At 39.2% G+C, this 72,089-nt stretch overlaps 2 pseudogenes; one reads left to right on the forward strand and one right to left on the reverse strand.

Moving 5' to 3' along the window:
- Nucleotides 1-9,800: 9,800 nt before the first annotated feature.
- LOC112839961 (3-oxoacyl-[acyl-carrier-protein] reductase pseudogene) lies at nucleotides 9,801-24,024 on the reverse strand (annotated as a pseudogene).
- Nucleotides 24,025-33,952: 9,928 nt separating this feature from the next.
- LOC112840063 (heterogeneous nuclear ribonucleoprotein A3 pseudogene) lies at nucleotides 33,953-35,326 on the forward strand (annotated as a pseudogene).
- Nucleotides 35,327-72,089: the final 36,763 nt, after the last annotated feature.

The following is a 72,089-nucleotide window of genomic DNA, read 5'->3' on the forward strand; positions in this document are numbered from 1 at the left end:
GCGGCAATGTCCGCAATAGCCAGACTGTGGCAAGAGCCGAGATGCCCTTCACCAGATGAATGGATAAAGAAGATGTGGTCCGTATATACAATGGAATATCACTCAGCCATCAGAAAGGATGAATACCCAATTTTTACATCAACATGGATGGGACTGGAGGAGATGATGCTGAGTGAAATAAGTCAAGCAGAGAAAGTCAATTATCATAGGGTTTCACTTATTTGAGAAACATAAGGAACAGCATGGAGGACATTAGGAGAAGGAAGGGAAAAATGAAGGAGGGGGAAATTGGAGGGAGAGACGAACCATGAGAGACTATGGACTCCAAGAAACAAACAGGGTTTTAGAGGGGAAGGGGGTGAGGGGATTGGTTAGCCCGGTGATGGGTATTGAGGAGGGCACGTTCTGCATGGAGCACTGGGTGTTATACAAAAACAATGAACCCATGGATCACTACATCAAAAACTAATGATGTAATGTATGGTGACTAACATAACATAATAAATTAAATTAAAAAAAAACCCAAAAGGTATTTATCTAAAAGGCATATAATGGAATGCTCCTTACAGCATTATTTGTAATACCTCGAAGCTGAAACAATCCAAATGTCCAGCAATAGCACATAAATAATGGTAGTGTGATATATTCATGCAATGGAATATCATACAGCAATAAAAATGAACTGCTTACTCATGTGGCAATGTGGATTTCTGCAGGCGGAATGTGGAGGGAAAGAAGCCAGGCATAAAATTATCTGGATGATTTGGTATGATCCTATTTCTGTAAAGTTCCAAAAAAGGCAAAACTAACCCATGGTGTTAGAAACACAATAGCGATTGGGACACCTGGGGGGTTCAGTCTGTTGAGTGGCTGCCTTTGGCTCAGGTCATGATCCCAGAGTCCTGGGATCGGGCGTGTCGGGCTCCCTGCTCAGTGGGGAGTCTGCTTCTTTCTCTGCCCCTCCCCCTGCTCGTGTTCATACGATAGTGGTTACTGTTGGGCAGGAGGGACAGAACAGTGTTTGGGAACAAGCATCACTTCTGGGGTGCTAGCTATGCCCTATTTCCTGACCTGGGTGGGGGTTATCCTACTATGTCCTTAAAGGAAGAGAGGCTACTCCATGACAGAAAATGTGAGCGCTGCATTTATATATTTCACTGAATGGCTCCCCAAAGGGAAAAAAATCGCCGATTTCATGTGCTAGAAAAAGAGAGGTTCATCGTGGTTTTTCCAATTAAAGATTGCAGCTTGTACTCTGGATCGGGCAGGAGGCATCCATATGGATGTACATGGTTGTGTGAAGCCCGTCTCTTTCTGTAGTTGGGAAAGAGTTTTTGGGTGAGCCTAACAGAGGTTGTTCAGACTCTTGGTTGGTCATCAGCTTTGCTAGTGTGCTGCTCAAAGTCTACTTACGAGTCACTTATCAGCTTGGGCGGGTTAGAACAGCATTCAGTTATGGTAAGTGCCAGGTAAGTGTTGCGATGATTGTAAAATTGTTCTTCCACAGGACTTTCTCCTGGCCCTGCCCTAGTCAGGGATGAAAGGTTAAACACAAAAGATAAGGAAAATTATCAAGCTTTCAGATCCAGGTTAGATCCAGATCAGTTTTGAGTGCTGTATCAAGTAGACTTTTTTGTTTATTTATTTTACATTTAATAAAGTGTGATATATACACAGGACAATTCTCTCCTATTAGTATACAGTTCTCTGAGATTTGACAACGCACATAGTTGTGTAACCAGTTCTACCACCACCCACACAATGAAGATACATGAATATCCACCCCCCCAAAAATCACCCCCACTCCTAATTCCAAGCCATTGCAACCCAAGACTTATTTTATTTCCCTTTAATTTTGCCTGTTCTAGCATGTCATATGCCTTTTGAATCTGGCTTCTTGCATATAGCTTAAGGCATCTGAGATTCATCCCTGTTGTGTGTGTGTATCAGTAGTTCATTCCTTTTTTTTTTTTTTTAAGATTTTTAAATTATTTTTGACGGAGAGAGAGAGTGTACAAGCAGGGGAAGCAGCAGGCAGAGGGAGAGGGAGAAGCAGGCTCCCTGCTGAGCCAGGAGCCCGATGTGGGGCTCGATCCCAGGACCTGAGATCATGACCCGAGCCGAAGGCAGACGCTTAATTGTCTGAGCCACCCAGGCGCCCCAGTAGTTCATTCCTTTTGATTGCTGAGTTGTATTCCAGTGTATTGATGTGCCACAGTGTGGTTCTCAATTCACCCTAGTTCTTGGACAATTAGGATATGTCTAGTATTTGGTGATTATGAATAAAGCAGCTTTAATCATTTGCATACAGATTTTTGTAATAAGTTTTCATTTCATTTGGGTGATACCTATGAGTAAGATTATTGGGTCATTTAGTATGTGTTTATAAGAAACGGACAAACTCTTTCCACAAATGACTGCACCATTTTTCTTTCCCACAGCAATATATGAGAGTAATTGTTGCTCTGCATCCTCACTGTTGGTATGGTCTGATTCTTAAAATTTTAGCCATTCTAATAGGTGTGTAGTGGTATCTGGTTGTTTGATTTTCTCCAGTGACAAATAATGTTCAGCATCTTTCCATTTTTTTTATTGATCCAAGTTTCTATTTGCTATCAGAATTCTTCTACCTTAAAAACTTCCTTTAATATTTCTTATAATGTAGATGTGCTAGTAATGAATTCCCTCAGTTTTTGTTTGTCAGCAAAAGCCTATTTCTTCTTAATTTTTGCAAGATATTTTCACTGGGTACAGCATTCAGAGGTGAGAGTTCTGTTCTTTCTGCACTTTAAAAAATGTTCCATTGTCTCTTGGCCTGCATAGTTTCTGATGAGAATCTACTGTAATTCTTACTTATTTTCCTATCTTGTGTATTTTTTTTTTCCTTCTGGCCTCCAAGATTCTCTCTTTCTCCCTCTCTCACTCTTTTTGTATTTGGCTATTTGAATATGATGTGTTTAGGTGGATGGCTTTGAGGTAGGGCAGTATTTATCTTGATTAGTATTCACCAAGCCTCTTGAGTCTATGGTTCATTTCTTTCACTATTTCTGTAAAAAATCTCAGCCGCTATCCCTTCAGATATTTTTTTCTGTCCCTTTCTCACTCTCTTCTCCTTCTGAGATTCATATTGTACAATATTGGACTGTTTGATATTGTCTCACAGCTTTTGGATTCTCCTCTTTTCATTTTTTGTTTGTTTGTTTGTGTTTTGGTTTGGGTACTTTCTATTGACCTCTCTTCCAGTTGACTGATCCTTTCCTCTGCGATGTCAAGTCTTAATGAGCCCATTCAGGCATTCATCATTTGTTTTGACCAAGTTTGCTTTATTCTGGCATTCCATTTGATTCTGCCTTATAGTTTTTATTTCGTTGCTGAAATTCCTCCTCTCTTCATGCATATTGTCAACTTTTCCATAAATCTTTAACATATTAATGGTAGTCATTTAAAATTTCCTGTCTGTACTCCCAACCTCTAGTCATATCTAAATCTGCTTCTGTTCATTGCTCTGTGTCCTGAAAAAAGTTTGCTCTTTCCTGCCTTTTTATCTATCTTGTAATCTCTGGTTGAAAGCCAGATGTGGTGTGTTGCTCAGTAAAGCCTGAAGTAAGTGGTATTTTGCACTGAGATGGGCATGGGAACATCTTCTGCTAGATTTTAGGGTGGGAAGTTTGGTCAAGATAAGCAGTAGTTGAGCTGGGTTTGGGTTATCTTGTTGCTATGGTTACTCTCAGTGCACCCCTGGCTTCAAAATCCTCTAGTTTTACCTTGTGCATAGACTGGGGCTGTGAGCAGAGTTTTTCTCATGTTCCTATTATATTCTCAGCTTTACGCTTTTCCTATGAGCCCATGCCTCAAAGAGAGAGGGCACATGGAAGAAGCTAAGGACAGAGAGAGGCATGAAGAATTGGGGCCATTACCACACTGTATCATAGGTGCCAATCTCTCAGATATTGTGTTCATTAGAGTTGCTTTAGAATCTTTTTTGTTTAGGATCATCTGATGTTTGATGAGATAGTAAGTATGCAACAGCATTTTAGAACCTGTTTATAAATAATTTGACAACTGTACTGATTAGAAACAGAGCTAGAAACAGCATAACTAATATTCACAAAGTGCTCTTCCTTTTGCCAAACCCAAACTACGTGAAAAGATCCTATGGTGCATGTTGTCACATTTTGGATAACCAGTTGGCTTGTTCTTGAATTTTATGGAAGGAACTCTCATCTATCTGGTTTTAACAGGAGGTTTAGCCAGCACACAGATGTTGCCTTGTTCTGAAAAGCAATATATATAATCTATATATATTATATAATATATAAAGCAATTCTGTTATCTAGTACCACTTCATCAAGAAAGTCCAGGTTCATGTTCAAGTCTATAGTGCAGAAACAACTTTATTTGTAATGATTACCATAATAGAAATTTTGTATACCTTCTTAAAGATATGAATCCCACCATCTCTAAGTCCTCCAGATAGATTTGCATTTCACTGGAAGCATTAGGTGGGTGTTAAAGGTACCTGAAAGATATGGGGAATTTAAAATCTTTGAACTTTTTATTAATGCATTTCTTGATTTCCACAAATTAAGAATTTACCAGTCAGCACAGCTTTTATATAAAGTCTTCTGGTCAAAGTTTATGCTCCACCTTTAGTATACTACGAATGTTAATTGCTTGATATATTTGATTTCTCCAACTGCACAAATATATTTACCTTCCTCTACATAGTGTTAGCACAAAGGTTGTTTCTTGGTCCAAATTTTAGTTTTCAGTTTTGATTTGGGTTTGATGAGATTTTCCAAAGACACATATGCTACTGCTTGAGGAAACAATTTTTACATTAGTCATGGAATTTAGTGTACATTTACAAAAATTTGGGTAGGAACATCAAGAATAATCAGAGAAAACCTACTCAGTTTTTATTCAACATTTGGAAAAGATTTCAGGTCCAGAATGAGTCAAATATTCAGGATAAGTATAACTATAGCAACTGGTATCAGTGCCTACAAATGAAGACACGTGTTTAATCCACATGACTGAATAAGACAAGTTAGCATCATAAGGTTGGACATCTTGAGCAGAAATATGAAATGCTTGATATCTAATTATATGGGGTACACCAGAGGTTGGTGATAGATGAAAAATCCAGCAATTTGTCAGATTTCCTGTAGGATTTACATCCTTAGAAAGGGAAAAAAGGCCATGCTGAGCATAAGACCTCCATGGCTACATGCCTTAAAGAGATTAAAAAACATAAAATAATTCATAGATAGTATATTAAGTATCAGGAAGGTTAAGTCAACAAAAAGGAGTCAGTATCTATAAGAATTAGAGACAAAAGTAGAAAGCAAAAAGAAAAAAATTTTAAAAGAAAGAAGGAAGGGAATAAAGAAAATTATTTAGGCAATGGACCTTGTTCTGGTAATCTTGGGTAGAAGCTGTCTACTTCAAGTATTCATCAGCTTTGTTCAAATTACTTGGGTAGCTGCTGTCAGTCATCAGGTAGTTTACTTCATCTGGATGTATTTATAAGGCTCATTTTGAGATACCTAATTATATATATTCCCAGTTGTCCTCTATTATCAAATCAATTTCTATGGCCTTCTTTTGCATAGGAGGTGGATACATGGATCCAAGAATAAACTCTTTGTAGTTTCATGACAGTATCTGTTAAAATGCCTTCATAGGATCATTTCCAGCATTGCACCACAGAAGATTTCCAATTGGTGTCATTTCCAGAATACTTAGTATCTAGGTTGAAGGAGTGAAGAGGTTCTAAAGGTGAGAGTTTTTAAAATCCAGCTTGCACCCTTGGAAGATAAGAGTAATATTGAATTTCCTTTTGATAACACTTAGCTAGCTCTGTATGATGCAAAGTCAGATCAGTGATGGGTGCTAAGACTTGCAGGTGCATGGTCTTCTAGTTATTCTCCTAAGTTTATAGGTCTATGAGTTCCAGAATGGACTGACCTGATGGCCATTAGGGGTAAAATTCTTAGCCGGGGATGTCCAAGAGTTTCAGAGCACATGACCAACTTAAGTTTTTTTTTCTTAATTTAGAGCTTAGACTTGACTTACTACTTTTTATTTTTATTACTTTTATTATATTGTATTGATTTAGTATATCCTATTCATACTTTTACATTGACTTGCATTATAAAATTAAATATTTATATAAAATAATGTTCAGGGGCGCCTGGGTGGCTCAGTCATCAAGCGTCTGCCTTTGGCTCAGGTCATGATCCCAGGGTCCTGGAATCGAGCCCCGCATCAGGCTCCCTGCTCAGCGGGAAGCCTGCTTCTCCCTCTCCCACTCCCGCTGCTTGTGTTCCCTCTCTAGCTGTGTCTCTCTCTGTCAAATAAATAAATAAAATATATATTTTTTATTTTTTTAATTAATTAATTTTTTTCATGGACCAATCTAAGTTATTTAAGCCGTCTCCTGCCATAAGCAAAGGGATGGAAGATCAGTATACTGGTCATCATTTGATACAAGTAAGGAAGGTGAGCTTAAGGTCCCATAGACTTTTCCAGTCCGTGTGCGGAGTCATGGTCCAAACCAGTGCTGTGGTCCCCACTGGGTGATGGTCCAGGTTCTCTTTATTCATCTTCATAGCCGGTTGGAAGTGGATTCACGAGAGAGTTATGGCATAGAGTATGATTACCATCTCCCCAGGGAAAGGGCTTGGACCTGATGTGGAGATGGGGGTAGGCGACGAACTCGGGTCTCTCATGCCCTCCGTGACGCGACTTCAGGAAGACATTCAGCATGCTCACACCCATGCCAGGGAGTGCTACGAAGTAGGTGAGTGCCTTCCACATGTGAGCTGAGCCCTCCTCACCGTGGGCGCCACTCGACATGGAACACCCCAGCTGTGCCCTGGACCGACCAGCAGCCCAGACAGCCAGGACGCAGATACACTGCTGCCGCCATTTTTGACCTGAACCTAAATAAAATATTTTAAAATAATGTTCAGCTCCAATAAATATATAAAAATGCAGTAAATATTTAAAACATTTAAACCATCAAATTCCTAGAGGAGAAGACAGGTACAACCTCTTTGACCTTGGTGGTAGCAACTTCTTACTAGACAAGCCTTTGGAGGCAAGGGAAACAAAAGCAAAAATGAACTACTGAGATTTCATCAGGATAAAAAGCTTCTGCACAGTGAAAGATACAGTCAACAAAACCAAAAGACAACTGACAGAATGGGAGAAGATATTTGCAAATGACATATCTGATAAAGGGCTTATATCCAAATCTATAAAGAACTTACCAAACTCAACACCCCAAAAACAAATAATCCAGTTAAGAAATGGGCAGAAGACATGAATAAACTTTTTTCCACAGAAGACATCCAGATGGCCAATACACACATGAAAAAATACTCAACATCACTCATTATCAGGGATATATAAATCAAAACCATGATGAGATACCACCTCACACTGGTCAGAATGGCTAAAACTATCAACACAGGAAACATCAGCTGTTGGCGAGGATGTGGAGAATGGGGAACCCTCTTACACTGCTGGTGGGAATGCAAACTGGCACAGCCACTCTGGAAAACAGTATGGAGGTTCCTCAAAAAGTTGAAAATAGAGCTACCCTACAACCCAACCATTGCACTACTAGATATTTACCCAAAGGATACAAAAATACTGATTTGAAGGGGCACATGCACCCCGATGTTTATAGCAGCATTATCAACAAGAGCCAAATTATGGAAAGAGCCCAAATGTCTATCAACTGATGAATGGATAAAGAAGATGTGGTGTACACACACACACACACACACACACACACACACACACACACACACACAGAGGAATATTACTCAGCCATCAAAAAAGAATGAAATTTTGCCATTTGCAATGATGTGGATGGAGCTAGAATGTATTATGCTAAGCAAATTAAGTCAGAGAAAGACAAATACCATATGATTTCATTCATATGTAGAATTTAAGAAACAAAACAGATGAACATAGGGAATAGCAAAAAAAAAAAAAAAAAAGAGAGGGGAGAGAGAGAGAGACAGAAGCAAACCATAAGAAACTTTTAATAGAGAACAAACTGAGGATTGATGGTGGGGAGGTGATCCGGGAATAGGCTTGACAAGTGATGGGTATTAAGGGGGGCACTTGTTGTGATGAGCACTGGGTATTGTATGTAAGTGATGAATCACTAAATTCTACTCCTGAAACCAATATTGTACTATATGTTAACTAGAATTTAAATAAAATTTTGAAAAAGCATTTTAAAAATGATAAATAATAAAAATCAACGTGAATCCAATGATGTTTAAATATCACACTATTCACCATCAAAGAGTTCAATGCAAAATAGATGTTGCTGATATTTTATACTCAGTTTGTCTTTATCTTTTATTCTCAGGAAATATTTTCTTTTAAGACCAATGCTTTATCTGTTCCTTGTAAAGACATTTAATTATTGTTATTGCATATTTATTTACATTATCATTTATGACAGATTGTAAGTAATTAGCTATGTTCCTTCTGAAATTTTAGGTTAGGAATCATTATTATATTTATTAATGCAAAATTCTTAATTTTAAAAATGTCTTTATGTCTTATAGTGATTTTTTTAAAGATTTATGTATTTATTTGAGAGAGAGTGTGTGAGTGGGGAGGGGGCAGAGGGAGAGGGAGAGGAGAAGCAGACACCCCGCTGGGTGTGGGACTCATGAGGGACTCAATTCCATGACCCCGAGATCACCACCCAAGCCAAAACCAACAGTTGGATGCTCAACTGACTGTTCCACCCAGGCATTCTTCTTAGACTGTTTTTAAGTAGTTTGCCCTACTGAGTGTTTAGTGGTTTTAAAAAAAAAAACAAACAACTTCTATTTCCTAAGTTGATGAGATCTATGTAGCTTATTGTACCAGATGGTAAAACCTCAAGGGTTAATCCTCATCATCTTTGAGAATTTTTTATAGGGGTCAATTGTACCACACTTATATTTGTAGATTATTTTGCCCAGCTGCTCAGTCAGAAGTAATGCCACTCAAAGAAACCAGACTCTAAATTCATGTCTCTACCTGATACTGATACTTTTTTTTTAACCTGCATAACAATTGATCTTCCAAGGTATACGGAAAAGGAATACAATACTTAACTTTAGCAGGATTGCTAAAGTGTTGATAACCAACCAGTGCTTTGTAAATACTTATATTTTGGCAATGGTCCACAGGGCTAACTTCTAGATAATTTAGTCTGATACAATGAAGTAACTCAAAACAAGCAGACTATATAATTTTGAGAGAAAATATATAAATTAAGATAATACCTGTTTATATCATTTGCAAAATGTCTGTCTATTAAAATTGCTACAGACTATAAGGTACATACCCCCCCCTTTTAAAAAAGATTTTATTTATTTATTTGACAGAGAGAGACACAGCGAGAGCAGGAACATAAGCAGGGGGAGTGGGAGAGGGAGAAGCAGGCTTCCTGCCAAGCCGGGAACCCGATGTGGGACTCGATCCCAGGACCCTGGGATCATGACCTGAGCTGAAGGCAGATGCCTGACGACTGAGCCATCCAGGCGCCCAAGGTACATACCTTTTATTTATTTTATTTTTTTATTATTAAGTTCAATTGGTACATACCTTTTAGAAAACACAATTGGTCACACGTTGTTCTTTTCAGACATACTCATATAAAAACGGAAATGAACATTTGTAGCAAATGTCACCCATGTAGCTATGACTGCCAAATTAAGAGTCAAACAAAATGTGCCCTTGATTCTAATCATTATTATAACTTAATACTCTATAAATTATATCATGAGTTGTAATCCCCCTTCCACTACCAGAACATGCCCTGTAACATATGGTGATTCTAATTCATGACCCTGAAATCAAGCAGGCATGACCATATATGGTGCACAACCCAAGTGCCATATATGGTGATCCTAAAACCTATTAATGTCATGTGCACATTAATAGGTTCTCTAAACCTCCCAAGAGAGGTGTTTTTCTTTAAATGTTCAAGTCTTTCATCCTATCTGTGTGAACAAATCCTGGTGCAATTACATTCACTGTAATATTTTTTCTTGTTACTCCTTTAGCAGGAGTATGTGCAAGATCTTCCTTTACTGGAGCTGTACACAGACTGGCCAGAATTGCCTACAGTAACAATAGACCCTCTTTGATGTTGAAGCATAGTCTTCCTGGCAGCTTTCCAAGTCAGCATGGAACCGACGAGATCAGTATGTGCTGAGATATCATACCTTCAGCTTTTGTTCTTACTAAAAGGCTATCCCTGTTAATTCCAGCTGCATTTACCAAGAGATAAACTCCACCTAAATTTTTCTCCATGTTTTCAAATGTATTTTGAGCCTTATGTTCTTTGGCAACATCATAGCTAAATGCCAAATGATCTCCACCAAGGTCACCAGCGCCAGTGGCTTTGGCCACTTCCAGACTTCTGGGGATGATGGCCAATCAGTAGCCTTTCTGGGCCATTCATTGGGCCACTGCCCTGCCAGTGCCCTGGGATCCTCCCCCAAACAGAGCAGACTGCCCATCTTGGACCTCAGAGTCACAAACTCAGGAGAAAGAGGGCTAGAAGTGGCAGTTCTTTTCCATATCCCCTCAGCTTTTAAACCATCTCAGCTGAAATTAAAAAAAGCCAGACTGCCACAAAGATGTACCACTGTACCCTTCCCGCTCCTGCCGCCCCAATGTAAAGTTTTTGAGAGTTCATTGGTACCTCTACTTTTCCTGGAAACTGTGGTGAGTAGGGGCAATAAGATTTTGATTAAACGAGAACACTTTACCAAGTTCCTTCATGACTGTCCCAGTACCTTTCACACTAGGGAGTAGGGATCATATCCCCCAGGTGGGAAAAAACATTGTCTAACAATATGTGTAGATATGGCAGTTCTTGCAGTGGCTTTTCTGCTTGAGAAGTCTTCACCATCCAGGGAATTTATAAGTGATCCCAAGCACATATTCATAACCTTGTGACTTGGGTAATTGGATGAAGCCCATCTTTATGTGTTTGAAAACTCCTCTGGGACACGGCTCAGACCCATATGTATCCCACCTTCACAGTTGTGGTTTTTTTTTTTTTTCTGGGGTATGATGGTACAGATTAGGCATAAGCCCTCCACATCTCTAGCCACCAAGGAGAAATTTCCCCCATAAATGCTTATTCATGCTGGAAACAGTGTTATTACATTTTGGTCAAATTTTACCTCATTTTTTGGGTGCAACCAAAGGGCCATCTTAGCTGCCTTAGGACCCATTGAAATTGACAGAACAACTTGATTTTAGCAAATGTTTCTTTTTTAAAAAATTTTATTATGTTATGTTAGTCACCATACAGTATATCATTAGTTTTTGATGTGGTGATCCACGATCCATTGTTTTCGTGTAACACTCAGTACTCCATGCAGTACGTGCCCTCCTTAATACCCAACACCAGGCTAACCCATCCCCCCTCCCGCCTCCCCTCTAAAACCCTGTTTGTTTCTCAGAGTCCATAGTCTCTCATGGTTCATCTCTCCCTCCGATTCCCCCCTTCATTTTTCCCTTCCTTCTCCTAATGTCCTCCATGCTGTTCCTTATGTTCCACAAATAAGTGAAACCATATGATAATTGACTTTCTCTGCTTGACTTATTTCACTTAGCATAATCTCCTCCCAGTCCCATCCATGTTGATGTAAAAGTTGGGTATTCATCCTTTCTGATGGTTGAGTGATATTCCAGTGTATATATGGACCACATCTTCTTTATCCATTCATCTGTTGAAGGGCATCTCGGCTCTTTCCATAGTTTGGCTATTGCGGACATTGCTGCTATGAACATTGGGGTGCATATGGCCCTTCTTTTCACTACATCTGTGTCTTTGGGGTAAATACCCAGGAGTGCAATTGCTGGGTCATAGGGTAGCTCTATTTTTAAATTTTTGAGGAACCTCTGCACTGTTTTCCAAAGTGGTTGTACCAACTTGCATTCCCACCAACAGTGTAAGAGGGTTCCCCTTTCTCCACAACCTCTCCAACATTTGTTGTTTCTTTCCCTGTCCATTTTTGCCATTCTAACTGGTGTAAGGTGGTATCTCACTGTGGTTTTGATTTGAATTTCCTTGATGGCTAATGATGATGAACATTTTTTCATGTGTCTGTTAGCCATTTGAATGTCTTCTTCAGAGAAGTGTCTTTTCATTTCTAAGCAGAAAATCAATAAGGATACAAGAGCTTTGAATGATACACTGGACCAGATGGACCTCATAGATATATACAGAACATTTCACCCTAAAACAACAGAATACTCTTTCTTCTCAAGCGCACATGGAACTTTCTCCAAAATAGACCACATACTGGGTCACAAATCAGGTCTCAACCGATACCAAAAGATTGAGATTATTCCCTGCATATTCTCAGACCACAGTGCTTTAAAACTGGAACTCAATCACAAGAAAAAATTTGGCAGAAATTCAAACACTTGGAAGCTAAAGACCACTTTGCTCAAGAATGTTTGGGTCAACCAGGAAATCAAAGAAGAACTTAAACAATTCATGGAAATCAATGAGAATGAAAACACATCGGTCCAAAACCTATGGGATACTACAAAGCCAGTCCTAAGGGGGAAATACGTAGCCGTCCAGACCTCACTCAAAAAAATAGAAAAATCCCAAATTCACCAACTAACTCTACACCTTAAAGAACTAGAGAAAAAGCAGCAAACGATGCCTAAGTCCCGCATTAGAAGAGAAATAATTAAAATTAGAGCAGAGATCAATGAATTAGAAACCAGAAACACAGTAGATCAGATCAATGAAACTAGAAGTTGGTTCTTTGAAAGAATTAATAAGATCAATAAACCACTGGCAAGACTTATCCAATAGAAAAGAGAAAGGACCCAAATTAATAAAATTGTGAATGAAAGGGGAGAGATCATGACTAACATCAAGTAAATAGAAACAATTATTAGAAATTATCTTTTTTTCTGAACCTGAGGCTGAATATCCTACGTCTGAAACAGATTTTATGTATAAATATATTTATTTTCTTATATTTGTCTCATCAGAAATAAGTCCTATCAGCAAGGACAATAGTGCCACATGTTTTGTTTAATGATCTACTGGTGCACTCCCTTCACCTTCTTTACCACTGCTCTCACTATATGCCTTAACTTGTACTCTTTGGACACCTGCTCTGGTCAAGACTATTAATTCCAAAACTTGGGCTGACCCAGCTTTGGGTGGAAGGTTATCCTCTTACCCAGTTTTACATAGTCTCTGCCTATCCTCCATGGTATCGACGTTGATCTTTTAAAAAAGAACATTTTTCCACATTCCCTAGGGAAACATCAACTGGACCTTCCTTTTGGACACTCAGTTTTATAGTTGCTGTTATAGAGGCACAAGGCTCTACTTTATCAAGTGGTGGAAGCAACACTGCAGGATTGAGATTGTATCAGTGACAAACGGTCATACAAGAGACCAGCAAAAGCGGTCATAGTGAATCTGCCTACTGAGCAATGCTGGATGTTGCTAGCTAGTAGTCAGGATTGAACAGCATCCACATGCTGTGGAATTAGTGGTGTGGCAAAGGTGACATCCACAGGAGCATCTACCAGTTTTGAAACACAGTCATGTCATATAATAGGGAGGAAGACATTAGCCATTGAATCTAGAGAAATACCTAAATAGGAGGTGGTGTTTCCCATGCTGTTGAGCCAAAGCCTCTACCACTGGTACCCTCCTGATACCCCCCCTTTTTTTTTGCCTCAGCACAAGGAAATGTACTGAAAGGACATAAGGTTATGATTATTTATTCATTTATTTTTGTTTTCTGGTAGACCTGGGATTGAGGTCACCCGTAATTTAGATTTCAAAGTGACAAAGCCAGTTGCAGCTTCTCAAGTAAATTCTGGTTACCTGTTTTTGGTAAGTTCTTGAAGGAGTTGAGTTAGCCTGGAAAAGTTGGGAACCCATTGCCTATAATACCTCTTAAGTTCTGCAAATCCTATCAATTTCCGTCTAGTTGTTGGGTTTAGATATTGCTGGATCCATGAAATCCAATTTTGGGGATAGAGTATTCTCTTTGGTGGAGAGGTCACCTCCTAACTAATGTACCACCTCTTGGCAAAATTGTAACTTTTCCTTCAGGCTTTACCATATTTAGCCACTTGCTCTTCCAAGAGGTAAATGGAATCCTTGTTTTCCAGGAGAGGTAAATATGAGGTAAGGTTTTCTATACTGAATGAAATCTTAACCTTTTAGGAGTGTTACCTTTTTTAAATTATTACTTAAAGGCTGGAAGGAATATAAAGGGGTGGGTGTAAATCCCCAAGGCATTACTGACCAAAATATTGCTAGTCATTCCAAATAAAGGACTACCTATCAACTGCCTCTATTTACAGAAATGTTAATGAAGGTGAGTGAGGCCAGTACTGGGAACTATTTTCTTGTAAGTGGAACTGGTAAGAGAAGAACATTACACACTTCTGGAAACCTAAGAATAACTCCATGAATGGCTCTTAAGTCTTGCACAAACTGATATCCCTTTCCACTAGGTGTGTAAGGAGACTGTGCTTAGACTTGTACAAGGAATTTGTTGTGGTTCTTCTGAGGATCTATGGCTGGTTTGTTCCTTGAATAACTTCTGATTTCAGAGGATATTAAAATGTCATAGACAGTGACTGAGAAGGATCTACCTGTCCCCGTCATATTCCTTCCATCAGTAGAGCTTTTGCTCATAAATTATCATGTGCCAGTTGGAGTAAGGGATCTAAAGTTCCAAGAGTCATTGTCTAGGCCAGTTTAAGAAAGTCAAGTGCAGAAATAATATGCTGTGAAATGGTGTTTCTAGTGGTTTTTTATTTTCTAAGAATAATCTTTCCGGTGAGCACTTAATCTGACAGCCACATTTATATAAAAGGCTTCTGGCAGGTAGATGACAGGCATGGAAGCACAAAGGAGTAATCAGTGTTGTTCTTCTGTTGGTCCTAATGTGGTAGTCAAAGGCTCAGTATGTGTAGAAAAGGAAGTGGGTTGGAATACCTACTGTAACACATCCATTTCTCTGAGTGACTGGTTGTTTTATTACAGCGGGGCTCAGGATAGAAAGGGCAACCCTTGTGTCAACTAGGAATTGGCCTTTTTGTCTCTTTTATGTTTACAGATGTGGTAGGCAGGGTCCTAATAATGCCCTCATGCCCCAGGAGTCCTGTCAGTGGTTTTTCAATCAAACATGAATCTAGGTGCTGCCTGGGATTTTGTGGTTGTAATGAAAGTTCCAAGTCAGGTGACATTAGGATTCAGAGATTCTGTTTGTGCTCCTAATCTAATCACGAGTCCTTAAAAGCAGAGGACTTTTCCTGGCTGATGGGAGAGGCGGAAGGTAGAAGAAGAAGGTAGGAAGGGAAGTCAGAGAAATTCCAAGAAGGAGAAGGAATCCAGGTGCCATTGTGCGTGGGAAGGAGAGGCCACATGTGAAGGAATGTGACAGCCCCTGGTCCCTCGCCCCTGGCCCCTGGCCCCTGGCACCTGGCTGACAATCGGACAGGAAACCAGGACCTCAGTTTCCCACCACTGCATAGAACTGAATTCTGTCAGCTTCCTGAATAAGCTCCCAAAGTGGATTTTTCCCCTGAGCCTTCAGCTAAAAAACCCAGCCTGGCCTTCACCTTGGTTTCAGCCTTGTGAAATCCTGAGCCAAGAGCCCAGCTGAGCCAACTGCCTTCTGACCTACAGAACTGTGGAATAATAAATGGGTGTTGTTTTAAGCTGCTAAATTTTTAGGCATCAAAAGGAAATCAATAAAATAATTTCTCTTTTTCTGAGAGAGGAAACAGGCAGCATAGCTCTGCACTTTTATGGCCTTTGGAATTAAGTCCCTGAAGCTCTTTTGGCTACAATTAGCATTTTTGCTTTCAAGAGGAGACTGGTGTGGAAGCCCATACCTGGTATTTTGCCCCACCTCCACCATGACAAGCCACAGTCAAGAAGAACCCCACATAATTCATGCTAAGATAAACCAAAAAAAAGCAGGGTCTCCACATCTTATTCTAGTCCCCCCAAATAAATAAAATATCAAGCATTTCCCACAAAACTATTGGTGTGTTTATGAATATGACAATCAGTGAGAAACATGTGTGCAAATTACTGATTTCTCACTAGCAAAAGACTATAGCATATGTGGCAACCTTGGCAATATTGCAAGAGTTGTGTGTGTGTGTGCGTGCGTGTGTGTGGTTTTTGTTGTCATTCTTTTAAACACTTGTGTTTTATATTAAATGAGTAAATGCTTCTAAAGTGTGACCCCCTTGCTCTTTGCCCATAAACTTGGCCTTTTCTTTCCCAGATACTTTTGCCTTTGAGTCTTCCTTTGATGCCGGACACATTATTTGTTTTCAAAGTCCCTGCAGTTGGCAGTATTTCTATATTTTTCCCCACCATTTTAGACTTTATTCTGGGTTAACTGAGAACCAGAATTCTTGCATGTCTTATCATCCCTGGGGTTCAGGTTTGGTATGAGCTCCCCAAATTGGAGGGCCTTGGATTTCTTTCCTTTTCCATATTCTTCATCTCTAAGTGTTCTCTGATAACAACCTGCTCTATTTTGCAGGTCCTCTGAGATTGCAGTGCACCCAATTTCTTCTTATCGATTCAGCAACTTGGGAACTCAATGCTATCATGACTTGTTCATATAGAGCCTTTTGGTGGTTTATTCCCTGTCTATATCCAACTCTTTGTAAGTAGCTTTACTGAAATATTATTCATATACGAGACAATCTATCCATTTAAAGTGCATTATTAAATGTGTGTCAGTATATTCACGGAATTGTGCATCGATCACCACAATCCATTTTAGAACATTTTCACTGTCTCAAAAAGAAACTGCACCCCTTAGGCATTATCCCTCCTGCAGCCCGCAGCAACCACTAACCTACTTTCTATCTATAAAGATTTGCCTATTCTGGACATTTCATATAAATAAAATCATACAATATGTGGTCCTTTGTGACTGGCTTCTTTTACTTGGCATAATGTTGTCAAGGCTCATCCATGTTGTAGCATGTGCTTCATTTATTCTTCTTGCCAAAAAATATTCCATTGTACAAATTTACCACATTTCATTTGTCCATTCAACAACTGGCAGACATTTAAGTTGTTTCCACTTTTTGGCTATTCTGAATAATGCTGTTATGAATATCAGTGAACAGGTATTTGTGTAAGACATATGTTTTTATTTCTCTTGGGTACAGCAACTATCTAGGGAACTGCCAGACTGTTCTCCAAAGTGGCTGCACTATTTTACATTATTACCAGTAGTGTGTTAAGTAATGAAATTGAGAATTGTGAATCTTCCAATTCTGATCTTTTTCAAGAATTTTTTGGTTTTCTTGGGTCTCTTGAATTTCCTTAAGAACTTTAGAATCAGTTTGTAATTTCTGAAAATAAGTCAGCTGAGCTTTTGCTAGGAATTGCATTGATTCTACAGATCAATCTGGGGATTGCCATGTTAACAATATTAAGTCTTTAAATCCATGAACATGGGAAGTCTTTCCATTTTTCTAGGTATTCTTTGATTTCTTTCAACAATGTTTTATAGTTTTCCAGATTACAACTTATGCATTTTTTAGCTAAATGTATTCCTAACTATTTTTTATAACTTTTGATGCTCTTATAGATGGAATTGTTTTCCTAATTTCATTTTTGGATTGTTCATTGATGAATAGAAATACAACTGATTTTTGCATATTGATCTTGTGTCTTGAATCTTTGCCGAAATCATTTATATTAGTTCTAATATTAATAATATTAATTTTTTCATGAACTCCTTAGTATTTTCTGTAAACAAAATACAAGATCATATCATCTATAAATAGTTTCATTTCTTCTTTTTAATTTTGGTGCCTTTTATTTCATTTTCTTGCCTAATTGTCTTGGCTAGAACTGCAGTACAGGGTTGAATAGAAGTGACAAGAACAGACATTTTATCTTATTCCTGATCTTAAGGAGAAAGCATTCAGTCTCTTCCCACTTAGAATGATATTAGCTATGAGATTTTCACAGACGCCCTTTATGAGGTTTAAGAAGTTCCCTTCCATTCCTAGTTCTTAGAGCATTATCTTCTTTTAAATCATGAAAGGGTGTTGAATCCTGCTGAATGCTTTTTCTACATCTATTACCATTATCATATGTTTTATCATTTATTCTACTGATGTGTTATATCACAATGATTAATCATTGCATATTAAACCAACATTGCATTTTGGGGATAAATCCTGCTTGGTAATGATGTGTAATCTTTTCTATACATTGCTTGATTCCATTTACTAGTAATTTGTTGAGGGTTTTTGTATGTGTACTAATAAAAGATATTGGTCTGTAGTTTTCTTTTCTTGTGGTAGCTTTGGCTAATACTGACCTCATAGAGTGAGTTTGGAAACTTATCCTCCTCTTCTATTTTTTGGAAGATGTATGAAAGATCAGACCTCATTAAATGGTAGAATTCACTAGTGAAGCCATCTGGTCCTGGGCTTTTCTCTGTGGGAAGTATTTGTTTTTCTCAGTTATTAATTCAATCTCTGTTTCTATATATGTACTTTTAGATTTCATATATATATTACATATATATACTTTTTTTTTTCCTTGAGTCAGTTTTGATAGTCTGGGTCTTTCTAGGAATTTTTCCATTTCATCTAAGTCATCTTAGTTGTTGGCACACAAGTTTTTAATAGTATTGCCTCATGATTTTTTTTTTATTTCTGTACAAGGGTAGTAAAGATTTCATTTCTGATTTTAGTAATTCTGTTCTCTTTTATTCCAGGAAAATCTAGCTAAATGTTGGTCAATTTTGTTGATCTTGTAAAAGAACTCACTTTTGGTTGTATTGATTTTCTCTATAGTTTTTCTGTTCTCTACTTCATCAAATTCCTCTCCAATTCTTATTCTTTCCTTCCTTCTGCTTGTTTTGGGTTATTTTGCTCTACTTTTCCAGTGTCTTCAGGTGGAAGTTTAGGGTTATTGATTTGAGATTTTTTTCTTTTCTAACATAGGTGTTTACGACTTTAAATTTTCCTCTAAGCACCAATATATAGTTGCACCTTATATGTATATGTCTGACTTTTTTTAAGTTTATGCAGCCTAAATTTTATTTATTTTTTATGGTAGTAAAGTATACATAACATTTATCTTTTTAACCATGTTAAGTGTTAGACACAACTCTTGCATAAATAACTGAAAAGTTAACCTATATCTTACATCTCCAGTATTTTCTGAATGGATTGAAATTTGGATCCAATCTATTTTAACCAAGATAACTTCATGTACATCCTGGAGCAGTTTCCTATCAATTTCTTTAGCACACTTTAGGCTTTCTAAATACTAAAGGCATTATAACCTTTGGAGAGTCCTTAAGATTACATCTTGCCTTATCTAACTGTGATTTTCCTTCCAAAGTAATGACAATTAGCCTAATCAGCTGAAGTTAAGGCCTAGAGTGTAAGTATCTAATAAACATCTAAATTATTCAGTAACTTTTTTCCCACAGTGGGATTTGGGAATTCATTTATTATAGCTCTAAACTATACTCTGGTTCAAGGTTTAAATACTACTGCATAAACACTGTTAGACAGGTGTAATAAAGACTTGAGGGGAAACTGCGTCATGACATCATGTGCCCTGCAAGTATGGTTGCCAGGAGGGGAGGATAAGATTTCTCAGAGTTTGAGTCAGATTGGGGAGGTCCCCTCCACCCACCCACAGAACAAGGGATTTGGCGTGGCATAAGCTCTCTTCCTCACAAGAGGCGTCAGGGGAGTAGGAGGCAGAGAAGTGAAGTGGGGAGAAATAATGGAGAAGCAGGATGAAAGAGACTCCATGACTTTGGGGAGCTGCTGGAGTATGTGGGGGATCAGAGAAATTCCTGATCAACTTTCTCCTTACTCCTGCTAAAGGACCTTTCAAAAAGTCCAATTTGGATCATTTCAGCGTTTATAAATGTTTGAATACCATTAAAAAATGGTTGTTGTATACTTGGCATCTCGTCCTGTCTTATTTCCAGTGCTCCTCATGGATATATAATCTTACAAAATCAAATATCCCTCATAATGATCGTTATATCACTGAATTATCCTTGGCAAAAGCCCTCCACTTTACCAAGTAAACAAAAGAATTAGCATTATCATGAGTATACATATAAGAATCCAGAGACCCCCCAGGGGGAAGTGCTATTTGTTTTCAGTTCATAGTCCCAATGTTTAAAAAAGAACCACAACAGAAGGGATTCCTTCTCTAGTCAGAAGGCAGGACGTTTAAATGTTGAAGTATATAACACGGTGCTTTCTCAACAGAATGGTCAAGGTAACTTCAGCATTTTGGTAACCACTGGTCCCTGAGTGGGTGTGGAGTGAGGCACAGCCCAACCACAAACTTTCTGCAGAATTTTTAGAACAGCACCCAGAGAGACAAACCACAGACAACTGTGATAAGTGTAGCAAATGACATAGACTTTCTGAGTCAAAAGTGGCCCAGTATTCTGGCCAGTGTTGGTTTTTATGAGTTGATGTGTTTTTGAATGAGAAGAATTAGAATACACAAGATTTAGATCTATGGAGACTCTGCAGATAGAGTTTGGACCAGATGTTCAGTAACTCAATTAACTCCTTATTCTCAGGCCCAGTAATGAACATTTCTTCCAGCAGATAGTTAAGAGATTACAAGTTAAAGTTGGAGACTCAATCAACACTTCAGCATCACAATAAAATCTCATACCATGTGTCATGCGATGAATACTGCTGACCAGGACTCCAATGATGACTAAGAAGGAAAGATATTACTGCTGTTGAGTGATTCACCACCAAAAAAGCAGCAGATTCCCTGACTATGGCCACACTCCCTGCATTGGGCTATCAGCTGCTCCAGATGAGCAGAATCTACAATGCAATCTTGGTGGAACCTCCAGGATTGTTAAAAGAAAGAAATGAGCTCCCCAGTGACTGAGAAAATAGAATCTTGGATTTATCTACTTGCCAAGCAATGGTATACTCACCTGTGGGGACAGTCACTGAGTGGCTCTTTGAAGGAAAATGTTAGGGCTTTTTTTTGCTAAAAGGTCAGTTCATTGTGATTATACTAATCAAGAATTAAAGCTTGTACAATGGAATAGGTGGCTTGAGTCCATAAGTCCATACAAGGCTCAAAACACAGGTCCCTCTTGTCGTTGGTCAGGAACGAGTCTTCTCTTTCAGGTCTTCAGGTCCAGTAAGAGTCTGGCACATTAGGATTCTTAGACATTTATCAGCATTGGCTGGTTTGAACCACTTGTGGTTGAAATACAGCTTTCCATTTTGACACATTTGAGGCAGATGTAAAAAGCAGAGTCTTGACTTAGAGTGTCCTCTAAGTCATGACCCATTGAACAGAGGATTATCATGATTTATACTTTTTTCTCTATATATGCTTTATTTCAATAAAAAGTTTTTTAAAGATAAAGATCAAATAAAATATTTTTAAAAGTCTCTTTGTTGTTTATTAATTGCACAGAAGCACCTTTATTCTCATTAAAAATTATTAAAAACCAAGTTGTTGTTCTTGTTTCTGGTTAGACCAATATGATTGAATAAGCATTACTACCTTCTAAAATATTGGTTCAATCCTTTGTGATGCAGAAGTTTCTCAACTGGAATGACTTTGCCTGCCACCACCCCAGGGACATTTGGCAATGTCTGGACACATTTCTGGTTGTCACCACTGGGAGAAAGGGTGTGCTCTTGGCATCTTGTGGGGAGAGGCCAGGGATGGTGCTAACCCACGTCAGTCCCCCACAACCATGAATTATTTGAATTAATTAAATTATCTGGTTCTGTCACAGGCACTCTTGGCTGCCTGTCTAATAGCCACTCTTCTTTACTAATAGAGCCAGATTTCCTTTCACCTCCCCGGATCTTTCATTACAACATGGACTGAGCCACTTCTGGCCAATGGGCAGCCACCATTACTCTCTGAAGGTTGACATGGTTAGATATGGGAACAGATGCACATGGAGTTGCCCAGCAGGATCCTGCTTATCCTCGCTTGCCTCTGCCACACATCCATCTCTTGCTCCCAACAGCAGCCCCAGACCACCTCCAGATGTTTGGTTGAAAACACACATAAGGAACAGCTTCCCGTAGACTCCTTCTCCCCCTTCATGGATGTTGGTGGTGGCATTTGCTTGACTTATTGGTCAGGCTGGCTTATTGGCCAGCCCTCTGATCCTCCAACTTCCCCTCTCAGACCTTCAGTTCTCTGGTTCCTCTGGTAGCTGGTAAGGTCTTGTTCCCATCATAGATCCCTCATCCCGGTGGTTCTGTTTCCCTGACAAAGACTAAAGGACGTATCGGGATATTCCTCAGCCTTGCAATGGACAGTGTTCTCTGTCTCTTGATATATGAAATTTCCATCTTTTATTGCACTTCAGAGAAAGAGAGTCTGGTCTAATCCAGGAAGGACAGTCACTCTGATTTGGGCAGGTTCTAAAACAGAAAGGTATTATTCATAACCTCACATACCCATTTAGGCACATTCATGGAAAAGGTGACTTTTAGATAAATCTGATTTTACTTTCAACTTCTGGAGAGAAAGTGGGCTACATGATGTACTTCTGAGAAATGGATCTAGGAAGGTTTGCTCACTGTTTCCCTGCTCACTCTAAATGTCCAAATGGGATTTTTGCAATGATTTACTGGCATTGCACCAAAGCATAATTGTATTTAATCAAGATCTGATCTCAAGGACAATTTTTTCTTCCATCAAATCCTAAGCATAAGAGGCCGACCACACTTGGAAATCTTTTTGTTGAGATTTCTGGCCAGTTTCCTCTTTTGGAAAAAGGTGAGCAGTGACCGCAGTGGGTGAGGATTTACTCATCTTCCTGGTTTGTGCTTTTGACAGACAGCACAAAGTTTCTGAGGAAGTAAGCTTCATGTTTAAAGTATATTTATGAAAAAATATATTTATGTTAAACTTCACGTGTTTAAAAATCAGGCAGATAGATCTGATTCTAAAATAATTATTTATGATAGAAAATTTGGAAAACGCAGAAAATTTTTAAGGTGATACACAAGTCACCCTAGACCCCTCAACCCAGAAATAACACTGACACCATCTTTAGCACTTCAATCTCATCTCTGGAGATTGTATATATATTCATGTTTTACAAAATTAGGGCCAAATTATATATACTGAGGAGGTAGCTTTAAAAATAAAATAACCCCTGATTCATACTGGAGAATAATGTAATATTTGAAGACACAAGAGAAAGCAAACTATGCCGGTGTTTGGGTTGTTTATAAAATAATTCTGAGTCAGTGGCAGAAGCATTACTTCTCTAAAGTCCTGGGTTTGGTGATGGACACAATAATGCTGTGGAATAAATAATTTCAAAGTTTCAGTGGCTTGCAGCAGTAAGCATCGATTCTTAATGCACGGCTCTGTGGGTCCACTGGGCTTGGCCCATCTAGGCGGGGCTTGACTGGGCTCTGACATGCTCCAAAGGCCTCTTACCTTCTGACCAGCAGTGCCTGGGACATATTCTCATGCTGAATGGCCAGAACCCATGCGCTGGGCCAAACTGCACAAGCTCATTCAAAGCCTTTGCCTTTGCTCATGATCCAAATGACCACAGATGACAAGATTGCTTTTACATCGCTGTTAAGAGCTGTAGTTTTGGTGAGAGATGTGGGAGCAGGGTTTGAGCTTGTAATGACCTCCAGCAAAGGGCCTGCCTTAACTCAAGGCAGTTTTTGATCCTTTCTCTCCTTGAAGTAGGGACCAACTCCACTTTTTCCATGTCTACATCTCTGGCCTCCTTCATAGTAGGGTCTGACTCCCCATGGGAAGTAGACATCTGGTGTCAAATAGATTTATGTTCTGGAGGCATTTGCCTTCCCAAACAGCCTTACCTCATCACAACGCAGAGGGGACCTGGCCCAAGAGCTCCCAGTATTGACGACACCAGCCGATATGCTGATGCCTTGCATCAGCAATAGCAACTTCATCCCGACTTTATAGGAAATGAGCGTGGTTGCAATTAATGGCCATAAATCACACTTGCCTGGAGCAGATTTCTCTTTTTTGATTCCTCATTATATTGTGGGCTCATCTAAAGGGCTCAGCTAAGACTTGATAAGTCAGTTTCACGGGGACTGACCACCCTCCAAAGGGGGCAGCGCAGTGTGACACTGAACACACAGTGGGAGGACCTTCCCGCATAGTGCTCTGTCTTGTGGACCCCACCAGGTTGTGCTTCTGGCTTCACTTCTCAGGGTAGCTTCCTCTCTTGTTATTCCCCAGTGGCAGGAGGCTATGTGAACATGGTACAGCCCTGGAGCTCTTTCAACTTCCTCCCTATAATCTGTGTTCCCATTCCATGCACAGGACTCCTGAACACATATGGATGAGGCTGGGTGTCCCAGGCTCACAGACCCCCATGGGTAGCTCCAAACATGGGGAAGGTGTTGGTGGGAAGAGGTGGGCAGAGCTGGCTGTGGGTTGCAGCTTTAGGCCCCAGCAGCACCAGGTAGGGGGCCTGGCCTGTTCAGGGACAAATAGAGTGGAGTCCCGCCCTTATCCCAGATATAACAGCCAGCATCAAATGGTGGCAGTTCCTACACTTTAGCCTTCCAGGCAGAGCTGAGCTCCCACCTGTCTGGCAAACTGGCCAAGCCTTTTCCACGGTGGCCCTGGGGGCCTCCTCCCTCCCCTGTGGTGGGCACTTATATCTGTTGCACATGAAGGGGCTCCTGGAGACCACATCTTTGGGGGCATCAGCACTCACAGCACCAGAGGTGCCTGGGTGTGGTCAGCCTGGGGTAGCCAGAGGCAGAAAGTTGCCCTCCATGCAACTGGAGGTGAGACCCTGACCATCGAGCCCATAATGGAACGCCCACCCCATTTAACAAAATAGACATGAAAATGGCTGCCTTCTGAAATTTCTGATTGCAGAATTTTGCATGAGCTTATTGAGTTTGTAGTTTTCCTTCCGCACCCTTCTATCTTTGTGTCCTGCTTTCTTAGTTTGCTTTGGGTTCTTTTTAAAACACCAAAGCTCTCCCACCCACAGCCCATCATACCAAACACATCAAAATGTCCCCACCTCCAAAATCAAATGCAATTTTTATCTAACTATATGTCAGTTGAATTATAATTGACTGTTTGACATTAAAAATATATCTTACAGATATTTAACTAAAATTAATGTTCATCCTGTGTTTTCTTTCAAAAGCTGGAATCAGTACTCTCCCCTGTCACTCCCTCCGCAGACTGCAGGCCCTTGGAAAGTTGGTCCTTGTGCTTAGTCAGCCTGCTGGGTCCTCCAGTGGGACTTGAAATGCACTGTCATCCAGACCTGGAGAAGAGCTGACAGTTGGTGATTCCAGTCTCTGCACAGTCACAGAATCCTGGGGTACCCCGAAGGCAATTTTCTGGAGAACTTAGTCCCATGGGAGTTTGTCATTGCAGTGTTCCTCCAACTGGAAGTATACTTCTTCAGCAATCAGAATTCATTCTTGTTGTATGCAATCCTCATGCCAATGTTTGTCTTATATCTGACACTGTCCCTGAATCAGGAGCCTGGAGTAAAGCAGGCCAGGTGTGTCAAGTCTCATCCCCACGTAGCTGACCTCCTGATGGCCAGATGGGCCGAGGGCAAACAGTTAGTCTTTCTGTGTCACATCCAAGTCATCTGTGTCCCCTGCAAGACTGGGCTTCCCACGGGGATCTCCCACCTGAGTGTCATGGGTGGCAGGATGCCCATCCTGAAGGACAGGTGGAAAAAGCAGAAACTAGGCAGGAAAAAGCAGAGGTAGAAGTGACAGATAGAAGTGGCACAGGGAAATCCAGACCAGGTGCCCAGGATGGCTTGCAACATTTGCAGCTTGCTCTTGGGGCCTGCCCACAACGGCCGTGGATGCAAGAGGCTGTGGACAGAGGCCGCTGATGTAAAAGTTGCTGAGCCCATGTTCTTTCTGCATGGGCAGGGTCAGAGGGCTGCGGGCCTTCTGAAAATGAGGCAGGTAAGTCACATCTCAGGGAGCACGTAGCTTTTATACACAGGATGAGCAAAGAAATGGTTGGGCTGGACCCTTGGATGACTATTGGCAAATGGCAAATACACTGTATTTATATTGGAGATGATTATGGAAAGACAGTGCCTGATTTAAGCCAGGGGATTTCGTGTTTCTCTTGCCCAATTCCTTCCAGCCCCTCTTGTGGCACTGTTCCGGGGCCTGCTCCTCTGTGACGGTGGTGCACGGGCAGGTAGACTTGTGACAGGTGGTCTGTAATAGCAAGCACTTGGGGGTACTCTGTGGCAGTATCATTTGTCATACTTAAAGGTGAGTGAGGTGGGTCTTGATTCGGGGTAATGGTGCCCATGGAGACACTTGTCCACAGGAGAGCCCAAACTCTCTTTTCAATATTGCAAAAAGTTAAGAAACAAACCAAAGAAATCTTTCCTTCAATGACTCTGTCACTTAACACACAAATGCATGATTTCTTTGGCACAGAAATCACAATGTATTTTCAACTAAAATAAAATTTTCTCTGTTAACCTAATTCTATGTCACTTTTTTTTTTAGACTCCATGATTATTTAGGCGTAATGAAAGGAAACAAGTTGATGATATTAAAAAGGAGAATGCAGGGGCGCCTGGGTGGCTCAGTCAGTTAAGCATCTGCCTTCAGCTTAGGTCATGATCCTGGAGTCCCGGGATTAAACCCTATGTCTAGTTCTCTGCCTCTCCCTCTCCCTCTGCCCCTCTCCACTTGTGTTCTCTCTCTCTCTCACTCACTCTCTCTCTCAAATAAGTAAAATCTTTTTTTTAAAAAAGGAGAGTGCAGTAAAAAGTTTGCTTTGTACAAAGTGCTCACATTAAGTTGCTAAAATAATCTATATATATATATCTATCCCCATGTAGGACTCAATCCCAGAACGCTGGGATCATGACCCCAGCCAAAGGCAAACGCTTAATCAACTGAGCCACCCAGGCGCCCCATTTTTTTAATACATCTTATGTTGACCAACGCAAACTGTTGTACTTTTAACAATTTTAACTGAAGTATAGTTGACATACAATATTATATTAGTTTCAAGTTGTACAACATAGTGATTCAACATTTATATACATTATGAAATGCTTGCCATGATAAATATAGATATCATCTGTCACCATGCAGTTATTACAGTATTATTGAATATATTTCCTATACTGAACTTCATCACATTTTAATAAGCATGTGATAAGACATTTATATGTTTGAAAAAAAAGTGATTTATTCCAATATTCTTTTAAAAATTCCAGGAATTTTTAGCTACAAAGTACAAGAGGGAAAAACCTTTAGCATAAAAAAACAGTCTGGCCTCTGGTTCTAGACAAGCCTATGGAGATTCACTTCTCTCAGCTCCTTTCTGCTAAGAGCAACTAAAAGCCCTCGAGATAATTCTTTACCCATTCATCTATGGACAGACACTTACATTGCTTCCATATCTTGGCTATTGTAAGTAATGTTGCAGTAAACATAAGGATGCATGTATCTTTTCAAATTAGTGTTTTCATTTTCTTTGGGTGAGTACCCAGTAGTGGAATGACTGGAGAATATGATATTTTCACTTTTAATTTTTTGAGGAGCCTCCATACTGTTTTCCACAGTGGCTGCACCAGCTTGCATTCCCACCAACAGTGCACAAGAGTTCCTTTTTCTTGACATCCTCGCCAACACTTGTCATTTCTTGTCTTTTTGATTCTAGTCACCCTGACAGGTGTGAGGTGATGTATCATTGTGGTTTTGATTTGCATTTCCCTGATGATTAGTGATGTTGAGCATCTTTTCATGTGTCTGTTGGCCATCTGTATGTCTTCTTGGGAAAATGTCTGAATAGATTCTCTGTCCATTTTTTAATCAGCTTGGTTTTTGGTGTGGAGTTATATAAATTCTGTATATATTTGGATATTAACCCCTTGTCGGATATATCACTTGCAAATATCTTCTCCCATTCAGTAGGTTTTGTTGATGGTTTCTTTTGCTATGCAAAGACTTTTTATTTTATTTATTTATTTATTTTATTTTTTATTTTTTAAAGATATTATTTATTTATTTGAGAGAGAGAGAATGAGAGATAGAGCACGAGAGGGAAGAGGGTCAGAGGGAGAAGCAGACTCCCCGCTGAGCAGGGAGCCTGATGCGGGACTCGATCCCGGGACTCCAGGATCATGACCTGAGCCGAAGGTGGTCGCTTAACCAACTGAGCCACCCAGGCACCCGCAAAGACTTTTTATTTTGGCATAGTCCCAATAGTTTAATTTTGCTTTTGTTTCCCATGCCTGAGGAAATATAACCATAAATATGTTGCTAAGGCTGATGTCCAAGAGATTATTGCTTATGTTTTCATTTAGGAGTTTTATGGTTTCAGGTCCCACATCTAGGTCTGTAATCCAGTTTGAGTTTTTTTTGTGTGTTTGGTGTAAGAAAATGGTCCAGTTTCATTCTTTTGCATGTAGCTGTCCAGTTTTCCTAGAACCATTTATTGAAAACATAGTCTTGATGTTGGTGAGGATGCGGAGAAAGGGGAACCCTCCTACACTGTTGGTGGGAATGCAAGCTGGTGCAGCCACTCTGGAAAACACTGTGGAGGTTCCTCAAAAAGTTGAAAATAGAGCTTTACCCTACGACCCAGCATTTGCACTACTGGATATTTACCCCAAAGATACAAATGTAGCGATCCGAAGGGACACGTGCACCCCAATGTTTATAGCAGCAATGTCCACAATAGCCAAACTATGGAAAGAGCCCAGATGTCCATCAACAAATGAATGGATAAAGAAGATGTGGTATATACGGAATATTATGCAGCCATAAAAAATGAAATCTTGCCATTTGCAACAACATGGATGGAACTAGAGGGTATTATGCTAAACGAAATAAGTCAATCAGAGAAAGACAAGTATCATATGATCTCACTGATATGAGGAATTTGAGAAACAAGACAGAGGATCATAGGGGAAGGGAAGGAAAAATGAAACAAGATGAAACCAGAGAGGGAGACAAACCATAAAAGACTCTTAATCTCAGGAAACAAACTGAGGGTTCCTGGAGTGGAAGGGGGTGGGAGGGATGGGGTGGCTGGGTGATGGACATTGGGGAGGGTATGTGATATGGTGAATGCTGTGAATTGTGTAAGACTGATGAATCACAGACCTGTATCCCTGAAACAGATAATACATTATATGTTAAAAATAAATAAATAAATAATGAAAAGCCTATCTTCTCTTCATTGTCTATTCTTGCTTCTTTTGTGGTGGATTAATTGACCATATAAGGATGGGCTTATTTTTGAGCTCTGTATTTTGTTTCATTGATCTATGTATCCATTTTTGTGCCAGTACTATATTGTTTTGATTATTATAGCTTTATAATACATTTGAAATCTGAGACTGTGATACCTCCAGCTTTGTTCTTCTTACTCAAGAATGGAGCAAGATGATTTGGCTATTGGAGATAATTATTTTTGATATGATCAAAATTGATAGGGTTATGGGCAAACTTCAATATCATTTTATGAAAAACTCTCAGCAAACTAGGAATTGAAGAAAACTTCTTAAACTTGATTAAGAGCATCTACAAACAACCTACTGCATACAGAATACTCAACGGTGAAAGACAAATTTCTTTCCTTTAAGATGTGGGGCAAAATAAAATGTCTGCTCTCACCACTCTTACTCAGTATAGTACTGAAATTCTTAGCTCCGAAAGGCAAGAAAAAAATTTTTAAAAGATACAGAACCAAAAGGAAGAAATAAAACTGGCCCTGTTTGCACATGGCATGGTTCTTTATGTAGACAATCCCAAGATATCTAGAAAAAAAGTCTTAGAACTAATAAGCAAGTATAGTAAGGTTGTGGGATACAAGATCAACACATAAAAATAGATTGTATTTTTATAAGCAACAACATACAGAGACCAAAATGTAGAAATACAATAGTATTTGCAATTTTCAAAAGAAGAGAGAAATATTTAGATACATCTAACAGAACATGTCCAGAATCTGTGTGCCAAAATTAGAAAATACTGATGAATAAAATCAAAGAAGATCTAAACAAATGGAGATGTACTGTGTTCTTGGATAGGAAGACTCAACATAGTGAATGTGTCAGTTCTCTCCCAAATTATTCCATAATCTTAATGCAACATATGTCAAATTTCCAGCAAGTCTTTTTGACATAGACAAGCCTATTTTAAAGTTTATATGGAAAGACATATGTTAAGAAAGAAGAATAAAATGCGAGGAATCACTCTAGCAGATATTAAGTCTTACTTTAAGAGTTACTGTAATTAAGACAATGTGGTATTTGGCAGAGGGAGAGACATAGATCACTGGAACAGGACAGAGAACCCAGAAATCAACTCACACAAATATGCTCAACTGATTTTTGCCAAATGTGTAAAAGCAATTGTATGCAAGAAAGATAACCTTTCGACAAAAGATACTACAGCAGTTGAACATCTATAGGGGAAAAAAAGAATTGCAACCTAAATCTCACACCTTACACAATTAACTCAAAATGGGTCAGAGACTTGGCGGGGGGTGGGAGGGATGGGGTGGCTGGGTGATAGACATTGGGGAGGGTATGTGCTATGGTGAGTGTTGTGAATCGTGCAAGACTGTTGAATCACAGATCTGTACCTCTGAAACAAGTAGTGCCATATATGTTAAAAAAAAAGGAAGACGGTAGCAGGAGGGGAAGAATGAAGGGGGGGAAGTCGGAGGGGGAGATGAACCATGAGAGATGATGGACTCTGAGAAACAAACTGAGGGTTCTAGAGCAGAGGGGGGGTGGGGGGATGGGTTAGCCTGGTGATGGGTATTAAAGAGGGCACGTTCTGCGTGGAGCACTGGGTGTTATGCACAAACAATGAATCATGGAACACTACATCAAAAACTAATGATGTAATGTATGGTGATTAACATAACAATAAAAATGTAAAAAAAATGGATCAGAGACTTAAATGTAAAACAAAACTATAAAACTTTTAGAAGAAAATGGAGGAGGAAATCTTTGGGATGTAGAGTTAAGCAGAGTTCTTAGACCTCACTCCCAAACCACAATCCACAAATAAAAACGTAATATATTGGACTTCATCAAAATGAAAATTTTTGCTTGTCAAAGATCCTTGTAAGATGATGAAAAGACAAGCCATGGGCAAGGAGAAGATATTTGCAAACCACAAACCTGGAAAAGGACTTGTATGTAGAATACATAAAGAATACTCAAGATGCAACAGTAAAAACAGTAATGACAAAAACAAAATCACACAAAAAAGCCCAATTAGACAAATGGGCAAAATACACGAACAAAAAACTTTTCACCGAAAGGAGATACAGAAGGCACATAAGTACATGAGAAAATATGCAACATCATTAGCTGTTAGAGAAATGCAAATTTAAACCACAATGGGATATCACCACATACTTATTAGAATGACTAAAATAATAATAAAGATAACACCAAACATGGCAAGGATGTCAAGAAACTGAAACTTTAGTACATTGTTGGTGGAAATGTAAAAATGATATGGTCACTCTTGAAAGTAGTTTGGTTGTTTCTTAGAGAACTAAATGTGCACTAACCATATGATATTGCAATGAAATGAAAAGTTATGTTCACACAACAACGTGTATATGAATGTTCATAGCAGCTTTATTCATGTTAATAAAAAAGTGAAAACAGCCCCAAAGTCCTTCAAAGTGTGCAAGGTTGAACAAACTCTGGTACACCTACAAAATGGAATAATACTCAGCAATAAAAGGAACAAACTTTTGATATACACAACAGTTTGGTAGATCTAAAGAGCAGGATGTTTCGTGAAAAAAGCCAATCTGAAAGGGTTTCATATGGTGAGTCAACTTAAAGCACCTTCAAAATGACAAGACTATCAAGTTGGAGAATAGGTTAGGAGTTGTCCTAACTGATGAACTGATGAACTGATCCAAGAGTTGGGCAGATGCGTGAGATTATAGAGAGATGGTAGAAAGTTCATTGACAACGATGGAACAGTTCTGTATCCAGAACATGGTGTTACATGAATCTGTACACAGAGGAAAACTGCAAAAAACCACACACACACACACGTGTGTGTGCACACACACATACAAATGCAGGTTAGAGAAAGGTAAAACTGAGTAAGGTCTGTAGTCTAGTTAACAGTGTGTGCCAAATGTTAATTTCTTGGTTTGGGGCTTGTGCTACAGCTATGTCACCATTGGAGGGCTCAGGAAACTCTATGTACTATTTTTACAACTTCTTGTGAGTCTACAATCATTTCCAAATAAACGGTTAAAAAAGCAGCGAATACTGATGCTTGTTTTTTCCCTTTAATACAGATTTTCTTAGATTCTATAGTTACATCTCACTCAGTTTTCCAAAATAACATCACTAAGCTACAGTAAAATCCTGTGCTGTTCTGGTTGGAGACAGAACAGCGTTTAAACAAATCTAACATTTTGTGGGAACGCAACCCTGATCAGGTGGAGACTTGTTGTCTTACACATAGCCCAAGGCCTAGAAAATATATGGTTACACCATCCACAAATTTGATTTATGGCCAGAAATTTGAGTTAGATTGTTTTCTAGATACTACGTTGTCTATATGTGTGTGCACGTGTGCAACCTTTATCGGGAAATAGAAGAGATAAACTCTTGCATCTTTTCTGTTATAGCAAAGCTAGAAATGGTTAAAATTGTATTTGATAATGAGAAATGAGAGAATGGATATCATGTGAATCTTTGAAGAACTTCACTGTGGAACGTGGACCAAGACACTGAAAACCCATCAAAAGGTGGATAATAAGTAGTAAAAGTGGATAATAATAATAATTCTACTTATTATCCACCCTGACAGGCAAAGGGAACTCATATCCCATATATTTCATGGTTTATAACTCGTACAAAAATAACAATTATAACTACAGGTGAAAAGAAGAAGGAAAGAAATACAAGAATGCGGAAGGAAGGAAGGAAAGAAAGAGGAAAGAAGGAAGGGGGGAGGGAGGAAGGGAAATAAAGAAAGAAATCATAATTCTCAGGCCACAGGTACAAAGACAAACAGGAAGAGGGATGTGGTGAAGTGAGAGGGAGCTCAGCAGAGACCCTTCCCTACACACACACACACGCACACACACACGCACACGCACACACACGCACGCACACACATTCTAGTCTGTATTGACTTTCTTTCCAACCACCTGATTCTCTCCTTTCAACACCTTCTAGATTTAAAACCCAAAGCAGTCATCTGTTCAGGCACCAAGGCATCCTTGACTTCCCATCTGGAATCCCGATTTTCAGAGCTCTGCACTGCGGTATTTGTGGCTGACTCCTCCTCCAACCAAAACCCAGGCTGTGTGGCAGGGAAGCCTGCGGGCCCTAGGCCCAACCACCTGGGTTTCTTGTCTCCCATTCACTGGCTGTGACCCTTGAACAAAATCGATTTTTTTGTCTTGAAGGCTTAGTTCTCCAGCTTGAAAATGGAGAGAATTACAATCTTGACTTCTTCAAGTTTGTAAGGATGAAGCTGGATTGGATCACAGTTTGCTATTGCGACATCCTAAACTTCGCCCTTAGCTTGAGTACCATGGCTTCAGGACCCCACACTTGGATCCACGAGGGCAAGGGGTGCCAGGCCATTCCTTGTTCAGATGCTGGCTCTGCAAGGGCACCCGTGCTTTGGTGCTGAGTGCAAGCTCAGGGGAGGATGGCCCCAGGGCTCCTGAGGAACAGCAGGTGCACCTGTTTTCACTGTTTCAGAAATGACCCTTCCTTCCTCACTTTCTCTCATAACACTTTGTCCGAAGATAATTTAACAAAGAATAAAGCAGCGATACAAATACTGAAAGAAAGTTTATAAATTTTAACTGTTGCGATACTGAACTCGAGTTGGAAGAGGCAGTCCAGTCTCAAAATGGAGGGCCATGATCCAAAGGAACCAGAGCAGTTGAGAAAACTGTTTATTGGTGGTTTGAGCTTTGAAACTACAGATGATAGTTTAAGAGAACATTTTGAAAAATGGGGTACACTTACAGATTGTGTGGTGATGAGAGATCCCCAAACAAAACGTTCCAGGGGTTTTGGTTTTGTGACTTACTCTTGTGTTGAAGAGGTGGATGCAGCAATGTGTGCCCGACCACACAAGGTTGATGGGCGTGTAGTGGAACCAAAGAGAGCTGTTTCTAGAGAGGATTCTGTAAAGCCTGGTGCCCATCTAACAGTGAAGAAAATTTTTGTTGGTGGTATTAAAGAAGACACAGAAGAATATAATTTGAGAGACTACTTTGAAAAGTATGGCAAGATTGAAACCATAGAAGTTATGGAAGACAGGCAGAGTGGAAAAAAGAGAGGATTTGCTTTTGTAACTTTTGATGATCATGATACAGTTGATAAAATTATTGTTCAGAAATACCACACTATTAATGGGCATAATTGTGAAGTGAAAAAAGCCCTTTCTAAGCAAGTAATGCAGTCTGCTGGATCGCAAAGAGGTCGTGGAGGTGGATCTGGCAACTTCATGGGTCGTGGAGGAAACTTTGGAGGTGGTGGTAACTCTGGCCGTGGTGGAAACTTCGGTGGAAGAGGAGGCCATGGTGGCGGAGGTGGTAGCAGCAGAGGTAGTTATGGAGGAGGTGATGGTGGATATAATGGATTTGGAGGTGATGGTGGCAACTCTGGTGGTGGTCCTGGATATAGTAGTAGAGGAGGCTGTGGTGGTGGTGGACCAGGATATGGAAACCAAGGAGGCGGATGTGGAGGTGGTGGTGGAGGATACAATGGTTACCATGCAGGAGGAAATTTTGGAGGTAACTCTGGTGGTGGTGGGAACTGTAATGACTTTGGAAATTATAGTGGACAACAGCAATCAAATTATGGACCCATGAAGGGGGGCAGTTTTGGTGGAAGAAGCTCGGGCAGTCCCTATGGTGGTGGTTATGGATCTGGTGGTGGAAGTGGTGGATATGGTAGCAGAAGGTTCTAAAAAAATTTCAGAAGAAAAGGGCTACAGTTCTTAGCAGGAGAGAGAGCGAGGAGTTGTCAGGAAAGCTGCAGGTTACTTTGAGACAGTCGTCCCAAACGCATTAGAGGAACTGTAAAAATCTGCCACAGAAGGAACGATGATCCATAGTCAGAAAAGTTACTGCAGCTTAAACAGGAAACCCTTCTTGTTCAGGACTGTCATAGCCACAGTTTGCAAAAAGTGCAGCTATTGATTAATGCAATGTAGTGTCAATTAGATGTACATTCCTGAGGTCTTTTATCTGTTGTAGCTTTGTCTTTTTCTTTTTCTTTTCATTACATCAGGTATATTGCCCTGTAAATTGTGGTAGTGGTATCAGGAATAAAAAATTAAGGAATTTTTAACTTTTCAAAAAAAAATTTTAACTGTTGCAATAGAATCACAAACATTGTCATAAAGCCACCAACAATACCAATCGGGGTGGGAATGTTCACAGACAGGTAACCAGCTCCCCAAGGAAAGTGCTCATTGAACTTCAGAGTTCAGGGACATTCTTCATCACTGTGACCAGCCTCAGACTCAGCCTCAGCCTCACACCGTTCTCTCCCATTCAGAAGGACTTGGTCACCTCCAGGGTCACCATCCCGGTTCCAGGGCTGATCCAGCAGAACTAACGAAGACAGTGGGTGCCTCGTTACACACTTAGAGCAAAAGAAAGTACACACTGGGGTGTAAGTAAATTTCCATTTTAGTTTTCCAGACATGAACCTTGAGACAGGAAAGGGATACTGGAGGCCAGGGCAGCCTCTCTCCGCTGCTCCAATTTATCAAAAAGGGTAAACATGTTTTGGTTGATGAAATTAAATATTTTCAATAAACACCTCCCTCTTTCAACATTCTTTCTTACATTTAAAAGATTGTGGTAAAATACACACCACATAAAATTACCATCTTAACCACTTTGAACTGTACAGTTCAGTAATGTTAAGTATATTCACACTGTTGTACAACCACATCACCTACCATCCCCAGAATTCTTTTCATTTTGCAAAACCAAGTCTGTACCCATTAAATACTAACTCCCCATTCCTCCCTCCTCCTCAGCCCCTGGCAACTCCCATTCTACCTTCTGCCTCTATGAAATTGATTAGTCCTGGTGCCTCATGTAAGTGGGATCATACAGTATTTGTCTTTTTGTGCTTGGCTTATTTCATTTAACCTTATGTCCTCAAGTTTCATTGTTGTAGCAAGTGTCAGAATCTCCTTCCTTTGTAAGATTGAATAATATTTCATTGTTTCTATAGACCACATTTTGCTTATCCATTCATTCGTCAATGAACACTTGAGTTGCTTCTACCTTTTGGCTATTGTGAATAACGCTGCTATGAACATGGGCATAAATATTTCTTTGAGTCCTTACTTTCAATTATTTTGGGTAAATATGCATCCGTGGAATTCCTAGATCATATGGCATCTCTATTTTTAATTTTTTGAGGAACGTCCATACTATTTTCTGCAGTGGCTGCATTTATTTACATTCCCACCAATAGTGCACGAAGGTTCCAGTTTCTCCACATCCTGGCCAGCACCTGGTTTTTCTGTTTTTGACGGTAGCTATCCTAATGCTGGGAGATGCCTCCTTACATTTAAAGCAGGAGTAAGTATTGCCATGACCATTCTTCAAATGTAGTAAGGGCAGGTCCTTAGGTAAGACAAGGTGGGACAGCATGATGAGACCTGGGATCATCTATTTACTTGCTGGGCTCCTGCTATACCGTCTACCTTCTGAGGATAGGATGTATCTTTTACATTTCTTTATTCTCAGCCTCTAACAAGAAATATCCCAATAATGGTGAACTGGTTGAATGAGAGGGATTCATTCATTGTTCCTCCCTCCCATCTTATCCCTTTCCCAACCTCTCAGGAAGCCCCTGTTTGCCCAAGGGAAGACCCCATGACAGGCACAGTATCCCAGAGACAGCTGGGTAGGTTTCAACGACTCCTCCAAACCAGGTGTTTGGGTCTTATCAGCCACTGTGGGCAAAAGCTGAGCAGACCCATTGTCAAGATCTGCAAGCAGAAGGGAAGTAGCAGTTGCATCATGTTTATGCTTGGTGCAGGAGCTTTGCAGCTCAGGCACACTGTCCCAGATGTTCTGTGTCACCACGTTGGCATGGGACAGCAGCCGGGCCTGCAGCAGTCAGCCCCCACCAATTCCCCTTCTCTAGCCTCTTCGACCATTGGGTCAGGAGTTTGCTCATGTCCATAATGATGGTTTCTGCAGGTGGAGGTTTGGAGATGGGGAGAAGCCAAGACGTTATCTTTGAGGGTTCTAGCTAAGGTTCCTTGTTCCAAGGTCGTCTTTGAGGGTTCTAGCTAGAGTTCCTTGTTCTCACCATTTCATGTCCATCTGTCCTTCAGGGCTAGCCCAGCAGCAGACTTCAATCCAGCATCAGATGGAAACAGCAGCTCTACATAAACCCTTTAACCACTTCCCACAGATGTGTGAGGTCAAATCCCCACAGTAAATCCTACATTCTGTATCATTTCTTATGGTTCTGCTTCCTTGATTGAACCCTGGCTGACACAGACCCACTCACTAGGACTGAGGATGTGGGGGAAGCCAGGATCAGTCTTCCAGCTACAGTCTGAGGGTTTGAGTTTCCTGGGGATCTTTGCACTGCAGGACCAAACTGTGCATCGTGGGAAGACAGAGGAATCCACAGAAGACGGCCCAGGGATCAGAACAGAGGCAGGAGGGCCTCCCAGTACACGGAGGAGGACAAGTCTGGCAAAGGGGTGACTGTGAGGTGGGAGAAGAGCCAGGAGGGTGGGTATCAGGCAATCTTTGGTGTCTGTCCTGTGATGATCAAAAGAAGCTCAGAGAGAACTGACCTCTTCTTCCCTGATCAATCAGAGCTCCACTTGTTGCTATTGCAGTGAGACAGGGGTCACCTTGCCCTTTGCAGGCACTGTTCAATATTGTGTTCTTGTCCCTCAGGGGACAGTGTACTTGGTGGGGTAAGTGTGTGGGTCCTGGAATTGACAAGTCCAGGTTTGTGTGCGTCCCAGGTGCACCATGACCAGAAGTGTGATCTTCCAAAGCTATTTAATCCTTTGTGCCTTAGTTTCCCCATCTGTAGATAAAGATATCTACATCATGAACTTGTTGTGAATGTGTACTGTCAAACACTCAGCACATGCCTGACACGTAGTGAGTGCTCAGAAAAATGTGATTCAGCTTTAAAATTCAGATGGGCTCCTGCTTGTTGCCTCACCACTGGGAACGTGGTCTTTTTCCTGTACCAGCCATGGGAATCTTTCCCAATTCTCATCCATTGAGGTTCTGTCTCCTACATGTAACTTTCTTTCCTTAGTTTCTAAAAGGATTGTCTTAGCTGATTCTCTGCTTTATCAACAAAGGTATTGTGGTTCTTTCTTGAGCGCTGGGCTAAGCCACGCTCTTCTGTGTTTTTCTTGACACCATGTAAACCCCTGAACAGGATAGGCCCCCATTAAGTCCATGGGGACTGCCACCCTGGTGTGAGTGCCATGTGACTGGACCAGAAGGGAGAGTTCCTTCTTCAGGGGACCCTGCCTGCAGCCACCATCCATTAGGGCAATCTCTGGGGACCTGGGTCTTCTAGACTGTGTTTCAGGTAAGAATTGTATTCATGTTCATTAAGAAGTAATGTAAGCTTACTTTACCTGGCTCATGTATGTAGTTTTTATTGAAAGACTATGGTAACGAAGGTCTTCTCACTGATTTCTGTATTTCTCTATTATAACAGGGAAAAACAGGTTTAGATTTCCTTCACAGAGGGTTTCCTGGGTCACCTATGAAAAAAACAAAAACAAAACCATACCACTATAGCTACAGACACATGAACTAACTGTTAAGTCTAGGATGTGGACAAAGGGGAACCCTGTTGCTATTGGCAGGAATGCAAGCTGGTGCAGCCACTGTGGAAAACAGTATGGAGTTTCCTTAAAAAGTTAAAAATAGAACTACCTTATGATCTAGTAATTGCTCTACTGGGTATTTTACCCAAAGAATATAAAAACACTAATCCGAAAGGATATAAGCACCCCTATGTTTATTGGAGCATTATTTATAACAGCCAAATCATGGAAACAGCCCAAGTGTTCACTGATAAGATAAATGGATAAAGAGGATGTAGTATATAAATACAATGGAATATTATACAGCCATAAAAAGAATGAAATCTTGCCAATTGCAGCAACATGGGAAGAGCTAGAATATAATGCTAAGAGAAGTGAGTCAGAGAAAAACAAATACTGTAATTATTTCACTCATATGTGGAATTTAAGAAACAAAACAAACGAACAAAGGAAAAGAGAGAGAGAGAGAAACGAAGAAACAGACTCTTAACTCTCCATAGACACTGTAGGCTCTCTATAGAGAACAAACTGATAGTTACGAGAGGGGCGTTGGGTGGCGGATGGGTGAAACAGGTGATGGGGATTAAGGAGTGCACTTGCTGTGTTGAGCACTGAGTGATGTACAGAATTGTTGAATCATTATATTGTACATCTGAAACTAACACAACACTGTATGATAAATATACTGGAGTTAAAATAAAAAACTTAATAAAATTTAAAAAAATTAAAATCCAGGAAAGAGGGAGGGAGTCCTCAAAAAGCAAAAAAGAGAAAGAGAGGTAGAAGAAATCCAAACCTGAACTGACAAGAAACAGTTGGTTAGAGAACAGAGACCCAGATGTGAGGCTCAGGGAATCAGTGCAAAGAGCTCTGGAAATGAAGACATCGAGGTGCCTGTCCTTCATCTCTGATCTGATAGGCTGAAGACCCAGATGTGTGTCAGAGAACCCAGGGCCTCAGGCTTACCTGGTTCCTACCTCATGCAGCTCCCAACTGACGAGCTGCTGCAGGCTTCTCTGAGGGATGCTACACCACAGTGTTTCCTACTGAGCATCCACTTCACTGATCTGCAGTCCTACATTTAGTGACTAGTGGGTCTTGGCAGTTTCAGTATCTTTCCCCAAAGGTTCTCTTTTCAACTAAAATGCACCTGTGTAGATGAATTATGCTGATTTGCTTTGAGGGATTCAGTCAGTGTTGTTTTTTTATTTTATTTTATTTTATTATGTTATGTTAGTCACCATACAATACATCATTAGTTTTTGTTGTAGTGATCCATGCTTCATTGTTTTCGTGTAACACCCAGTGTTATTAACATATCAGCTACGATGTGACATAAAGTGATGAATCATAGAAAGCAAAATATTTATTTGTAAAGGGAAGATGAGGTCCAAAATATTTCAGAAGTTTTCTTTCTCTTTTTGTTATGCTTTACAGAGCACAAGAAACACAAAATGAAAAATGAATATTCAGGAGTAAGGAACTCAGCAAGAAGGTGGAGTAGGAAGCCTCACATTCTCCTTCTCTCCACAAACACACTGATTCAGCAACAATTCATGGGTCAACTTTCTTTGTGAGAAATAAATTAATTGAAAGGCTCTTTCATTCTTGGAGAACATAAAATCAGACTCAATGAATATGGCAGTGAGATTTGGGACAACTTGTTGCCAGAGACCTTGTCCTTGGCACAATGCCAACAATCAGGAAGAGACCCCTTAGTTTACAGGTTCACTCGGCGGAGAGAAGGGTTTTGTTCATGTGTCTAGTGCCCCAAATTTTCAGGGGGGCTCCCCGGAGGACTGGATTCCGTCTTACAGGTCTTATAGCTCTGATGGGTCCAGCACAATCCAGCCACCTGGAGAGAGCAGAGGTGGCAGCTGAGGCTGGTGTTCTCCATTGATTCTCCCTCCTGCTTAGCACAGATTGAACTGATGAAAAATCCCAGCTCCCAGCTCCCCCTGCTTCCCCTGCCCCCAGAGAGGGAAAGAGTTGATCTATGTATTCCATATCTTAACTTTTCTGAGGGTGCCCCAAAACTCTATCTGTCTCATCAGTCCACTTATGGGTATTTAACCAAAAGAATTGAAATCAGGATCCTAAACAGATAGTTAGTACTCTTATGTTCATTGCAGCATTATTCCCAATAGCCAAAATATGGAAACAAACCAAGTGTCCATCAGTGGATGAGTGGATGAAGAAAATATGGTATATACACACAATGAAATCCTATTCAGTCCTTAAAAAGGAAATCTTCCAAAATGCAACAACACAGATGAAACTTGAGGACATTATGCTAAGTGAAACAAACCAGTTATAAGAAGGTAGATACCCCATGATTCCACTCATATGCAGTACCTAAAATAATCAAATTCATAGAATCAAAGAGTGGAATGGTGGTTACCAAGGCCTGGGGACAGGGGAAATGAGGAGCTACTAATCAATGGGCATAAAGTTTCAGTCAAGCCAAATAAATAAACTTTAGAGATCTACTGTAAAGCATTGTACCTACAGCCAATAACATATTGTACACTTAAAAATTCACTAACGGGGGGGTGCCTATGTGGCTCAGTAGGTTAAGCGTCTGACTCTTGATCTCAGTTCAGATCTTGATCTCAGGATCACGGGTTCAGGCCCGGCGTTGAGCTCCCTGCACTGGGCATGGAGCCTACTTAATTTAAAAAATGTTAATAGGATACATCTTATACCAAATGTTCTTATTACAAGAAGATTAGAAAGAAATGTTCATAAATGAGCACAGTCTCAGAAATCTGAACTGGTATCATCAGATAAATTAGGTGGCAACACAAAAATATAGACAAAATGGATAATTGTCTTATAAAATGGGTGCCATCTGTTCTTCCTAATGAGTTGTACTCAAAATGTGGTATGCTTTTAGATACTACCATATCAATATACCCATTAGTATAGTATAATTGCATTAGCTAAATTGAATCATTTGTGAATCTGAATCAATGTCTTTTTCTGTTTCACAAACATACACACAGAGGGGAGCAAATGTAATAATCTATCTCAGGTCTCTCTTCTATATTTTCAAATGATTCCAAGAAATAGAAGAGGAAGGAAAGCTTCCAAATTCATTCTATGAGTCCAGCATTACCCTAATACCAAAACTACATAAAGACACAAAAAAGGAAAACGGCAGGCCAATATCTCTGATGAACATAGATGCAAAAATCCTCAACAAAATATTAGCAAACTGAATCCAACAGTACATCACAAAAAATCATTCCCCTCTAGTAAGTGGGATTCATTCCATGGATGGAAGGGTGGTTCAATATTTGCAAATCGATCAACATAATACATCACATTACAAGAGAAAGGATAAAAACCATATGGTCATCTCAATAGACACAGAAAAAGCATTTGAAGAAGTACAACATCCATTCATGTTTAAAACTCTCAACGAAGTAGGTTTAGAGGGAACATACCTCAACACAATAAAAACCATAGATGAAAAACACACAGCTAACATCACACTCAATGATGAAAAACTGAGAGCTTTTCCCCTAAGATCAGGAATAAGGCAAGGATGTCTACTCTCACCACTTTTATTCAACATAATACTGGAAGTCCTAACCACAGCAATTGGACAACCCAAAAGAAATAAAAGGCATCCACATTGGTAAGGAAGAAGTAAAACTTTCACTCTTTGCAGGTGACATGATAGTATATATAGAAAACCCTAAAGACTTTACCAAAAAACAACTAGAACTAATAAACGAATTCAGTCACAAGTCACAAGTCACAAGATACAAAATCAACGTACAGAAATCTGTTGCTTTTCTATACACCAATAACGAAGTAGCAGAAAGAGAAATTAAGAAAATAATCCCATTTACAGCTGCACCAAAACATAATAAAACATCTAGCAATAACCTTAACCAAAGAGGTGAAAGACTTATACTATGAAAACTATAAAACATTGAAGAAAGGAATTGAAGATGACACAAGCAAATGGAAAGACCTTCCATGCTCATGGATTGGAAGAACCAATCTTGTTAAAATATCCACACCACCCAAAGGAATCTAAAGATCCAATGCAATCCCTATCAAGATAACAACAATGTTTTTCACAGAACTAAAACAAATAATTGTAAAATTTGTATGAAATAAAAAAGACCCCAAATAGCCAAAGCAATCTTGAGAAAGAAAAACAAACCTGAGGTATCACATATCACAATCTCAGATTTCAAGATATACTACAACGTTGTAGTAGTCAAAAATGGTGTAATACTGGCACAGAAATAGACACATAGATCAATGGAACAGAATAGAAAACCCAGAAATAAACTCGTCCTTATATGGTCAATTAATCTACAACAAAGGAGGCAAGAATGAGGAAAAGAGAATCTTTTCAATAAAAGGTGCTGGGAAAACTGGACAGCTACATGCAAAAGAATGAAACTGAACCATTTTCTCACACTATACACAAAAATAAACACAAAATAGATTAAATACCTAAATGTGAGGCCTGAAATCATAAAACGCTTAGAAAAATACACAGGTAGTAATTTCTCTGACATCCACCATTGCAACATTTTCTAGATTTTCTCCTGAGGCAAGAAAAATGAAAGAAAATTAAACTATTGGGACTATACCAAAATAAGAAACTTTTGCACAGTGAAGGAAACCATCAGAAAAACAAAAAAGCAACCTACTGAAACGGGAGAAGATATTTGCAAATGGTATATTTGATAAGGGGTTAATATCCAAAATATAGAAAGAATTTATACACGCAGCATCCCCCACAATAATCAGATTAAAACGGGCAGAGAACCTGAATAGACATTTTTCCAAAGAAGACATACAGATGGCCAACAGACGCATGAAAAGATGCTCACCATCACTAATCATCAGAAAAATGTAAATCACAACCACAATGAGATATCACCTTCCACCTGTCAGAATGGCTAAAATAAAAAACACAAGAAATGGCAAGTGTTAGTGAGAATGTGGAGAGAAAGGAACCCTTCATACACTGTTGGTGGGACTGCAAACTGGCATGGCCACTGTGGAAAACAGAATGGAGTTTTGTCAAAAAATTAAAAATAGGATTACCATATGATCCAGTAATTCCACTGCTAAATATTTATCCAAAGAAAACAAAAATTCTAATTTGAAAAGATATCTGCATCCCTATGTTTATTGCAGCCTTATTTACAACAGCCAAGATATGGAAGTAATGTAAGCGTCCATCCATAAATGAATGGATAAAGAAGTGGTATAGATATGTGATAGAATATTACTCAGCCACAAAAAAAAAAGAATGAGATCTTGCCATTTGCAACAATGTAGACGGACCTAGAGAGTATAACGTTAAGTGAAATAAGTCAGTCAAAGAAAAACAAATACCATATGATTTCACTCATATGTGGAACTCAAGAGACAAAACAAATGAAGAAACAAACAAAAGGAGACAAACAGGAAAACAGACTCAACCACAGAGAACAAACTGGTGGCCAGAGAGGTGGTGGGTAGGGAAATGGATGAGACAGATAAAGGGGATCCAGAGTATACTTATCTTGATGAGCATTGACTAAGGTATAGAATTATTGAATCATTATATTGTATACCTGAAACTGATTAACACTGTATGTTAATTATATTTCAATAAAAATTAATTACTTTTAAAAGTGACAATAAAAATGTCAAACGGGGGTGCCTGGGTGGCTCAGTCGGTTAAGCATGTGCCTTCAATGCAGGTCATGATCCCAAGGTCCTGGAATTGAGTCCCAATTGGGGCTTCCTGCTCTGCAGGGACTCTGCCCCTCCTCCCACTTGTTCTCTCAATGCCTCTCTCTCATAAACAAATAAAATTAAAAAAAAATGTCAAAGGGTACAAACTTGCAGTTAGAATATGGATAAGTTCTGGAGATCTAATGCACAGCACTGTGATTATAGTGAACTATGCTGCATTATATACTTCAAAGATGTCAAGAAACTAGATTTTAAATGTTCTCACCCCCAAAAATAAATGATAATTATGTGATATGATAAAGACTTAGCTAATGCTATGTGGATAATCATATTGCAACATAGGAATGCATCAAATCAACACTCTGAACACCTTAAACTTACCTAATGTTATATGTCAATTTTATTGCAATAAAAATGAAAAAAAAAGAATCTATCTCAGGCATGTCCAGAAAAATGAAGCCATGTGTTGTGATGGATTTATACTTTTGTGAACTTTGGCTCCCCGACTCTGCAAAAATAGAAAAAAAAAGTATTTAAAAAGAGGTAAACCAAAGGATCAGTTATAGTTATGGAAATAATTTACATTCTGATAAAGTTTGGGGGGTTCCTGAAATTTTAGTGCTTTCTAGGGAAGCAGTGGAAATCCTGGTCTATTTTCATTACATTAATAATGTTAATAATTTCAATTACTTTCTACAAGCTTGCCTAGCCTACCACGTTAACATTTGTTGCATTGCTCAGGACTAACAGCAACTTAGGGTGACAACATGGTTATTTCATGCTACTGAGAAGCTCTTACTGAAAGGTCTCTGATTCATTCAAAAGGACAAACAATGATGATAATAACAAAGGCAACTTGATGTCTAGAATCTTTCAAAATGTGGCATCTGTGAGATGACTAACAAAAAAGACATACTTGGTGATGGAATATAGGATTTATTAACTGAGTGGACTCTTAATCTATGCATAGCATATGAGGAAAATGGTTATCTGGGACTGGACCAGCCCTATTCAATAGAGGGTACTGATACTTCCCCAAAGAAAGTGTAATTTTTATTCACTGATGATGAGCTTTTAAGCAGGCTCAAGAACATTATACATTCATCCTTTTTCATTTCTGAAGAAAAAAATTCCAGATTTTATTTTGGTAATAATTTCATGATTTCCTTCCTGAACTATAGAGTAATGGCAACTCATATGTGAGCAAATGGAGGGGGGGGTGTGCTTGAAATATCACAGGAAGGAATTTGTGTCTCTATAAAAGGGACCCCTGAAACATTCCTTAAATAGAAAATTGATTCATGTTTTAGTTGTGCCCAAATGAGCTTCCTTATTGGAAGATTAGTTACATTTAATCTATTCTACTAGAACTTATGCTATAAACTCTTATAGGCAAGCTCTGTGTCTTTTTTGTTAACATAATTTTCTTTGTGCCTGGTAGTTTTTTGAGATTTCTTTATGATTCCTCAAGTAGCCAATGTTACAAATGAACAGACTGCATTTTTATCCACTATTTTCTTTTGGCAATGTCCACTCCATTCCACTCAATACAAATACCCTTCTTTCTAGCCTCTGTGCACGATTCTAGGGATACAAGCATGAATGTCGTGGTCTTTGCTCTCAAGAAGTTAATTGAATGTCAGAAAATGAACTATTAATTGTAGAGTTGCAGTAAAAAAAAATGGATGTTCTACTTTTGGCTAAAGGGCATTCTCAATGTCCTGTACGTAATAACACCATAAGCAATGACCAGTGTTTCTACATATGACCACTCTGGTCCTGAAATATTTAGTGTCTGTACATTTATTAAACATAAATAACTATGTACCAAGAGTTGTGCTGGCTTTTTTATGATACCATATTCCATATGACAGAACAGAAAGTCTATGATCATTGTTCGAATAATTCCAGGTACATAGTAGGCTCTCAGGTAATATTTGTTAAATGAATAAATAAAAGCATATAGATAAAGAGAAAAATAAATAATAATAAAAAATGCAACCAGATTAACATTTGGTGAAGCAAATTTTAAAAAGCTTCCATATGTTTCTTTCTTTCTTTTTTTTTTAATTTGACATCATAACTGTCTCACAGAGCAGGGATATTGAGAAAAGAACCTTGCGTCTGAGTACAGAGATGCTGGTCTATCGTAACCTCTTCATCTGGTATGAGAGCCTTCACTTTCTCACACAGCAGGCTAACTTCTGCACATACTAGTAAAAGAGTCTGACCTAGGGGTGGTACTCTCTGTAATTTGTCCAAAGATACTCCTTTAAAAGGAGCTTTTTGTGAATAACTAAGGGAAAGTTCTGCTTCACAAAGGATTTATTCCGAACGGAGGGATAAAATTAAAAATGACTTCCCTGCTCTGGAGGTTGCAGAACGACTGGATATTTCTGTGGTTTGAGGTACATGGTCTAGCAACAAAATATGTTTAATCCTCCAACAGATGCTGCAACCTGTGGGGTCCAAGAAAACCTGTGGGATGGCAGCTGTTCTTTGGGCTGTGGTGGGAGCTGCCTTCCCACCCCTGGGCTCAGATGACAGGGTGAATGAAGGAGGCTAACTCTCTGGGGACCTGTTCTTCAGGCTTCTGGGCCATTAACAAAGGCAGCATTGAACTCTGGTTCCATGTGTCACACCAGTAGGTAGATTAGAAGGACAATCTTTGCACACTGGAATTTTTTTTTCCCACCAGCTTTATTGAGGTATAACAGACAAAACTGTATATATTTAAAGTGTACAACATGATGATTTGGTATAGCTATGCTTTGTGAATTGATTACCAAAATCACGTTAATTCACACATCCATCACCTTACACAGTTACCTTGTTTTTTGTGTGGTGAAAATGCTTAAGATCTACTCTCTTAGCAAATTTCAAATATGTAATACAATATTACTAACTACAATCACCATGCTGTACATTAGAGCCCTAGAACTTCTTCATCTTATTACTAAAATCTTGTATTCTTTGAGCAGCATCTCCCCCACCTTCTAACTCTGGTACCACCATTCCACCCTGTTTCTATGTGTTCAACTTTTTTTTTGTTAGATTTCACATATGAGTGAGATTATATAGTATTTGTCTTATTTCACTTAGCATAACATCCTCAAGGTGCATTCGTGTCGTTACAAATGGCAGGATTTCCATCTTTCTCATGGCTGAATAATATTTCATTGCATGTGTCTGTGTTCACACATATTGTGTGTGTGTGTATCATTGTCTTTATCTATTCATCCATCAACAGATGCTTAACTTGGCAATTGTGAATCCCATGAAATGTATGGGAGTGCAGATATCTCTGAAATACTGATTTCATCACACACACACACACACACACACACACACACACACACACACCTACATACACACATACCTAGAAGTGGGATTGCTGGATCCCATGGTAATTCTATTTTTAATTTTTTGAGGAAATGCTATAATGTTTTCCATAGTGGATGTACCAATTTACATTCCCACCAACAGTGTACTAGGGTTCCTGTGTGTACATCCTTGCCAATACTTGTTATGACTTGTCTTTTTGATGAAAGTCATCATAAGAGGTGTGGGGTGATATTGTGGTTTTGATTTGCATTTCCTTGATGATTAGTAATGTTGAACATTCTTTTGCTTGTGGATACCCAGTCTTTCCAACACCATTTATTGAAGACACTACCCTTTTCCCATTGTGTGTTCTTGGTGCCCTTATCAAAGTTTTGTTGACTGTATATGCATGGGTTTGTTTCCCTATTCTGTTTCATTGGTCTGTGTGGCTGTCTTTATGCTAGTACTATGCTGTTTTGATTAGTACCACTGTGTATTAGTATAGTATTTGTATAGTTTGAAATGAAGAAGTGATCACACTCCAGCTTTGTTTTTTTTTTTTCTCAAATTACTTTTGCTTTTGTGGTTCCATATGAATTTTAGGATTGATTTTTTTTCTATTTCTGTGAAAAATAACAATGCAATCTTGATAGGGATTGCACTGAATCTGTAGATCACTGGGTAGCATGGACATTTTAATGATATTAATTCCTTCAATCCATGCACACACATCCTTTCCACTTGTTTGTATCTTCCTCAATATCTTTCATCAAGGTCTTACAGTTTTCTGCAAACTGGAATGTTGAAACAAGAAATGGAAGCTCAGAACTAAATCCATGCTATCTCTTTGCTAGCTGATCATAGACCCAACTGAGCAACTTCCCCCTGGTAGTGAGCTTCAAGGAAACTGCTTAGAATTTTATTAGAGCTGATAAACCCACAAAATATTCTTATGACAAAGCCTCATGTAATAAAAATTGAGAGTAGAAAGTATTATGAGTGTGAACTGCATGTGAAATGGATGGCAAAAAATGTCAGAAGTCAAGGATCATGGTCAATGACATGAAGTAAAAGACCATGTCAACTGATTCTTAAGGAGAAGAAAAATCACGTGTGTGCAGAAAATCTGGCATCTGTTTAAAAATTCCACAGAGCAGCCATGTTTGCAAAATAAGATGCAATCTTCTCTTTTACACATATTTTGGGAATTTAATTGTCCAAACAAAATTAGAGAACAGAGCTTATGAATAGAAGCTTGAGAGGGTGGAGGGGCATGATGGTGACAGAAATCGCATCCTTGTTTTAAAAGAAATGGAATAAGCTAAGGAAACCTTTGGAGTTGCTCAAGGATGTTTCCTGAATAATGAGATTTCCATGCCAGAGAAGGACAAGGAAGAAGAGATTCAACTATTCACCCAGTCGACAAACATTTACATACAGTGTGAGATCTTGGAAAGGTTTGAAAGCAGCAAAAAAATGTCAAAGCACTGGGTCCAGGACACTGGGGCTGAACACAGAAGGAAAAATAGGAAATAGACAAGTGGAGAGGAGCCAGCATGCTGGGATGTTGGTGGCATGTTCAGGAACAGCAGAGAAAGTGGTTGGGAAGGGCAGAAGGAGGATCAGAAGATAAGCTTGAGATGTGGATTGAGGTCATACTTGGAGTTGTCTTCACTCCCAGGCCCAAGGGTATGGACTCTAGCCAATTGACACTAGGGAATTACGGGGAAATCTATATCAAGGAGCAGGAAAAAATCAAAGTGGTATTCTTTTTTGCAAGATCTTTTATTTTATGAGTTCTAAGTTATCTCCATCTAGGATCCCTCCTCTTTATCAGGGTTCCTCCACTGGGTTTTTTCTCCTCCCTCTGGTCTCCAAGGAGGGTTGGGTCATTTCCAAGCCGACTCTTTGGGCTTTTGTGATGCAAAGTCCAGAGACAGGCGAGGCTTGGAAGAGTCTGAGTCCAGAACTGGGGGCTGGGGGAGTTTGGAAGCAAAAGATCACAGGAGAAGCTCCAGGAAGTGACAAGAGTGGGGGATAGACCAGTAGGAATTTTGAGAAATGTTTCTGTGGGCACTGTATCCCCTTCATGGTGCTGAGGAAACACAAATAAAGAACCTGAGTGGTTTTGAAAATTACAAGTGTCTGCTGAACTGCATTTCTTTGAACATGCCATTAATGCGAGAGCAGCCCACATGAATCAGGCTTCAAAGGGGTGACAGATTAACCTGGAAGCAGAACTTATGGAAGATGATCAGAAAGAGTAGAGGAAGTATAGTGATTATCAAGGAATGGCGGCAATACAGTGGAACTTGGGAACTGATTGCCTGCAAAGGAGTCCGAATGAAGAACCCAAGATTTCAGTATGGAGTAGTCCCACAGAGGTTGGGAAATAAGGCTCAACTTGGATGGCTTCTCCTGTCAATCTGCAGAGATTGCCTAGAGCACCCTGGTGAGAAAGATTGCAAAAGCAAGTGTGGAAAGTGTGAGTGGTGGGTGGAGATGTGTGCATGAGCCGAGGAGCTTGCCCTGCATTTGTTGACCCTGGACTTGGAGAAGGATGGCATCATTGGCAACATTAAGGACATCAACATGGAAGCTGGTATTCTGGGAAGGAAAATGAGCTTGGATGAAGCTCGAGCAAAGTCTGCTGTTTTTACTATTTTGCATTTCTAGCCTTAGCCAATGCATTATAAAGTTACCACATTTGTATCCCAGTGCCAGCAGGGACCTAAGCATCACAGTGTCCCCTTGAAACAGGCTCATCGACTTACAGAAAACTCTGGGTGCCTTCAAAGGGGAAGTTGTATTCTCACAAGTCTAAACATATGCTGCCTTACAATCTAGCAATTGTGCTCCTTGGTATTTACCCAGAGGAGCTGGAAATTTATGTCTACACAAAACCTGCACATGGATGTTTATAGAAGCTTTATTCATAATTGCCAAAACTTAGAAGCAACCAAGATGTCCCTCAGTAGGTATATGAATTAATAAATTGACAATGGAATGTTATTCAGTGCTAAAAAGAAATAAGGTATTAAGCCTTGAAAAGACAAGGAGGAATCTTAAATGCCTACTACTAAGTAAAAGAAGCCAATCTAAGAAGGTTACATACTACATGAATCCAATTATATGTTATTCTGGAAAAAGCAAATCTATGCAGACAGTACGAAAATTAGTAGTTTCCAGGAGGCAGAAGGGGAGGAGGGGGGGGATGTATAGGCAGAATACATGGGAGTTTTGGGACAGCGAAATTATTCTGTATAATACAGTAGTGTGGATATATGTCATTATACATGTGCTCCAACCCATAGAATATGAACTCTAAGGTAAACTGTGTACTTTGGGTGATAATGATGTGTCAATATAGGTTCACTTATTGTAGCAAATGTACTACTGTGGTGGAGGATGTTAATATTAGAGAAGCCTGGCATGTGTGTGGGCAGGGGTAAATGGAAACTCTCTGTACCTTCCTCTTAATTTGCTGTGAATCTAAACTGCTCTAAAAAATAAAATCTTCTTAAAAAATTTTAAAAAGGAGTCATAGATCAACTCCTAGAAATAACATGACCAAATAGACAGTGGACAGATAGCTTTTCTCCTCTTCCTTCTGCACTGGGGTTTACTCTACAATTTTCTAAGTGCAGACAAAGGCTGGATGGTGTGTTTTATGTAGTGTTGCCTGACTGTGAGTATGAGGGATAGCCTTCATTTAACTATCAAAGTTGTGCTGAAATAAGGAAGGCATCTCCCCTTTCAACAGTGAGCTCTGCTAGGGCAGAGCAGACCTGTGCTATTTCCCCAGGCCCCATCACAGTCTAGTGCATATGCAGTCAGTACATAATTGCTAACAGCCAATATGTAATTGCTAACTGGAAGAATGAATCAATATCTTTTCTGTTTCCCTCTTCTACTCAAGAAATCCCACAATTGTACTTAGTAGTCTGCTTTAAGTACATTTCTCACAATAAGACTCTACCTGACCTATAGACTAGAACAGATCTTTTTTACTATTGTGGTGAATATATTTCAACAAATGTATTCAATTAACAAATATTTTAAGCACCTATTGTGTTTGCTCCTTTGATTTAACTGTTCCTCCTCTAGAAATTTATCCTACAGAAATGCCTGTACTTGTGCATCAAATGTGTGCAAAGGGTGTATTGATTGTGATAGCCAAATTCAGAAACACTGTACTTGTCCATCAGTAGGGGGATGGCTAAATAAACACAGTGCCCTGTTATAGAGAATGAAGCAAGCAGATCCTATGCAAGGGGCATCATTTTTCAATTTCTCCCAGTCCCCACAAAGACACAAAGAAACTACATAGCAAAATCCAAAACCCACAGACAATATTTACAACAAAACTAGGTGTCAAATGATCCCCACTAATCCCAACATATGTAAGCCACCAATAGCCTCAAGACCCGTACAATACCAAGTATGAACGGTTGAAAGAAGTTAGGAAGAAAGGGGGGTTGTGTATGAGGCACCTGAGAACAGAAGAACCTCAAAATAGACTAGGTATTCACTGGAAAGCACTGTGAGCCAATCTAAGAAACACAGGTGGCATCAGGACAGTGAACGCTCCAGCACAAGATAGTGCTAAGGGCTCACAGTAGGAAGGTGAGAGCAGCTTGGAGTAGTCAGGCCCTGAGGAACACTTAAGACTGACCAAGACAGAGCCTCATGCTTGGGAAGAAGTGCCGAGAGTGGAATCAAAATTGAAAAGGATGAGAAAAAGGAAGGAAAAGGAAGTTTCACTCTGAACTGGGGGAAGGGAACGGCCAGGAAGTCCTGGAAAGCAGGTAGCCATATTTTTTGACACAGAAATAGGTGCCCTGTGAAGTTTTAAGAGCTTTCCTAAGTCTTGCCTCTTTATAAAAGTTCAGGAAAACAGATTTCACATGAAAAAACAAGCAACAAAATGGAATCAAGGTCAATCCTATACAAAGTTATCAGAAAAAAAAAAAAAGAAGAAGAGCCGAGCCACTGCAGCCAACAATAAAGTCGCACTAGAGAGACGTAGTCATAAAACATCAAGCTTCAGTTTTGATCTATTTCAGAAAAAAAAAACCATTAAGCAAATGATAGACATAAAAGAACAATATCAATCAGGATTAGAAAAACTCAGAAGTGAAGTAACAGAACTTGGGAAAAAATAGAACTAAAAGAAAAATTCACCCAGGAAGGAAACCTAAGCTACAAGGAATATGAGAGCAAATAAACACAACAGATATTGTCTCAAGAGAAATACAAAGTGAAAAAGAGAAAAAAAAAAAAACCAAAAATGAAATAAAGTGATAAAATGGATTTAAGAGAAAGTACTGAACACCAAAGCGTACTGAACATAGGATAAGATATATTCTTCAAGAAGAAAACCAAAGCAAGAGCTTTAATCCAAGAAAACTTCTCTGAGATAAAAGATCTGAAACTCTGTATTTAATTAGTACAATGCATACTTGACAATATTGGCCCAGAATGACCAACATCTAGACGACATGAACTTGTAAAATGACTATGGTATAAAGAAAAAGAAAAAGAAAAAAAAATCTTTTGGGACATCTAGAAAAAGAGAGAATGTGACTTATAAGGAAAAGAAGAATAAACTATGACCAGATTTTTTTTTTTTTGGCAGTAACACGTTATGCCAAAAGAGAATGGATTAACATATTAAGATGGTCAAGAAAAGAAAGTATGAGCTGAGGATTTTATACCCAGAAAAATGGACCTTCAACTATAAATTATAGGACACAGCAGACTTTTACTAACATGAAAGAACTCATGGAATATTGTTCCCATTGGCTCTTCCTGAGGAATCTTCTGAAGAACAAGTCTCAGAAACTGAAAGTGTCAGAGAGGCATCATCATGAGGACTGGAGTTGAGCATTAGGAGGCATCTGGTGCCTCAGTCAGTTAAGCATCAGACTCTCGATTTTGGCTCAGGTCATGATCTTAGGGTCCTGGGATCAAGCCCTACGTCAGGCTCTGCACTCAGCGTGCAGGAGTCTACTTGAGGATTCTCTCTCCTCCCACCCCTCCTCCATGCACGTGCACTCTCTCTAAAATAAATAAATAAATAAAAAAATATATAGAACCTGTTGAACTAAGAGTAAATGAAGTCTGAGAAGGAAAGAATAGAAAGCAATAGCCATATGCTCTGACAATGAGGATATAATACAACCATTATAAAATGAAGTGAGAATGAGGAAAGCCTATGAGCAAAATTCTTTAATATTTCCAGTTAATCATATTATTGGTATCGTTATTCTATTATTCTGAGCATGTTATGTGTGTGATGTGAGATAAAACAAATGACTTGGGACCTTCTAATTCTACCATCACTTGTGTCCTTGAGAATTAGGATTTTCTAGATGAAAGGAAAGACATACAGAAGTAAGAGAGAGAAAGTTTTGTGAACGCCCTGTGGTCTCAAATTTAGATGGGAAATACCAATATTGTGATGGTTAATATTAACCATCAATTTGACTGGGCCATGGGATGCCCAGATATCTGATTAAACATTATTCTGGATATGTTTGTGAGGGTGTTTCTGGGTGAGATTAACATATTGCTAAGTGAAATAAGTCAAGCAGAGAAAGTCAATTATCATATGGTTTCACTTATTTGTGGAACATAAGGTATAGCCTGGAGGACATTAGGAGAAGGAAGGGAAAATGAAGGGGGGGGAATCGGAGGGAGAGATGAACCATGAGACACTATGGACTCTGAGAAACAAACAGGGTTTTAGAGGGGAGGGGTATTGGTTAGCCCGGTGACAGGTATTAAGGAGGGCACGTATTGCATGGAGCACTGGGTGTTATATGAAAACAATGGATCGTGGATCACCACATCAAAAACTAATGATGTACTCTACGGTGACTAACGTAACATAATAAAAAAAAAAACCCACACATATGAATTGGTAGACTGAGTAAAGCACATTGTCCTCTCTAATTTTAATCTAATGAGTAAAATTAATTTACTCTAATGAGTAAAGCACATGTCCTCTCTAATGTCTTCAAATCAGTTGAAGGCCCGAAGAGAACAAAGAGGAGTAGTAAGGGAGAATTTGCTCTCTCTACCTGTCTTTGAGCTGGACATTCCCTGCTTCCAGACTCTAGCTGGAACTTACACCATCAGCTCTCCTGCTTCTCAGGCTTTTGGACTCAGACTGGAACTATAGTATCAGCTCTCCTGGGTCTCCAGCTTGCTGACTGCAGAGCTTGGAACTTCTCAGCCTCCATAATGATGTGAACCAATTCCTTATTATCTATCTCTATTTATCTATCTACATACCCATAAACATTTAATCTACATCTCTATCTCTAGCTCTATCATCTATCTATCATCTATCTATCTATGTATCTATGTATCTATGTATCTATCTATGTATCTATGTATCTATCTATCTATCTATCTATCGCCTATCTAATCTATCTATCATCTATTTTATCTATCTATCATCTCTCTCCTCTATCTCTATCTTTCCTATCGGATCTGGTTTTTTTTTGGAGAACCCTGACTAAACAAATATAAACTCAGAGGTATCTTATTTATATATTTTGTATGTATGTTTGTTTGTTTGTTTTTCTAACTTGGTCCACCAAAAAGGCCTAGAAACAATGATCTACTCAATAGCACTGAAATACTACTTCTTTGCAAAAGAAGTAAGGGCTTCAAAATGATTGATTTGAGGCCTGGAGCAGGAAATGTACAAGATGAGCCTGGAATATCTTGTCACACCAGATTGCAAAGAAGCTCTCAAGGACTACTAGAAGTCAGATCAAAAGGACCCAGGAGGCAACATGAAGAGGTTCATATTGACCCAAGATTGAACAATTTGAATTTCACTAAGGATAACAATTGAAATGTGTTGAAATCCAACAAACAAGTTAAATCCATGAATTAGTAACAACATTAAAACAAAGAGAATTAATCACCTTCAGAAGATGTGAGGGCACCAACTCTTTATCTTGAAAAGTGGGCAATAAAAGGAAAGAATCCAGAATTTTCATGTCCTTCCTATATGAGCCATATCACTGGGTAACTAGATAATAGATGATAGAAAGTGAATCTTTATTTAAAAAAAAAAGCCAGATTAGGGGAAATTCCACTTATCAAAGAACCCAGATTCTTCAACAGATAAATTGTAAAGAAATGAAAGGGACAGAGGAGAAAAATATAGATTAAAAGAGATTTAAAAGACATATCAAAACATTATTTATTTATTTATTTATTTATTTATTTATTTTTAAAGATTTTATTTATTTGTTTGACAGAGACACAGCGAGAGAGGGAACAGAAGCAGGGGGAGTGGAAGAGGGAGAAGCAGGCTTCCCGCTGAGCAGGGAGCCCCATGCAGGGCTCAATCCCAGGACCCTGGGATCATGACCTGAGCTGAAGGCAGACGCTTAGCGACTGAGCCACCCAGGCGCTCCTCAAAACATTTTTTATACATAGGATTGAAGAATAGGGTTTATGGAAGCACCTTTGGGTGATAAAACTATAAAAAGAAAAAAAGGAAAGCATTACTATGAAAGTCAGATTAATGGTACTTATGGTGGGAGGAAGGAGAGAGTGATTAATGTGGGGTCTATGGAGGGGCTTCTGGGGCAGCTGGAAAAATTTTATTTCTTGCCCTAGTGTTTGCCTTGTAATAATTCATTAAGCCAACATGTCTGATTTATGTAGTTTTCTGCATTTGTATTTTATTTAAAATAACATGATTATAAAAATGAGTGAGATCTAACATAAAAGCTATGGGAGAATTACCCAATTAAAGTGAATATTTTGTGAACTAAGTTAATATTCAGTAATATATGTGCTCTGTTTGGCATGTGAAGATTTTTTTACATATTAAACTTTTTTCTTTTTTTAATGAGTGAAATCCAGATATACTGAAATGGGTCCAGATTTCAGGATATGTGGATCAATTTCCAAAATATATTTCCAAAATATATGGTCAAGTGAAATAAGCTAAAATAGAAGAGTGTGCATAATATGATGCATACATTTACGTATCTGTGCAATATTTGTATGCGCATAGACCATCCTGGGAGGACACTCAGGAACTGGGCAGGAGGGGGGCAGGGGCTGAGAATAATTCCACAGAGTTTCACATTAATTAAAATTTAAGAAGGGCTTTTGCTGTCTTTTTGCTTAGTGTTTGGTAGGTTTTTGTTTGTTTGTTTTGAATCCAGCCCTGGCAGAGCAATAACCACCACCCAGGCCCTGAGTAAGAGCCAAACTTGCTCATATGTTGCCTTTATAGTTTCTTCTCTCTGTTCTATTACCTAGTCTAATAGATCTCACCCTTGAATGAGAGTCAGAATCTCCCAGAGGGCTTATGAAAACCCTGATCGCTAGGGCCCAGAGATTCCAGCTCAGCAGGTTTGTGGTGGACCTGCAAATTTGTATTTCTATTCACTTGCCCTGTATTCATCAGTTCCACCAAGGTGTCAAGTCCCATCATCTCTCTTCTGGGCTCTTGCCATAGCTTCTTCTCCCATATCCATTATGACTCTCTTTCTATCCACTTGCCACATTGCAGCCAGAGGGATTTCAAAATTGGATCATGGTATTGTCTTCTTTACAACTCTTTCCCTGTGGTCTTTGGACCATTTTGCGCTACTCTCCACATCTTTCTATGCTCTCTGCTCTTTGGCACAGTGGCCTTTTGGTAGCTAAGTAATGCCATGTTCTTTCTTGCTCCAGGGCCTTTGCACATGCTGTTCTCTGTGCTTAGAATCCTCTTCTCTTGCCCTTCACAATAGTGTTTGGTCATTTTGATGAGATGTAAATTTGAACTACATTTACAGTTAGGCTGCTATTTGGATCAGACCACTTAGCTCTTAATGAACCCATATGACTACATGACTGCTAACATCCACGTGTCAAAGTGATTTTGTATTTTTGACTCATTAAGGGGCTCCTAGGAACACTGCCAGAAGCAGTACCTCCTTTTCTTTAAGAAAAAATGGCCTCCCCAAAAAAGGGCATTTTATAATAATGGTGATGAAAGTGAAGAGAATATGAAGAGCCTAAAAGTCTAAAGTTAGAATATGGGAGTTTTAGATAAATTAACCATTTATAAAATGAATGAACTTACCACATGCTTTATGTGAAGGAGAAAAGCATCATCATCATTTTTACTTTATTTTGGCCATCAGGTAAATTAATAATTAATATTACTCAGTGGTGATATAGTATAAGGTTTGTTTTATTAGCAGAATATTTTAGTTGCTTTATAAAAATATAAAAAAAATTATTCCCATATTTAGAGACTCACTTAAGGGTCTGAAAGAATCCTTTAAAAATTCTAGTTATAATTTTAACATTTTGGAGGTCAATTTTATGCATTTGTGTCATTTTTGGCACAAAACTGGAGATTTGTAAAGGTCTCAAGCTATGTGCCTTGTGAATGTCAAGGCTCTAGACTGAACAGAACTCTTTTGAACAGAACTCCTTTCCTTCTGTACTTGGGGAAATAGAGTGACATGTGATATGGTTAAAGGAGTGGGGAGTGAGAGACTAGGTGAGTGATATAGAATCAATGGAGAATGGAAAAGGGCCAATTTATACCTTTTCCAAAGCTCAGGTTTGCACAAATGAGCATGCAAAAAAGAAAGGAATTGCACCAGGGCAGATGGTGCTGACAATTTGGATGCACCTTTCAAAGTTCTAACTGCAGAATAAACTGAGAAAAAGCGCTCTATTTTTTCCATTTGAATGTGACTAGTACACAATAATTAGTAGAATTTTGATTATATCCTTAGGTAACAAGTAGAAAATATGGTTATAATACATTTTTTCGGATGAAGAGTCTAAAAACTATTCACACTGGCAGACCCAGACCCAGAATTGAGGTCCCCTAACTTCTAACACTAAGATATATTTACATGGTCTTTCTCTAGTGAAGAAAATCAAATTCAATAAACATTTGAGTGTTTTTTATATGCTATGGCAGGTGGTTAGGGTGAGGGTGGGGTATTTGTGCAAATTACTCCCTGAGTCATGGGTCCTACCTCATGGGGCTCATGCTGGACTTGAGACAAAGTAAAAATACAGGCAGTTCTCACTTTTCATGGTTCTGATATGCATGAATCTCTGTTAGCAAGGTTCAGTTAAATAACACCAGGCCCCCAACAACGTGGTTCAAATTTCAATTACCAAGATATGGTAACTGTCTATTACTTAAGTATAAACTCTGCTACTAGCTCTCCAGTCCACAAATAACTGTGTAAATAACACATGCATCATGATCAGTGACCACTCACGCACTTCTTTCGAAGTCTGTAGTGATTGGTCACTGTGCCTCTCTTAGTCAGTTACACAGCCTCCTTTTCCCTCAGTGATAAGCATTTTACAAAAATGCATAACCAAAAGGAAGAATTGGCCAACAGAGATGAAGGTGCATCAAAGGAAAAAAAGTGATAAAGATAAAATAAAATTTCAATTGGACATAAATGACCTCGTGGAAGAAAGAGCTGACCACGGGAATGTTGACACTGCTTCCTTTGGAAAGACTGCAGGTGTGAAGTCAGATGAACTTACTGAAGGCAAAATTATAGACATAAATGAGGAAAGTGGTCATGATAAAAAAAAAAATGGTGTCCCAAAGGAAGAAACACCAGCAAAAAACCACTTCAAGTTAAAGGAACTCTCAGATATATTTTATGACATTTGAAAGAATAAGGGGAAAATGTTGAAAGTGACCCAAACTTAGAAAGGAGGAGACAATTCACCAGGCATAGAAAGGTTGCTTGCTCCACATCATCAGTTCTAGATGAGAAAAAAAGTACTGTTCAAACTACTCTTGATAAGTTTTTTTTAAAAAAGAAACAAAACACTTTAATTATCAATGTTTCTAGTGTTTTACATTATAGCATGCTAATTAAATACTTAGTTTTACTATTTCTTTCTTTTCTTATATATTTGCCCCTGACAATAAGAGGATTTTAAATGTTTTGATGGGTATTATTAAATGCCGTTGAAAAATCATATTTTTCAGGCGCCTGGGTGGTTCAGTTGGTTAAGCGACTGCCTTTGGCTCAGGTCATGATCCTGGAGTCCTGGGATCGAGTCCCGCATCAGACTCCCTGCTCAGTGGGGTGTCTGCTTCTCCCTCTGACCCTACCCCCTCTCATGTACTCTCTCTCACTCTCTCTCTCTCAAATAAATAAATAAAATCTTTAAAAAAAAAAAGAAAAATCATATTTTTCCCATTGATCATTAAGATTGCTCTGCATTGTTTCAGGTCACATGGTCATTTTTACTGTCCCACACTACCATGAAAAGTGAGGACTGCCTGTACATGAATAATAAAATTTTAGATTATTTAGTAAGACATCGTGATACAACAGGTGATAAAAGAACACATGATCAATTGCCAACTAATTTCTACAGATACTGATTTCCCCCAAAAAACCAAGGGAGAGAGAGAGATCTCTCCAGGCTGGGATGATGATGATGATGATGATGATGATGATGACCCCATGATGATGGAAGTCCTGGGATGGGCTTTGGAATTTCCAATTTGGACAAATCCTGAGGAAGAAAGTTGGCATTCCAGACAAGTGGAAAAGTGTGTATAAAATAACATAGCAGCCCATGCAATATTATTGTTATAGGAATAACGTCAGAAAGGAGAAGGGTTTGGCTGTGGAACTTGTTCTTCTTCAAGCAGCTTCCCTGACACATCACTGATGTCACAGTGTGTGTCTAAACACACTAAAGCCCCAAAGAACTGAGAATAAGCACCATATTCTAGTGGAAAAAGTTGTTTCTCAGGGAGCATGGGTTAACAAGTCTGAAACCACTCTACATGTATACAGGAATTAAACAAGTAAATTAAGTAAATGGTGGAAGTTAGGTTTCTCACTGTAGGAGTGGGAGGTTACAGGTAAGCAAGATGAGGAGACTAGAAGCATCTACATGGTAATGGATTAGAATTGGAGACCCGAGTATGAACTCATGTTTATCTTATTATACTGTTACATATAGAAATATCTATAGATATGAGATGTACTAGGTTAGTGTACACACATGTATTTCCTTTCCCTGTCATCTGAGAAGACCTCTCAGCAATAGCTCCCAGTGACAATGAGCACACCCACTGTCTAGATTTTGGTGTCTAATATCATTCTTCAGTAGAAGGAACCAGGAATCCATGGAGAATGGCTGAATCTAGGACTCAGGTTGGAAATATACCAATGAGCCTAGAGCATCTTGTAGTGCCAGAAGGTAAGGAAGTGCTCAAAAAAAAAAAAATTCTCCACAATAATGGAGGTATGTCAAAGAGATACAAGAGCTAACTGAAAGAGCTCCCAATGGTCAAAACTGGAATTATTTGAGCTTAAAAGCAAAGTCATATATAACCCAAAACATAAATACCCACAAGTCCATATTTATATAAATAAATGACTGAATATATAAGTAAGTGAATAGTGGAGAAGATATAAATCTCCTAAGCGGAAACATTCCAAGTAATTTATAGAGATAACTCTACTTTTAAGGAGAGGGAGCATAACATTTCACTCCCTATGTGTGGGCTGTACATAGTGATTTTCTCCCTAAAAGCACAGAGTGGAAAGTGCAGGGAGTAACTTTACAGTAGAGAAACCTGACAAACATTCTCTGAGACCAGATGATCAAGGTCACATCAACAGTGATAAGTCGTGTTGATAGCAGGTACACTTGATGTGATGTGCTGAGAATGTGTTTTACATCTGTGATCTTCCTCCCCCCAAACTATATTACCTCAGTCTAACTATGAGAGAAATATAAAAAAAAAATTCCAGTTGAGGAAAATTCTGAAAAATATCTGACCAACAATCCTCAGAACTGTCGAAGACATCAAAAACAAAGAATGTCTGAGAAACTGTCACAACCAAGAGGAGTCTAAAGACACATGACAACTAATTGTTAATGTTGTGTCCTGGAAGGGCTCTTAAAACAGAAAAGGACACTAGGGAGAAAAACTGAGGAAATCTGAATAAAATATTGACTTTAGTTAATGATAATGTGTCAATCTTGTTTCATTGTGACAAATCTACCATACTAATATAAGATGTTAACAATAGGGAAACTGCATATGGAGTGTACGAAAACTCTGTACTATCTTTATAATTATTCTGTAATTCTATAGTTGTTCTAAAATATAAAAAAATTATTTTAACAAAGGTAAATCAGACTATTTCCTTCCTCTTCTTAAAGCCCTTCTAGTCATTTGCTCATTCAAAAAGTTCAGACTGAGAGACTCCTAATTTCCAGCCACTGTATGAGGTGCTGAGGATTTAATCATGAGTAGAGAAATCATTCGCTCTTATAATTTAATAGGGAAGGTTAGATCCATTGCACCTCTGGAGAAAAGGTTCAAGGTGGTAGGAGAGCCTATAACAGGGGGCCTGATGAGGTCAGAGGTGGATAGGTGGGAGGGCCTGTCATGGAGGAAGCCTGCTGCAAGCTAGGGCGTCTGGGGAGGCCAGCATGGCTGGAGGGCAGAGAACAGAGGCAAGAGATGGTGGGAGGATAGGCTTCCAGGGTTGGCAGGGCCCATCAGGGAGCCTACAAGGCCTTGTTCAGGATTCTGGCTTGTTCCACGAGTGATGGGAACCGCGGTCAACCCCCACTGATCTTTCTCAATGATATGAGGTAAGATACACCGTCTGTTTTGCTCTTGACTCTGTCTTCAGCATTTAACACTATGCCAGGAATGGTAACTTGATTTCCCTTTTTAAAAAATCTATTTTGGGAGCGCCTGGGTGGCTCAGTTGGTTAAGCATCTGCCTTCAGCTCAGGTCATGATCCAAGGGTCATGGGATCAAGCCCCACGTTGGGCTCCCTGCTCTGCAGAAAGCCTGCTTCTCCCTCTCCCACTCTCCCTGCTTGTGTTCCCTCTCTCGCTGTCTCTCTCTGTCAAAAAATACAAAAATAAAATCCTAAAAATAAATAAATAAATAATCTATTTTGGGGATATAATTGTAGATTCACAAGAAATTGCAAAAAAAAAAAAGGTACAAGAAAGTCCAGTGTACCCTTCATTCATTTTCCCCCAACATAACATCTTCTTTAACTATAATACAATATCAAAAGCAAGAAATTAATACTGATTCAATCCAGAGAGCTTGTTCAGATAGCCACAGTTTTATATGCACTCATTTGTGTGTGTGCACAGTTCTGTGCAATTTTATCACATGTGTAGACTCACATGACAACTGCAATCAAGATACTGTCCCATCACCACCAGGCTCCCTCACACTATCCCTATATAGCCACACACACCAACCCTCTTCCCTCCTGGGAACCATTATTCTGTTCTATATCTCTATATGTTTTATTTATGAATTATTTTTTAGGAAGAAGGTCGACACACACAGAGTGACCTGACCCAATGTGAAAAGTGTTCCTTGTTTCTGCTGTGTGGAGTGGAGGGGGCGGGGCAAAGACAAATATTAGTCAAGGGGATAAATGATGGTCAAAGGGTGGTCATAGTTGAGTGATCAAGCCAGATGCAGTGAAGCAGGACATAGAGGTGAGGTTTTGCAGGAGCTGATAGGCCAAGGTTGCTGGGTGGGTTGTCATGAGGATGTTGAAGTTACTCAGGATGATGGCAATGTTTAAATAGGGAAGCAGACAGGAAGAATGGCAGGCACCAGCCACATGAAGTAGAGAGAATACAAGGGTAGGTTTGTAGCCAACACTAGCTTGTTAACCAGCATAGGGGGTGAGCAGGTGACATAGGTGGAACAGTGTGTTACAGCTAAATGGTAGGATCCTCCACGTTATAACCATCTTCAAATAGACACGAGGAACAAAATGAAGCAAAGTTCTGGGGCAGCTTTAATATGTGACAGATTTGGATGAGAGAGAAGAGAGGTATCTCCCTTCCACAATCTAAATCTTTAGGACTTTTAGTGACTCTGATTTGCCTGGTTTTGCCACAGGTGAGAGCTGGAATTGAAAGATGAGACTTGGCCAGAACAGACCCTCATCACGCATGGGTACAAGAGGCAGATAGAAGAGGCAGAGAGAGCAACGGTGGTGTACTGGTTTTATAGGATTGCTGCAACAAAGTACCACAAACTCGTGGCTGAAAACAGACCTTTATTCTCTCACAGTTCCAGAGGCAAGAAGTCCAAAACCAAGGTGTCAGCAGGGCCATGCTTGCTCTGAAACTTGTAGGGAAGAATCCTTCCTTGCCTCTCCTAGCTTCTGGTGTTTGCTAGCAATCCTTGGCATTCTCAGCTTGTAGATGCATCTGTGTTTCTTCTCTTCTTGTGAGAACACAAGTCATATTGGATTAGGGTCCCATTCTAATGACCTTGTCTTAACTTGAGTATGTCTGCAACGGGCCTATTTCAAAATAAGGTCACATTCACAAATGTTGGGTTGGGGGTTAGGACTTCAACGTATTTTTTTAGGAGACACAATTCAACCCATAGCAGCTGAGATGGGCATCAATGCCCTGCAAGTAATGTGGTCCAAACATTGATCAAATAAGTCACTCCTTTACAGGGAGGAGCAAGCTAGGGGCAGGGAGACCTTCTGGGGCATGAGATGAGGAATAAGTGCCCCTTAACAAGAGTCTTCTAAAATGGAGTGTGTTCTTTAAAAGAAGATTGCAAAACTAATTAGGCACTGATTTCAAAAAAATTAATTCTTTCAGAAGGATTGACCTGCCAGAGTATCTTCTAGCAAAGACAGATTTTTCTCAAATCTTTTGGTATGTTCCAGAATTTCTGAAAGATTTAAGAAAGAAAGGATGTTTGTAGGAAGAAAGAAATGAGAAATTTTATTTAATAATGACTGAAGGGAGGTTGGCAAAAGAGGCGACAGTAATGTTTGAAGATTGAATTAATGTATAAGATTAATGTAGAAAGAATTAATAGCTAATAATTTACACAGCAGTTTGTTGAGCTTCTGAGGAGAAGCACATTATAGGTCCCCTGGGGCATCATTTGTATATTATCAAGACTTTATGTTAGAGCATTTATAAAGCACCATCATTCTTACTATGTGTTTATGAATATTTGGATCCATTAAAAATGTTTTGGTTGCGTCTTTAAACATCCCATTCTATCAATCATGCAAAATTTTTCTTCCTTCCTTCTTTCCTCCTTTCAAATTTATTGTCTCTGAAAGCTATGAAATGCTCTGAATCTTGTATCCATTTGGGAAATGTGCTGCTTGAGAAATCTTCCTTAACAAATGCAGGGAGGACCCTCTGACCTCCTAAGGACCCTTGGTCTCTCCCTTCTCATGAATTATAATTAAACTGGACATTTTTCCCCTGACACAGAAGCTTTCCCCTTTGCACAGGCCCACCTAGAAGGGGCATTAAGGATTTTAGGTCACTGGGACACCATTCACTAAGTTCTGTGCAGTAAATGATTTCAACTGCCCTGAAACACTAATTTACCAAAGAGTAGCCTAGTTTTACTAAATTACAACTGTAATTTACTAAATTTTACTGAGGAAATAATTTCCTAAATGGTACCCTAGTGGCTTGGACAAGCCATTACAGTTTCCAGTCGTATCTAACTTACTTTGAGGACACAGACTATTGGAAAAACCATTAAGCTTCACAATTCTATGGATGTGCTTCATCAAAAACTCACTGGTCTTCACTGTACACAACAGAGCTCAGATGAGGCTGAATTGGGGGGACACCTTGAAAGGATTCAGAAGAGAGAAGAAGCAGGGGAGCCTTGGCACACAAAGTTGGTCATACCGTTGGCCAGAGTTAAAGCCAGCTCACATAGCACAGTCATACTAAGCAGAAAATACCAAAGGGACAAGCACCAGTCCAGCGTGCCTGGCCTCGATGGGCTGTCCTTGTGCAGGGCACAACCGTAGTTGGTTGCCCAGATGCTAGTTCTGTTTCTTATCCATAAGGCCAATATGGAACCCTGGAGTCACCACAGAGAGAGACTTGGTGGAATGGATGCTGGCATAGAATCCAGAAGAACTACATTCTGGCCACAGTTCTGCCTGTCACTAGTTGAAAGGCCGGATGAGAGAAGTTGGAAGATGGCAGCAGAGTAGGAGGCTCACCTCTTGTCGTGAATATAATTAGATAACTAACAAATCATCCTAAATACTCCAGGCTCACCTCTTGTCATGAATATAACTAGATGACTATCAAATCATCCTAAATACTCCAGAAATTGACCTTAAGACTGGCAGAACAAACTCCATAACTAAAGGGAGAGAAGAGGCTACATAGAAGAAGGCAGGAAGTATGGAGACATGGTTTGGGAGAGGAATGGTTCATGGCTGCTGCAATGGAGAGGGAGCCATGGTTATGGAGAAGGGCAAGAGACAGACTATCACACAAGACAGCTCCTGGGGAAAATGAATCCCCACAGTAACTGGCTTGGAAAGTGAAAGGGGATAAATTTTGTGACTTCTGGCAACGAGCAGGGCTTAAAACCTGCAGTTTTAAAGGTCAGCAGGTTTGGCTGTGTTAAAGCCCAGAAGGCATAGTGCTGGTCTTGGAGAGAAGGCAGGCAAACAACCAGTGAATGTACAACGTGGAAACAGTGGTCTGAAGAGCACCTGGGGCACTTAGTGGGGAGGTAATTCACTCATCTCAGAGTGTGTCCTGGAGAGACAGCATTTACAGACAGACCACTCCAAGAACAAAGAAACTGGCCAGTGCCATTTCCTTCCCCTACCTCCCAGCATAAGCACAGGCCTTCCTGCAGGAACCAATGCAGCGCTCACTTGCTACGTACCTTGCTTGCCTCAAGCCCTACTCCCCACACTCTGGTGGAAATGCCCCTCAAAGTCAGGCTTGCCTCAGTCCCAGGACAGCAGACCCCCTCCAAGAGACTGGCCAAACCCCAGCTCACACCTCATCTCCCCACTCAGAAGTTTTGCAGGACCTCAGTTCTTGTGGTAGTGGTGACAGTACTTATTTCATAAGCAGAGCAGAGCACACCTAGTGAAAATGCACCACATTCAGCCCAGGGACCAAACCCTGCCCACAATAGGCAAAGAGAGCCTCTGCAGATGACTAGCCTTAAGGATAAAGTGGCCAGGACAAAATAGGAGAGCACATGCAACACACACTGGAGACACTCACAGAAGTGTCAGGCCGTGGGGAATAGGGAACACTACCTGGGCACTACAGGACCTCTTCTTCATAAGGCCATTACCCTCAAGAATAGGAGATGTACCTGATTTCCCTAACACACAGAAATAGGCACAGAGACGTAGACAAAATGAGAAGATAGAGGAATTTATCCCAAATGAAAGAACAGGACAAGGCCACAGCCAGAGATCTAAGCAAAACAGACATAAGTAACATGCCTGGTAGAGTATTTAAAGCAGTAATCATAAAGATACTCCCTGAACTTCAAGAGAAAAGAGTGGAAGACATGAGTGAGACCTTTAACACAGACCTAAGGAATAACATAGCAGAGATAAAGAGCTCAATAAATGAAATAAGAAACATGCTGGATGGAATGAACAGCAGGCTGGAAGAAGCAGAAGAATGAATGAATGACCTAGAAGACAGAGTAGTGGATAGTAATGAAGCTGAATGAAAAGAAAAAGAATTATTATACAACATAAGAACAAACTTAGGGAACTCAGTGACTCTATCAAATATAATAATATTTGTATTCTAGGAGTCCCAGGACAAGAAGAGAGAGAAAAGGGGGAGAAATTTTATTTGAAGAAAGAATAGCTGAAAATTTCCCTAATCTGGGGAAAGAAAATGATATCTAGATCCAGGAGGTACAGAGAGCTCCCAACAAAGTCAACAAAAGTAGATCCACACCAAGACATATTGCAATTGAATTGGCAAAATATAGTGATAAACAAAAACAAAAAAATTAAAAGCACAAAGACAAAAGAAGACAGTAACATATAAGGGAACCCCCATAAGGCTAGTTGGGGAGTTTTCAGCAGAAACTTTGTAAGCCAGAAAAGAGTGGCATGATATATTCAAAGTGCTGAATGGGAAAAATCTGCAGCCAAGGACACCCTATCTGGCAAGCCTATCATTCAGAATAGAAGGAGAGATAGTTTCCCCAGACAAACAAAAACTAAAGGAATTCATGACCACTAAACCAGCCTTGCAAGACATATTAAAGAGGACTCTTTGAGTGGAAAGGAGAAACCTAAAGTGGCAGTATGAAGGTAGGAAACAGAAAAGCAGTGAAAATGAATATTTCTGTAAAAAATCAGTCCAAGAATTCACAAAATAAAAGGATGTAAAATATGACAATATGTACCTAAAACGTGGGAAGAGAGGAGAAAAGAATGGTTCAAACTTAAACCATCAACTTAATACAGATTGCTATATGCAGGTTGTATTATACACAAACCTAACAGTAACCATACATTAAAAACCACTAATAAATATGCAAAGAATAAAGAGAAAGAAATCCAAATACATCACTAAAGAAAGTCAGCAAACCATGAAAGAGAGAAAGACAAGAAAGGAACAGAGAAAATATTCAGAAACAACAACAAAAATAATAAAATGACAATAAATACATATCTATCAGTGATTACTTTTTTTAAAGAAAGATTTGTCCACTTGTTTGAGAGAGAGAGAAAAAGAAAGAGAGCGCACATGGGTGGAGAGAGGGGCAGGAGGAGAGGAAGAAAGAGAATCTCAAGCAGACTCCCCACTGAGCATGGAGCCCAATGTGGGGTTTGATCCCAGGGCCCTGACATCATGACCTGAGCCGAAATCAAGAATTGGATACTTAACTGACTGAGCCACCCAGGCACTCCCATATCTATCAGTAATTACTTTGAATGCAAATGGACTCAAAGAGTCATCTATATGCTGCCTACAAAAGACCCACTTTAGACCAAAAGACACCTGCAGATTGAAAGTGAGGGGATGGAGAAACATCTATCATGCAAATGTATGTCAAAAGAAAGCCAGGGTAGCAATACTTATATCAGACAAAATAGACTTTAAAACAAAGATTGTACCAAGAGACAAAGAAGGACACTATATAGTAATAAAGAGGACAATCCAACAAGAAGATAAAACAATTGTAAATATTTATGAACCTAACACAGGAGCACCTAAATACATAAAACAGTTAATAACATAAAAGAACTAATAAATAATAATACAATAATAGTAGGAGACTTCAACACCCTACTTACATTAATGGATGGATCATCTAAACAGAAAATCAGTAAGGAAACAATGGCTTTGAATGACGCACTGGATTAGACAGATTTAAGAGTTATATTCAGAATGTTCCATCCTAAAACAGCAGAATACATAATCTTTCCAAGTACACGTGGAATATTCTCCAGAACAGATCACCTGTTAGGCCACAGAATAACCCCCAACAAATTCAAGAAGACCGAAGCCATACCATGCATCTTTTCTGACCACAATGCTATGAAACTAGAAGTCAACCACAAGAAAAAAATCTTGAAAGACCACAAATACATGGAAGTTAAATAACATGCTACTAAACAATGAGTGGGTCAACCAGGAAATAAAAGAAGAAATTTAAAAAGTACATGGAAACAAGTGAAAATATGATGGTTCAAAACCTATGGGATGTTCTAAGAGGGAAGTTTATAGCAATACTGGCCTACTTAAAGAAGCAAGAAAAAGCTCAAATAAACCACCTTACCTTACACCTAAAGGAGCTAGAAAAAGAACAAACAAAACCTAAAACCAGCAGAAGGAAGGAGATAGTAAAGATTAGAGCAGAAATAAATGTTATAGAAACTAAAAAAACCCAATAGAACAGGTGAATGAAACCAGGAGCTGGCTCATTGAAAAAAATCAATAAAATTGGTAAACCTCTAGCCAGACTTATCAAGAAAAAAAAAGAAAGGACTCAAATAAATAAAATTACAAATGAGAGAGGAGAAATAACAACCAACAATGCAGAAATGCAATTATAAGAGAATATTATGAAAAACTGTATGCTAATAAGTTGGACAACTTAGAAGAAATGGATAAATTCCTAGAAACATATAAACTATAAAACTGAAACAAGAAGAAATAAAACATTTGAATACACCAATAACCAACAAAGAAATTAAATCAGTAATCAAAAATCTTCCATCAAACAAAAGTCCAAGACCAGATGGTTTCACAGATGAATCCTACTGAACATTTAATAAGATTTAATACCTACCCTTCTCAAAATATTCCAAAAAATAGAAGAATGAAAAACTTGCAAATTCATTCTATTAGGCCAGCATTACCTTATACCAAAACTAGATAAAGGCACCACTAAAAAAGAGAACTACAGGCCAATATCTCTGATGAACATAGATGCAAAAATTCATGACAAAATACTAGGAAACCAAATCCACAATACATGAAAAAATCATTCACCATGATTAAGTGGGATTTATTCTTGGGTTGCCAGGGTGGTTCAATCATCAATCAAAGTGATACATCACATCAGTAAGAGAAAGGATAAGAACTATATGATAATTTCAATAGATGCAGAAAAATCATTTGACAAAGCACAACATCCATTCACAATAAAAACCCTCAAGAAAATAGGTTTAGAGGGAACATACCTCAACATAATAAAGGCCATATATGAAAGACCCACAGCTAGTATCATCCCCAATGGGGAAAAACAGAGCTTTTCCCCTAAGGTCAGAAACAAGTCAAGGATGTCCACTCTTACCACTTTTATTCAATAAAATAGCCACAGCAGACAACAAAAAGAAATAAAGGGACCCAAATCAATAAGGAAGAAGTTAAACCTTCACTATTTTCAGATGACATGATACTATATATAGAAAACCCAAAGACCTGACCAAAAAACTACTAGAATTGATAAACAAATTCAGTAAAGTCTCAGGATCCAAAATCAACATACAGAAACGTGTTGCATTTCTATACATCAATAATGAAGCAACAGAAAGAGAAATAAAGAAAACAATCTTATTTACAATGGTAACAAAAATAATAAGACACCTAGGAATAAACTCAACCAAAGAGGTGAAAGACCTGTACTCTGAAAACTATAAAAACCCTGATGGAAGAAATTGGAAAATGACACAAAGGAATGGAAAGACATTCCATGCTCATGGATTGGAAGAACAAATATTGTTAAAATATCTATACTACCCAAAGCATTCTACAAATCTGATGCAATCCCTATCAAAATACCACCAGCATTTTTCACTTTACAGAAGCACAGAAGACCTTGAATAACCAAAGCAAACTTGAAAAAGAAAAGCAAAGCTGGAAGCATCACAATCACAGACTTTAAGGTATATTACAAAGTACAAAGCTGTAGTAATCAAAACAGTATGGTGCTGGCACAAAAATAGACACATAGATCAATGCAATAGAATAGGAAACCCAGAAATAAATCCACAAGTATATGGCCAATTTATTTTTGACAAAGCAGGAAAGAGTATCTAATGGGAAAAAGACAAGTCTCTTCAACAAAAGATGTTGGGGAAAATGGACAGCAACATGCAAAAGAATGAAACCGGACTATTTTCTTATACCATACACAAAAATGAATTTAAAATGGATTAAATATCTAAATGTGAGACCTGAAATCATAAAAATCCTAGAAGACAACACAGCCAGTAACTTCTTTAACGTTGGCCATAACAACTTTTTCTAGATATGTCTTCTGAGGCAAGGGAAACAAGCAAAAATAAACTATTGGGACTACATCAAAATAAAAAGCTTCTGCACAGTGAAGGAAATAATCAACAAAACTAAAAGGCAACCTACAGAACGGGAGAAGATATTTGCAAATGACATATCTGATAAAGGGTTAGTATCTAAAATATATAAAGAACTTTTAAAACTCAGGGCGCCTGGGTGGCTCAGTCTGTTAAGAGTCTGCCTTCAGCTCAGGTCATGATCTCGGCATCCTGGGATTGAGCCTGAGTCGGGCTCCCTGCTCAGTGGGGAGTCTGCTTCTCCCTCTCCCTCTGTCCCTGTCCCCACTTTTGTGTGCACTCTCTCTCAAATAAATAAGTAAATTCTTTTAAAAAATACTTTTAAAGAACTTATAAAGTCAACACCCAAGAAACAAAGTCCAATTAAAAATAGGCAGAAGACACAAATAGACATTTCTCCAAAGAAGACATACAGATAGCCAACAGAAATATGAAAAGATGTTCATCAT

This window comes from Callorhinus ursinus, unplaced genomic scaffold (assembly GCF_003265705.2).
Source record: "Callorhinus ursinus isolate GAN/ISIS: 27379988/994484 unplaced genomic scaffold, GSC_fseal_2.0 scaffold47, whole genome shotgun sequence".
In the NCBI taxonomy this organism is placed as follows: domain Eukaryota; kingdom Metazoa; phylum Chordata; class Mammalia; order Carnivora; family Otariidae; genus Callorhinus; species Callorhinus ursinus.